The following is a 72,089-nucleotide window of genomic DNA, read 5'->3' as shown; positions in this document are numbered from 1 at the left end:
TAACCCATCGTGTTTTACTGGGTTCATTACCATGAAGACACTGTACTTTATTTCCAGTCAATCCCAACAACTGCAGGTTAATTCACTGCTAAAAAGAGAAACACCAGATAAAAGAGACATCAGTATTCATTTTCAGTCGTGTTTCTAGCAACCTGATGAATGTAAGTTTAATATATACTCTCTCCTTTCAGCTCTGTTTTTGCTCTCCACAAAGTCTTTTACATTTGGCTCTTTCACTGCTAATGCTCCTCTGTATTCACCAGGTACGCCGCATACAGTCTATCTGAGATTTTTGACTGGAAACAGCTGTCTGCAGCTACTGGAAACATGGGTGATGAGAACGGTGGCCACAATGAGGTGACAGATGTAAAAAGCTTTGCAGAGCTGAGGGGGACCGCAGGTTTAGATGATAATCATTTGTGAGTTTGTCATTCCGAGCAATACTTTTCACTTTACGCAGTCATTTGATCCATTGCTGATATAAAATCATTGATTAGTGCAGCTTTGATAACTATGCTCTTGCTCATGTGAAAACCAACAATTGAGATGTATCAATTGAGAATCTCTTAAAAAATCAAAACTCCTAAATTAAAGTTACAGTGAACTGCTGACTAAAGATCAATGGCCCTAACTTTTCATACTGAGTGCAATCCTATTCTAACATTCTTTTCACAGTGTATTTCTGCTAAACCTGGTCATATCAAGCTGGAATCACAGGTTGCTGTATGTTGAATACCCATTTTCTCTGTACCTATTTATACTCTCCTTTTCTCTGCTGTATCCTATTATTTGCTCTTTCAACGGCTCAGTCTCCTCATGGGAATCATTAAAGTTTCATCTTCTAAACAACCTGGCACGCTACTATGGAAACTCTGGTGCTGCAAGAGTACAAATGAGGCTGTACAGAGCATGGTAATACAAGGCAACACTAGAACCTACAGCTAACAGTGGCTGCAGGTGCTGTAGCATAGCCCAGCCTGGCAGAACAGAGGAGGCTGGCACTGCTCAGCAAGGCTTGGCCAGCTTCAGCAGCACAGAGAAGGTAAACCACCTGAAAGCAGGAGGGAGAATAAAGCAACGAGACTGTAAAGCTGGCACTTCTCATTCTGTGTGATTTGTATGGATGAAATTACACATTTGTGGGGATCTACAGGCACCACCGTTTGTGGTTTCTGCAGGATGGACAAGTTTGAACAAGAACAAGTGGAGCTGAGCTCCCACCATCTGAATTTGGTCTTAAATAAGACAAATGGTTGTTATGCCTTGTTTTATTCAGGAGTTATTGTTCTTGTGGCCATGCTGTTGTGCAGTGTAAACTAACTCTGTGAGCTCTCCTTCAGACAAAGCAGAGACAAATGTTTTTGTCTTACTTCTATTTGCGGGGTATAAACATGCTCTAAATTTTGCAGCTACAGTTCCCATAATTTGGGGGTTTTGGGGGATGTAAAGAGGAAGGATAATGTTGCCATGGAGCCAGTTTGTTAGTTGCAACTTGAGCCCCATATTGTAGCCTCTATTTATTTACATTTTGACAAATTGGCACCATGAAAAGTATGCCAAATCAGCTATTAGCAGGTCCTATTTGCAATGTATCCATGAATGTGCAGGAGTGGATTACTGGATTACTTTGATACTGAAGAAACTGAAAAACATTTAAGTCACACAGAATCTATGTGTGTATCATGTCTGAGTCCAGAGTTATGATGCTGACAAGGAATACAATGATGATGCAAACTGCAGCAGTCAGGGCTAAGAGTTTTTAAGTAACCTTAAGTGCCTCCATGAAGTGTGTGTCACAGCCACTGCTGCATCTGCTCCTGCTGACAGTTGGCAAACAGGCCAAATCAGCTGGACCAACTACAATAAATCAGTTCCCATTGTTTTTAGATCACCTGCATGTACTGGAATCACAGTTGGGGTTAAATTTAGTTTAAGGTTACATGAAATGTTCACGATCAAAGGTACATCATGTAGCATTTCATGAAAATGTCTGATTTTTAGAAGTCAGAGCCAGTCTCACATAGTCAGCTACACTTATATATGTCTGTGGAAAGCTGGGTGGGTTTTGACAGAAATCAGGCTTTTAGTGTACGTTAAAGCATGAAGGCCATTACCTTCATAATGTCTCCAATCAGTACTTATGATCAGTTACTGAAATGTTTTTGTTGTTGTGGTGGTGGTGGTGTTTTCTCCGATGAAAATGTGGCTGGAAGCAATAAAACTGAAAAACCAAATTAGAAATTTTGAACTAAATCCAACACCATGCTCAAATGTATGGATGGTGACTGAAAAGGAAATGTAATGTACCCTTGTCGACAAAGTCCTCTCACACTGACCGGAAAGTCTTTAGTAAAATATGCAGAGCTATAGAGTGTGTTGCATTTATGGGTTTTTTTTTTAACACACTTCAAACCTGTTCTTCAAGAGAACATTTTGTAACCCCACTTACATTCTCAAAGGCGTCACTGGTGGTGAAAATGAATGTGAATCCGCAGCATTCATGTGGTCTCGACCAATCCCAGCATGCCACTGCTATAAATCTGAAGTGGATAACAGAACAGAACAGAAAATCTGCAAGTATCTTATCAACTTTGTTGGCAAGGACTAACAATTACGGGCACAGTGGTGGAAGAAGTGTTCAGATTCTTTAGTGAAGTAGAAGTACCAATACCACACTGTAAAAAGTCCTGCATTGAAAATGTCACTTTATTATTATCTAAGAATAATCAGGAAAACGTATTTAGAATATTAAAAGTAAAATTTGTCAGTGCAGTAAAATGTACCTTCTGACTGTTACATATTTTCTCATTACATTATTATTACTCATGCATTAATATAAAAGCAGGATTTATGTCTTGTAGTTGGTTGAGGTGGAGCTCATGTTGAACTACTTTGTATAGGACTGCAACAAATAATTATTTTCATTATAAAATCGATTGTTTGGTTTTTCTAAAAATTCTGAAAATAAGTAGAAATGCCATCATAATTACCCAGACACCTTCACAATGCTTGCTTTGTTCAACCAACAGTAGAAACCTCAAAATTATTAAGAATACGCTGAAATTATTAAAATAAGTAAAAGGAAGGGAGGAAAAGGAAAATCTTCGCATTTATGAAGCTGGAACCATGAAATGTTCAAAGTATGAATCAATGTATCAAAATAGCTGTCAGAGAAATGTTTGTGGACTGAAAGTCAGTGGAAATTAATTTGTGAGCTTTAACTTTTGCTGCAACTCACTACCACAATTTCATTTTGACTCCAGCCAGTGACAGAAAGACACCTGGCTCCACAACACCAGGCGAGAGGGAGATGTGTTGGCGCTGTCTTTAGTCAGCAGCGTAGATGTTGATGTGGCAAGCCTGGCTTCACTTGTGACTAATGAAATTCCTTCTTTCCCACCATGCTGTGTGCCATAGAAATCTGATAGTTTGACTGTGGAGGAGAACAGTCCAAAGTCCCCACGTTCACCAGATAACTGACCAAGAGGAAACTGATCCGTAGGAGAACAATCGCTATGTGCAAGTACATTCAGCAACCACCATTCAGCAATACCCTGGACCATGTTTACATCAGCCTTCATGGCAGATACAAAGCACCCCCCATCCCCTTTTTGGTCAATCAGACCAGAGTTCCCCATTTCTCCGACCTCCTTACTCCCAGCTGAAAAAAGTCTCAAACCATCAGAAAAGTGTGGTCAGATGAAGCTACAGCAGCTCTACAAGTCTGTTTTGAGTGCACACATTGGCATGTGTTCAGAGATGCTGCCAGCCAGAAGAACTCTATCAATCATACACATCATCACTGACATCATACATTAGAATGAATGGAGAGGTGAGGGCCCTATACAGCCAAAAAAGCCTTTCACTCAGATGACAAGGAAACATACAACACCACCAGAGCATGACTGAAAGCTGGCAGCAAGAACGCAAAGCAGAAATATCAGAGGAGACTGAAGAGAGCCCTCAACACCAGCAACACCAAAGACATGTGGCAGGCGATCCAGACCATCACAGGTTACAAAACCATCATGTGTGAGGGCATGTTGCCAGATGAGCTTAACATATTGTATGCTTGCTTTGATCTTCTCAACAAAGAGTCAATTGTAAAGTCTGTTCCACCTCCAGAGGACAGTCCACTGTCAGTATCCACAGCAGAGGTAAGAAAAACCCTGATGACAGTGAACATGAGCAAAGATGCTGGGCCTGATAACATCCCTGACCGCGCGCTGAGAATTTCTGCCAGTCAGATGGTTGATGTTATTACTGACATTTTTAACACATCACTGTCTCAGGAGAGTGTTTCCACCTGCTTCAAGACAGCCACCTTCGTCCCTGCACCTAAAAAGTCTGCAGAGTCTAGTCTAAGTGACTACCACTGTCAGACCAGTCCCTTCCGGTTTGACTTACTTTGCACCTTGTGGTTCCAAAGAAGGGTTTTGCATTTGATAAACCTCAGCAACAGATGAGTCACGAGTTTTCCATCCATTACAGTTGTTTATCAGGGGCCTTCTTCTTCTCTTTCTATCAGGAAATTTCCCTTCCCATACAAATAGGTCCAGGCCTATGCCAAACTTCCCAAAACTGGCATTGTGCGCTGATAGTTCTATTGGTGCCCCTACAGCAACCCTCTAAAATTCATATTATACCACAGTCCAGTCCATTAATACTCCCATAAACAAGTTGTTTCAGAATGTCAGATTTTGTTGTGAATTGTGATTGTAATTGTTTACTTTGTGGGCTAAGTGTGGATGAGTAGTGGAAAGAGATGGACAGGACAGAGGATGAAGATTAGAAAGAAAGGAGACATAGTAAAATTGCTACAAGAGAAAATGAAGAGCTGGACCTGCTATGCTGAGAGAGTTCTGGCTATTGATTTCAAAGCAATCACCAAAATGGAGATAGACCAGACTCTCTGTCAGATTTATGGCACTGTGAAAAGTGGGAAAGGTGATCCCTGTGGTTTACTAACTGGTGCCAAAACTACAACAAGAGGAGACGCTTGAGCAATATCCTCACTTCTGGCACCATGCAATCACAACGCACCAGCCCAGAATCAAACACACCCCTTTATTTTATGAAACCTTGCTTGATATATGGAGAAACTGTTTTCTAAAAGCAATAAGCCATGCAAGGCCATGCTTTACACTGATTTTAGAACAGTCAAGGTGGTAAAACCACAGCCTCTTGGAGCTTATTGCTATAACAATTCAGTCATATATGCTATGACTTTGCAACTTTCACCAAAACGCAGGCCCAATGAGCAGAAATGTTCAGATTCCTTGAGGTTGCATGAATTATGAAGTCCATCACTCTCTTTTCCAAAAACTGTCAAACTAATCTCCTCCTACAATATTTGCTCAGTTGACACTGAACTTGCTACACTGCATCTTCAGACTGTCCTCCACAAACAATCCAGCCAGAGTTTTGAATTATCAAACATTTTGCCCACAGTGCATCAAAATTTCTTACTCAGTATGTTTAATTCTTTAGTCATGTTAATTATTGCAGTCAGTGGAAATAGAGCCTCTTTAACCATCCATTTGTCGCTTATGGAGCAATCAGTCTTTATAAAAATAAATTACAGACATCTCTTTATTATTGTTTACAGATTTTGTCAAGCGAATTTTTGACACAAGTTTGAAATCTGCCTTAACATGCAACCCTGGTGATTACCGAGGTCATACTGTGAAGCCATCTATGGTTTCTCACTTGGATCTCACGTCAGGATCATGACTTGCCTTTCACGTCATGTTGACATGCTAATGCCTACTCAGTCACTGTGCTGTGTGAATTAGAGACACATGACTTCAAGGTTTAATGATACTTTTGGTCCAGCCAGTTCTGCTGGTGGATCCGACTGTACGTCTCATTTGTTTTCCTCCTCTTCCCTTTTTCATTTTCCTCCTCTTCCTCCTTCTTCTTTCTCTTCTTCCTCAAAATGCCGATCCCCGACTCACTGCTGCACAACAGATATAATTCTCCAAAGATTTTCCACACCTACAAAACAGAAATGGTGTGATGTGAAGTGGTGTGAAACACTGGTTCTCCAGCACATCAAAGAAAACGTCCCAGCCAGTCTGGACCTTCACCAGTTTGCATTCAGAACCAACAGATCTACAGAGGATGCTATCTGCACTGCCCCCTCAGCATTCAACACAATCATCCCCATGTAACTGACTGGCAATCACAGTACTCTTGGCTTGACTAACAGACTCTGGTAGTCAACTAGATATTGCACAGGCAAGACAGTTTGGACTGGTGGTCACCCCTCCTCCAATCTAGAACACCCACCCAGAACATCATGGGTACCCACGCATTAAGCATCAGTGACATCAGTGAGGTGAGGTGCCTGTACAAAGCCCAGAGGACACTAAAAGACAGTCTCCACCCCAGCCATAGCCTGTTCACCTTGCTGCTGTCTGGCAAGCCATACAGAAGTACCCACTACTGTACCACCAGACTACAGGGAAGCTTCTTTCCTCAAGCTGTGAGACGCCTAAATTCATCCTCCAAACCGTATTTTTTTTTTCATTAAATTATTTTTATGACTTACCTCCGTCCATTTATATATGTTTTTTTCTTTTTACGAGTAACATAAATGGACTACAAGTAGCATTTAATTACACAACCCCCTGCTGTGAGATGATAAACAAATGAACCTTGTACCTTGTACCTTTATTAAGTACACCTGTACAGTCTAATCCAGTCCAATACAACTGTTTTTATGATGCCTGATAATTATCAGGATTTTTTTTTTTTTTTTTTTTAACTCTGGCCTAGAGACGTTCATTAAGTTATATGTTTTAGCATAGGTGATAGTGGCGGTGCTGTAGTGGACTGCGTTGCACTGAGGTGTTTCTAATACTCTGCCCGCCTCATGTATATAAATAAGGAGGACAAAAAAATCACGAACACTTCTCAATATAATGAGGTCCAGGACAACCACCTTTAACTGTGACCTAAATAATAAATATATAACTGAATTTCTACATTTCTGACAATTTGACCAAAAACCAAACATAATAAACTTCATATAGATAAAATTTATTGCAGAACTGTTATAATGAATTGCAATAGATTGCAGAGTTGTGGCCACTGGGCGTATGGCAACTTAGAGTTGAATTTGCTTGTCAGGAAAAAACACTGGTTATTGTGTTGCTCCAGTCTTCTAAGATCCCTAAGTGTGGGAAAACAGAAATCTTTAATGGATGTGGCCACCTCCACAGTTCCCACAGCATCATGGTGCAAAAACTGACAGCTCTGTGTTGGATTACAATCATTCACACCACAGCTATGTGTGTGTGTAGTTAAAATGAAAAATGCTGCTGATTTTATTTTCTTGCTTGAGAGATCAGTAGGCCAACTTATCCACCAAAACTTCAGCTTTGAAGAGGAACTTCTCATGCACATATGACTGTGCTCTGCCGTAGTGTGAGCAAATGCAAATCCTGGTAATAATTGACATGGAAATTGCACTTCACAGCTTGGTTGTTACTGGAACTGCACCTCTGCCCCCACACTGGCACGGGTAACTTCACTGTCTGTCACCAAAACACCAAACAGGCACCAATGAATGATAAACCTGGTTATGAAAATACCACTTTCCTGCATCAAAGTCAGAGCCCACAAGACCCAGCCCGTAGTTTTTGTTCTATTCAACATGTGGATGTATCACCATCATAATGTGTTTTTTTCTTGAGTATGATATGATTTGATATTTGATCTAAATCTTCTTCCCTCATCTTTGACAAAAGGTCATATCCTGATCATAACAACTGCACGAAGCACAACTAGAAATGCTCCTGTCATATCTACCAGCATGTGCAAACCAGTGGGATGGACACATTTTTATGAATGCTGGTTGTTTGGTGAATATTAATATGGTGTTGTGTGGCATGTACATCTTTGTTATTGCCTTTGTTTTTTTCCAGTGTTAAAGTGCCTTTCTAATAAAAGCAACTGAGCTATTTCATACATTTTTAATATGAACACAGCAAACATCACAGCAATATTAACACACAAACAGAATATAAATTGCTGTTAAAATACAATGGATATGCAGTGATATACTGAAATTTCCAGAATCTGGTGGAGCCAGTCATGTGGCCTTATCACTGGAGTCCTCTGATAACAGACATATGACATATACGATGCATGACATACTGACGATGTAAACCTTTTTCCTTCAAAAATTCTGCCATGATGACAATGAATTTCAAAGTGCAACCAGTTCTACTCACAAAGTTCAAGATTTATTAAGTTAAATTTTCATTTATTTATCTATTTTTTACTGACCATCTGGCAAAAATAGAATAATAACCACATTTTATTTATGCAGCACATTTCAAAACAAAGGTATGACGTGCTTTAGAAAACACTCATAAACAACTAGCGAATCAGGTGGATGGAAAATATTAACATCTGGCCATGTAAGGGAAACCATGAAATCAAGCAACAGATAAAACTATATTATAATCAAATAACAACACTAAAATAAGACAATCAGCAAAGGAATTGTTTACCATAGAGTTTACATTAGTCCTAAATTCTGCCATAGATATCTGATTAATCAATAGAACTTTTGTTGCAAACTATTCCAAATGGCTAGACGGTTTTTTGGAAAAAGGTTCCTCACCTCCGTACTGGTCCTGAAGTAAACCCGTCCCGGTGCAATTGCACAATAAGAGATTGGAGGTCAAAATCCACAGTCCACGTCATGTAAAAATGTATTCTAAAGTTCAACTAAAGCTAATACGATGCGTCTGCAGCCTCAGTTGGACAAATCAGCCACGAAACTGGTTTGAGGAAAGAAGGAATTTCACACTAAAACCACCATAACTGTAAAGATACAAACTTGATTTGACTTATTTAGAGTATTAAGCCTCATAAAGCCTGCAAAATTTACAATGCATGTTTGCACAGAATAAACACTGTAGACTCTTCTCTAACTTCAGCTACACAGTCTTGCTATGAAAAAGTCATCACATAAAAGCTTTGAACAAGAGGAAAGCCTCTCAAGCCACTACACAGCAGAGCACAACACAAGGCCCATAGAAATGGCAGATGGAACTTAAGCCTATGTGATTCAAACACATAATAAAAGATGATAATCAAACATTGTGTTGTCACTGGCGGGCTGACGGTAGTCATTCAGTATTCAGCAAATACAGTTTCTCTCCATTGTTAAGATGCATTGTCAGAAACAATAGTGCATGCTTTTTAGAATAGGTGACACAAACAACACAACTATGTTTCAGTTTGTAAAATAGTAAATGCCTGCTCGAAATGTTATTGTGCTCTAAAACTCAAAATCACATAATGGTGTGTGAGCAGCAACGAATACGAGGGAAAAAACCTTCACTGAAAACCAGAAAAGAAAAACAAACCTCTTTTATAAAAACAGAATAAAACCAAATAAAAGGACATATTAGACATATTTTGGGCAGTTCAGAGAGGGAATAGCACATGGTTCCCTGGCAGAAGGAGCCTGCTGACCAGCTTGACCTTGAACATCATGTACTGAGAAAGTTGTTGTCCTGATTTCATTTCATCTCTTCTTAAACGTCCCCTCTGGTGCAGCACTGTGTGTCACAGCTGGATTTGCTTCTCCTTCCTCTTCCATATTTCGAAATACTACAGTTTGTCTCTATTGTTTGGATGCATTGTTTCAAACAAAAGGCACAGTTTTGAGGAAAGGTGACAAACAACAAGACCATGTTTCAGTTTGCAAAAAAGCAAATTCATGTGACAAATTGTGTTGTTGGGTTTTTCGAAACTCCTCATACAATCAGTCCAGACCTGCAGTCATTTAGTGAGAAACAAAACTGAAAGTAAGCTTAAGAAAAGATTTTAGATCTTGTGTATCATTTATATCACGCCATAGACTTCCATCCACAGTCTAATGCAAGGCGACGTTGTCTAGCGCTGATCCAGGACCATAAACTACATATGATCCAGGCTGACTGTCTCCTGGAACTCAAACATTTCACTCACCAAACACAGAATTTGTTATGTGAAGAATATTGAAAATATGGTACCGAATGGAAGGATTTCTTATAATAAGCATAATATGGACATGCTGTCAGGCTGCAAACTATATGGCACACCAAAGGTTCCCATCCAGACTGCAGAATATTAATGAATTCAGAAAATGTGCAATGTTACTTACCAGTGGAAGAGGCACAGGAGTGATGATCCATGAGTTTGCCAATCCCTGGTAACAAAGCAATTCATAGTTCACCATTGTACAGAATTGTATTTTTTTCTACTTCCATCCTCTTCACTTCGTGGATGAACCATCAAACTGCTTGGTCCGCAGGCTGGCCACTCACTGGAGCCCGGCCACACTACAGGAGGTCACTCCAGAGTTGTCTGAGAATCACTAAGCTTGTCGATTAGACGAAGTGTCATTTTGGGTTTATATTTAAACCAAATGACAGTCAGTTGCTTTGAGTCTTAAGCTCAATGCAACTGACCATTTTTGTTTTTAGGAGTCTGTATTTTAAATTCTATCATCATGTAAATGATTGCAGTCAATGGAAATAGAGCATCTTTAAACATCAGTTGGTCGCTTATGGAGCAATTAATCTTTGTGAAAATAAATCACAGACATCTCTGTTGTTTACAGAGGATCAAGTCTTCTCAGACCTATTTTTTTCTTAGAACGTTGTAAGAAGGAATCTCCAGGTGAAATCTCCACTCATGTTTGTTGAATATTATGTTTTCAAAGATTATCCTTAAAAATTACGTCCATACTGGGTGATTCCACACCTCATGATTTTGACATCCAGTACAACGTTCAGTACCAGTGGAAGTAGTGTGTCCTTCACATAGTGACGCAGAAAGTAACAGTGTAGAGGTCAAGGTCATCAACATTACTGACCACATCATTACTAGCAGCTTTCAACTGCTCAGTCTGGGAAGTGATCAATTACGGTGTTGGCATTGCAGTAATATATTACTTTTTCTTGACAAGAAAGTAAAATAATATGTTGCTTACAAGATTTAAGAAGTAAAAAAAAACTTGGCTGATGGTGCAAAAGAGGTGTGTGTGTGTGTGTGTGTGTGTCTGTGTGTGTGTGTGTGTGCATGAGTGTGTGTGTGTGTGGCTGGGCAAAATTTACGTTACTGTGAATAGTTAAGTGAGTAGAGGATGGGCTGATTTCCAAAAGGCATAAAGTTAATGATGAAACGTTCCCTTCAACACTTTAAGCAAGATAACTGCATTATTTTTGATTTCTACAAGTTTAGAGTGAAACAAAAAGAAAGGAGCACCACAACAGATTTGAGCCCTCAGATCTTTTGTACTACTGTGGTCTCAGACCTTAATTAGGTCTATGGTTTGTTCAGAATCATCATTAGGAAATGCCAAGTGATGCAAATTTCAAAGGTACTAATACTAACACTCGTCAAACCTTGTCCCAGCAATCAGTAGCCTTGGATTCCTCTCAACAGCTGCCTAGCACTCTGAAAATCAAAATAATTGATGCCCACAAAGCAGGACAAGGCGATAAGACGATTTTTCAAGTAGCTGTTTTCTCACTTTGTAACATAATTAAGAAATGGCGGGAACAGAGGAGGGCAAGTTGAGATCTGGAGGACCAAGAAAACTTTCAGAGAGAACTGCTCAGAGCATTGGTAGAAAAAAGGCAAATCAGATCCCCTGTTTGACTGCAAAAGACCTTCATGAAGATTTTGTAGAGTAGTGGTGGACTGTTGTCTCCAACTGTTAGGACAGGGGCGGATCGATCATGTTTTGGCCTTTTTTTGCAGACAGTGGGCACAGGGAGCATTTCAGTGGTGGAGAGAGGAATGGATTCAATTAAATACCAGCAAAATTTTACAACAAGCATCACATCGTCTGTAAAAACAAAGCTGAAGATGAAAAGAGGATGGCTTCTACAATAATCAATAATCTTAGACACGCCTCAAAATCCACAATGGACTACCTCTACAGGCACAAACTGAAGGTTTTGCTATGGTCCTCACAGTCCCCCAACCTAAACATCATTGAAAATCTATACATAGAGCTAAAAAGAGCAGTGCATGTAAGATGACCCAAGAATCTCACAGAGCTAGAAGCCTTTTTGCTGGAAGAATGGGTGAAAATCCCACAAACAAGAACTGAAAGAGTCTTAGCTGGCTACAAAAAGCCTGTGCAAGCTGTGATACTTGCCAAAGGGGATGTTACTTAGCACTGACCATGCAGGGAGCCTGAACTTTTGCTTTGGGTTGTTTTCCTTCTTTGTTATTCTAAAAATGAAAAAGATTGAAATAAAAAAGTAATCTTGAAATATTAAAGAAATGTGTCATCATTGACTTCATGCCATATGGAAATCAGGTCATCTTTCACTTGCTTAGCTATTCACAGTACAAGAAATTATGACCACTGTAAATATATTTATTCAGCACCTTTTTACAGGACAACCTTGCAACAATGCTCGTATTGCCAAAAAAAAAAAAAAAAAAACTCTTGGCCTTCAGTGCACGATTCGGCTGCTAATGTCTGTACGTAGGGTCACAGTCGTCCTTTTCTTCACCAGCTTCCATGAAGTCGTCAGTTTGTCTGACTGTGTTGTGATGTGTATCTGACTGAAACTAAAGCAGTCTGATACAACAGCCCTGCAGTGTTCATTTCCTCAATGAAAACTATGAAAACAAATCTTTGAGGCCCTTTTTTTCACGGTGTAACCAAGACTAAAACAAAATGAAACGCAAGCAAGTGAAAGCGAAAGCTCTGATAAACTGTCTTTTGTCAATTACAAAATCTAGACAATAACTTGAAAGATTGATGAATGGACAAATGATTAATGTAAATTCAATAACCTGCATTCCTCTGTGGAATCCCACACTGATTAGTAAAAGAGTATCCATTTAAAATATTTCTTTGATGAAGCTGCTTGACCAGTTGCATTACCATTAATGAGAAGCATCTTTCATTCAGCAGCATTCTGTCTCTGTCAGTATTGTTACCTGAGATTCCACAGCGCTCTGAGAATTAGGCAGAAAGCATAAACAAAACATCTGAGAAAAACTACCAAACATGCAGACAGCACGCCTATACTTCTACAAAAGCAAGCTAACAGCATATCTCTGAAGCTGCCACACTGACCACAGAAGCGTGCAAGCATCGCTGTGCTCATCCTTTTTTACATGGCTGGTGGTTTTTTTTTTTTGGTTTTTTTTTTAACATGTGGCTACACAGCCCTCCGACAGGTAAAAACTATGTGGAACTGTGTAAAAAGAAATAGTACAATCTGTTTAAAAATGATTAAACTACTACCTCACTGCACCACAGGCAATGCCATGCAGCAGAGTAACGTTGTCACAGTTGGTTTTTGTTGACTAACAAAAATGAAATAGCTAAAAATTTACTAAAAGTACATTTTTGTCAAAAAACTATGAACAAATCAAAATCAGATGCTGCACAAAGATTAGGCTACATACTACCTCATTCACGTATGTCAGGTTGGGTACACCTCTCAACATGACACATAAAATTCAACAAACTAGCCAATACCCACACACACACACTTTTAGCTGTATTACTTTTAGGTAGTGGAACCTAATAAAATGCTAACTGATTGTACTGATTTTAGAATGTGAGTCTGGTCTTATTCCCAGAGCGTCAGATATTGACTGCACAACGTACCCTTGAGCATCTGTATGAGACTCACCACAAATGGAGGAAGGTGGGGTAGATCAAAAACATGGCTTTCACCCAGGAGAGCAGGGTTCATGTCCAGTGAGAAACCAAGAGTGAACGACCTTTTCTAAAAGCTAGCCAGTAGTTTTGGTACCTAAACCTCACCAAACTGTGACCGTTTTACAATATTAGCCATGTGTTAAAAAGGCTTGGAAAGACACAGAGAAAAGCACATCCAACAGTCTTTATGGACTGATGAGGAGGAGGCACTTACCTCACAGCCACAGGTCAGGTCAAACTGCAGCTTTCAGGTTAAGGTTGCAGTCACGTAGAAATACAGCTGTTAAATGTAACATTACTGTGTAGGACCGCCTGAATGAAATTAAACAGAGCTCCTCGCTAATGCTGAAGGGTCAGCTTATCTTATTGGAGGGTGTAGAGAGGTTTATTTAGTGCTTGAATCTCCAGGCAGTGAGTCAAAACAAATTTAAGAAGCCAGCGCATCACAACACAAAGACAGCATGTTGCTTCACAGAGTGCATGAACCCAGTGTTTGCATGTGTGGCAGTACATATAAGTGTGCCTATGTGTGTGTATCACAGAGAAAAAAGATGAACCGAAGAGAAAAACGGAACATAAGTTTGAAAGCAGAAGAAAAAAGAAAAGTGGAAAAAAGGTAAACGAAAAAAGAGAAAAGGGGAGATGGAGAGAAAAAAAGGAGAAGTGTAGAAAAGGGTTTTGTAATCTTGGTATAGTGGTGTTGTGCCGTCTCCATGGTGACAGGCACAAAGGCCTGTGGTTGGCCATTGATGGCTAATTGTATTCTTCACAGCTCTTTTGTTAATTGTTGTCTGCCCAGCTCCCACTTCCTGCTGGGCCACGGCACAAAGCCACGAACAGGAGGGATTAGAAATGGCACATCAGCTCCCCCAATACACAGCCAAGCTCTCTCTACCTCGTCCTCTCCCTCTCTTTCATTCTCTCTCCTCCTCTCTTTGTCCCTCTTTCTTTCTCTATCTCTCTGTCCCTATAGAGCCGCGCCTCCTTTTATCTCCTCCTCACCGTGTGCACTCCCATGACCTCACTGATTCTTTCTTTCTTTCTTTCTAGATACAAGGTCTTCACTTCTTCAGTCACATTTTTCTGACATTCTGGCTGCTTGTTTTTCTTCTTGGGTTCCATCACTGCCAGCGTTATTCACATAGATGCAAATAAGACAAGCTTACTGTACAAGATGTATACACTAATGCACGTACATGTCAAATGTATCTTTTAGTCACAGTTTTGGCTTTTGACAGCATTTTGCACTGCTGAAAACTGAGAGTTTTTGGAAATGACTGATAAGTTTTCACAATGATGGACAGTGCAACGCTTCCACTTTGCAGTAATGTCAGGAAACAGTTCAGAAAGATGATGGTGTGGTGGTGATGGTATTGTCATACTACATTTGTCTGTTTCTGCTGTGACGATTCCTCATTTATGAAAAGAAATCTGATCAACAGTCAATTAAACCTCCATCAAATAACTATTCTATACTTGTAAAGTCCTCTGACAACAGAAACAGAAAGACCAATCATCAATGACGACAACTACTCTTTCATCAATATTGAATCACAAAGTAAATGATCAGAGGAGACGGAACCAAGTAGAGTGACTGGACCGCTGATGGTTGCAGTAATACTGTAGGTATCACTGTATTGTTTCCTATAACCGCCATTAGGGGAGGAGGGGAGCATATGGACGAGCTTCAAAGATCCCATGAAATGGGTACTTGAGCTCTCTGGCAGTGCATCTTCAGCATGACTCATATTCTGAAGCATCCCCTAACCCTAACCCCCTCCCCCACCAAAATCCATCCATCTGACATTCACGTTACACAGTGATTGGCCAGGTGTGGAGGTAGAAAAGTAAGCAGGGTTTGAACTTAGCCTCTGAAGCTCTCTTTTTGCATTCCTTACACTATTTCTGTCACTTTCCGTATGAATGACTGAGCTGCAACACTATGACAGCCTTTCAGGAGGCCTTTCAGCTGTCTGAAAATGTGTTATCCCCACATTTAATTGCACCCCTCACTGATGTCGGCTTTGCACTCCACCTTCGAATGCAGCCGTTTGGAACACCCATAAGCACAACTGCCTTCCAACGTAGTTTGACCTGTTTCAACAGAAAACCCAACACATTGGTATCACTTCTTTGGACCTTTGAGTGTTTTAGTATTATTTTATCCTGACTGGCAAACTTATATAGTTGTAAAACCCTCTTAAAAAAACTAGTGTGGATTGAAAACATACCTCAAACCACAATTCCTACTTTGTCCACCCTGTTGTGGACACAGCTTGAGGTTTAGAAATTTAAAACTGTAGAGTTTTATTTCAAAATCCAGTGTTTCAAAGATCCTATTGTTTTCAAAGATACAACCAATGAAATAAGAAATATAACACAACTAATGTGGCTTTGGCTTTGAATATGAATCCTCTGTTGAGTACATACATACATACTGGTCAAAAACAGAGGTGATAGAACTTGTGGTGTTCAAGACATTAAATGATATTTGAAAACCTCAAAAGCATCTTGCCTTTTGGAGAAAATGATTACTCTGGATCAACTTTCAAATGTTTGTGTTAGAAAAAGAGAATTAAGAATATTTTTGTGAACAAGGTCACAAACAAGTTTGAAGTTTGTGAATTATGGAATATTTTTGCTGCAGATACACGGTGCTGTGGAGTTTGTCAAATGTAATTTATTTTGTTGCTTTAAGCAGCACAAATGAAATTCTGCTCATCTCTGTAATATTTGGGTGGCAGCAGGTGGACGTCTCAACAGAAAAACCATGAGTATCTGCAGAGCATACAGAGCACTATGGGTAAATTGGAAAATTTTTTTGTAATATACTTATAACAGGTTAATTAGTTACGAGAGATGAAGCCATTAGCTGATTAATCAAATCAGTTGATCAATAGAAAACTAATTGCTTTGATAATCGATTCATCGTTAAATTCATTTGCTAATTCCAGCTTCTCCATTGTGACGATTTTCTGCCTTTCTCTGTTTTACATCATTGCTGACTGAATATTTTTCAGTTTTTGGCTCTTTGTCAGACAAGACTAATAAAGGACTGTATAAAAATGAGTGGGGTGGGGGTGGGGGATGGGGGGGCTTAATCTTATTTTTCACCTTTTTAAAAATCAAGAGGACTCCAGCTTTAAAAAATATTCTAAAAGTGTTGAGTTGGTAAAACTCCTTTAACAATAGATAACTAAAGGAGGAAAAGCATGAATAATTTAAGATGATGATAACATATGATGTGTCATGTTAGCACAGCTACTTCCTAAGGCGAGCTAAATGCTAAGCTCTTGTGTTACGAAAAAATGTTTACGTTCAAATCAAAGTGGTTAACTGTGAAAGAGCTGACAGTAAAATGTGTCTGTGTCGTTAGGCCATGGCCTCTAGTGGCCGAAGTAATTATGACAGGAGCAAACGAGGAAGTCGGGTGTCATATATTTGCATATGGAGGAAGGTGGCGTGGATGGATGTGTCAGACACAGGACTTTAACCCAGGGGACTACTTTTTGTGTCCAGCATGAAAGCGAAAGTCAACGTTGAACTTACGCACTATACTTAAGTTACGTAATGTACGTAACAGTTTGTAACATTTGTAACCCAAACCACGATCTTTTCCTCAACCTAACCAAGTAGTTTTGGTGCTTAAACCTAAGCAAACTGCAACCGTTTCACAACGTTAACCACATGATGAAGGACATCCTGTGGGCCTATCGCTGCTGCTAAATACAGTATATATCATTCTGGGAGTCACTGACAATCCACCTATTCATTCATTTAGAATGCAAAAAATAAAAAATAAAAAAATCTAAATATTTACAATGAATCGTGATCATCCCCTCGTATAATTTTCGTACAGTCCCTAAAACATTTGAAGACGTCACCTTAGGAAACCTGGAAACTTGTGTGATTGTGACTTGTTCTCATTGTTTTCAGACGTTTTTTGAATAAAGCAACTTATGGATTAGTTGAAAAAAATTATCATCAGATGAGTCGATATTGGAAACAATCATTCGTTGCTGTCTTATTGGGCACAAAGGAAGTTGTAAAACACGGTCCGCGCTGGCAGCAGCCTGAAGTGAAGTAAACATACTGTGAGCATATTGGATTGAATATGGATCTAAAGGAGGACAAGAGGCTGTCAGCTGATGGGAACAAAGCAATAAACAGTGATCAATAGTCTGATCGATCTGAGTGCTCATATGACAAGGAGCCAGTGACAGATAGTCGTTTCGGTTTTCATTCCCTGTCTGTCACCGCCGCCACCACCTGGAAATCAGTCCCTCTCCCTTTAAGTGGGAGGTGAGCGGCAGGGCGCTGCGGACGGTGAGCGCTGGAGCCAGAGCAGCCGACAGAAAGTCCCCGGGAGTGAGTGAGTGAGAGAGAGAGTGAGTGAGTGAGTGAGTGAGAGCAGGACTGCGCTCCCCGGCTCCAAAACATTTCACGTTACGCACCGCAGCAGTATTCCGCCTCTCCCTTTACTCCCGGCCGTCACCTCACCAACATCCACCCCCACCACCACCGACCGGCTCTCTGCACTGTGGCGGACCGGAGCGAGCAGCGTCTGTCCCCAAACACCGTGCTTTGAATGCGTGAGGAATTAACGCGGGAGAGGAAGAGGAGGAGGACGGAAGTTTTCTTTTTTTTTTCTCTCGCGGAGAGCTCAGGGCGCACCGGGACTGGTGAGTGAAGGCTCGATCGGTGTCAACGCGCTTGAAACGCGTTTCGTGTCACACCGAAGCTTTGTCATGAACTCATCCTGTAGCTGCTGTGAATCTCTGTGCGTATTTCGACCCGCTGGAAGTCTTGGCGTCACGTAACATTTGCTTGAAAACTTCCAAACGCCTCTCAAGTGTCAGGTGTGGATCTGTGTTTGTTGTTGGATGTGATCGAACTTATCAGCCTCAAAGAGACATTATTGTCAAATTCCACCCCAGCCATGAGTTCACAACTTCCAAAAAGTTTTTTTTTTTCTTCGTATCATCCAGTTCATTATGACCTGAACCATCACAGTCCTCTCTGCTATCCTCCATCCGCTCTTTGACTCTCTCTTGTGACATCTTTATTTTTTCCTCTGAATGTGCCAGAAATGAGAGGCTGACAATGCTGCACTGCACTGCACGGCTGCCAGCTTACACAATTATCTAGTGGGGGGAGATGATGGTGATGGCGATGAGGATGATGATGAATTCAGTTCTGTTGGCAGATGCAAATGAGCAGATATCAGCAGGTTCACTGAGAGTAGGCACAGGAGTCAACATTTTCCCAAAGACTTCAACACCTTCTTTTTCCTGTTCACTTCAGCTGATGTGCTGATGTTTAGAAGAGCGTTGCAATAATTAGAACTTCAAGCTCCAGGATGGTGTGAAGTTGTTCTGCTGGTCACATTTTTAAAGAATAATAGCATCTTGTCGGTTGTCAGATTAGAAATGCACTTTCTATGAGGCTCAGGATGAAATGGTGACAGTCAGTGGTACCTGGGCTCCCACCCAAGGGACCTTTAAGAACACGCAGGGGTCCTGGGGGCATGTGAAAATTGCCAGAAACAATGCTCTGTGGTGTTCATGGATCAGTAGTGAGGTTGTCTTGGTTTAGAAGACCCTTAGTGTGAACTCTGCTTGCAGACGGATGGACAGCAGGTCTGGGAGCAGTTCAGAGGTTACGTCTCGCTCTCAGCGCGGAGAACAAAGTATGTAAAAGCTTGTGGGCATTCTGCCACAGCGGGAGTCCTTCTGAACAGTGAAGTTGTAGATCTGTGCGGGTGTGCACGCGTGTGTGTGCGCATGCTCGTCTTTACAGTGGTTGGCTGCATACAAAGCTGTCCGTCAGTGGGGAGTCCCTGACCTTTCTTTCCGTCAATCTCCTTTATTTCCTCATTCGCTCTTTGCTCCCATCTTCACACCCCCTGCTGCTGGACCCACTCCTTTTCTTTCTTTCTTTCTTTCTTTCTTTCTTTCTTTCTTTCTTTCTTTCTTTCTTTCCTAAGCTAATTAGAAGGACAGTAATGCTGCATCTCTCTACCATGCAACTTGCATGCACACGCTCCCATCATGCTCTTTGACTGAGCAGTGCAGATGCAAAGCACAGGGCCTGCTGTCACTGTCACATTATAGTACGTACTATACACCTCTCCTTTCTGTCTGACACACACACACAACATAATCTCTAGGAGTGGTTTGGCATTTCACCCTTAACCCCCCCCCCACACACACACACCTTTGGAGCTTTGTGTTTGCAGGTGAATGGGTTCATTTAGGACGAAAGGTGACTCTGTCTCTGCCAGCTGGGTTGAACGCTATCATGTCTCACATCATAGCCACAGAATATGATAATAATATATCTACTTCAAGGTAGACAATGGTGTAACCACTGTTTTCTATCAGAATAAAGTTATATTAAACTCCATGTGACCATTGACAAAAACAAAGCGCTGTTATTTTGCTTGAGCACAGACATATGTTAGAAGAGTCAATCTGGAAATACCCTCTGGAAAATTGGATGCTTAGCTTTGTGACTTGAATTAGAGCTAGACTGATAAATCAATCAGGCTGACCTCCGTTCACTGCAGATATATCAGTATTAGTGTATATGTTGGCTGAAAGGTGTCAAGAAATTGCAGTGCAGATGTGTCAAACCATGTCATATGGGAACAGTGTCACCACAACATAGCTTATTTTCCAGAGAGCATTGACATGTTCTGATTTGTGTGTCTTGGTCACAATAAAAACAAATACACATGTAAAGGATCCGTATTGAAATTGTTCCTGTTATTTGATTAAAATCAGCCCATATATCTGTATCGGATGTCTTAAACTCCCAAATATTGATAGCAGTATTGGCCTCAAAAATCCAATGGGCTGTAATGGCAGTACATGAGGGGCACTAACCCAGCCACGGGTTTACAAGAAGTGGATGACATTATTTTGCAGCAGCCATGTTATGATGGCTATAATGCACTCTACCGTGTTCTGATGTAGAAAATAATGGACTCCACCTTGCCATGTGTTATTGTTTACATATTTTTCATACCTGCGTTGGACTTTGAATTTGGCGCATTGCTTTCTAAATAGTTTGTTTGTGCCAGTGTTTGAAGTCAGTGTGTGTGTGTGTGTGTGTGTGTGTGTGTGTGTGTGTGCGCACGCGTGTGCACCATGTCTTATACATCAGACATCTCCATAAGGGCAGCAGAGCATACAAAGGTTTCGTCCCCTCTCTCCTCCTGACCTCCTATATCCTCTGGACATTGTTCTCCAAATCCTATTGAACCAGGAGTCCACAGAGAAACACCACAATGGAGAATGGTGTGTCTGTGTGTGTGTGCGCGTACTCCTCAGCCTCTGCTTTAGCGCAGTGTGAGGCCAAGCCAATGACAAAGAACAATGCTGGGTTCGGGGAAGCCTTATGATCTCTTTAAATAAAACCCTCTGGGTGCATTGTCTCCTTTGGAGGAATCACAAGAACTGTGAACATTAAAACACTCAGCTGGTTGACTGACTGATAAACAGGCCGACAGTTTCATCCACACGCCTCGTCTCTGACTGAAACTTCAGCATTAACACTTTTCATCATTTATCTCATGCATTTTATTCTTTTCACTGCTTGTTTAATGAGCTACCAAAAAAAAGAGAGAGACTGAGTGTAGCTGGGAGAGGATTCATGGTTTGCTTTACAAATTAATGACTGATGAAGTGGTAAATACAAAATTGACAAAATGAGTTATTGAAACAATGAATTGACTGGTTGATAATCAGTAACAGTTCTGATTATTGATTCATCACTTCACTCGTTTTATTTAAGAAAGATTCTGAAGATCTGTCTTCTCCATGGTGGGATTTGCTGCCTTTCTCAATTTTAGACAACATACATAACATATGAATACGTCAACTTCTCAACATTTTTCACAGATTTCTGGCATTTTTACCCTAATATAAATGACAAATTAGTCAATAATGAAAATAAATATTAGTTGCAGCCCTGATCTTACATACATTTTGCCTTATTGTGATTTACATTATATTACCATTGGGGCCAAAAAGCAACATTCAATTATTGTTTTGATGACTTCAACCAAATTTCCCAGCCCTGATTGTGTGCTCAATGAATTTCTCATTTAATTTAACCAGCTTTCACTTGGATTGAAACCTTTTTTCAAGAGAGAGGTCTTCATGGGACCAAAAATTTGTGTCAGAACCCAAAAAGACACAGAAACTACCCAGAACTGAACTGGAGTCGTCTCTGATTTGAAAGCTGGAACCCCCATATGCAAAACTGAGTAGTGGTAGCCCCAAATCTGACCAAGAGACACAGACCCGATCAGCACTGATTTCACTGCTGATTGCTATTAACAAGTTAACATTTATAAGGTGTCAAAACCAAACTTTGAGTCTGACCTAATGTAATGTCAGTAGCTTTCTCCCCTGTCTGGAGAATTGGGTCTGGTTATTGTCTGGAGTTTCCATTTCACACATGTAGCACACAACTGGGGCCGAAACAACTAATCAGTAGGTTGTTTGCAGTCATGTGACGTTAAATTCACATGGAGGGCAGGAAGTGAAAACTGCAATCGACGAGATGAAAAAGTGTTCTCACTGGGCTAGTTTAGATTAAATTGTGAGAGAGAGGTGTAAACAGAAAATCAGAACGTTATGAAGAGGAGCAGTTTTTCAACTCAACTGAAAGATTTGCTGCTACTGAGACAGGTGGATATAACCAATGACCTGTTGACATTGTTACACTCTGAAAGCAAACAGAAGTATGGAGGCATACCACCTTCTTGTTAGCGGTTGGTTCCATGACCTCGGTACCAAGGTGCTCCAGAATGACTGTTACATTTTTCAAGGGTGCATAGCTTTTATTCTCCTGTGGATTAACCTAGCAAGACATTTTTACTGCCATTTTTTGATTAATTTCTTGGATTTGTCACTGTTATGAACACCAACTTTTGGTACTCGATAAAAGCTCCTTGTGGTTTCTCTGTTTGCTCGATTTGAGCAACCTTAAGTGACGCAAAACGTCGGCATTTTGAGTGTGTCATAATGTTTCCTGTGCGTAAAGTCACTTCCTGCCTCCATCTGCAGTTCGTGCCACAACAAAAGAGTGACGTGACGCCATATATTAACAACCTATTAAATCCATTAAACTCGAGGCACAGTGCAGGGGCTAGGAAGCCAGCCAACGCCGTGCCTTGTGTAGCTCACATGATGAATGATATGATCTGCTTTGTCTCTGGAGTAAGAATTTCAAAAATTACAGGTTCTAATTTAAAAACAAACGTGTTGAAATGCCCTCCATCTGGATTTCTTTCCAACAGAAAGTTGATCAAATACACATTAGTTATATTTCCCTTCCCTCACTGCATGGCTGCATCCCCAATATCCATTTATTGAACTTTCTTTATTGTAGTGGCCTTGTCTCTACTTGCCTGTTGTTTGAAAAAGCATTGTGCATTGAAATGCAGAAAAAAATACTAAAGTGTAGCATTTAGTTTTTATTCAATTAATGTCAATTAATTGAAGTACTAATCAACAGATTAATCAAGCATCAAAATAGTCGTAGTTGCAGCCCCACACGAAACAGGGGAATCAGCTTGGGCAGAGAACAGGTCGAGAGGGTATTTGGGGAAAAACAACACATTTCTTAATGAACTTCACAAATAGACTTGTGTGTCTGCAGTTGTGTTATTTATATCTAATCTACCGTTTCTAACTATGTTCAACAGTATGCTTTATCTGTGTGGTAGAAGAAATGCAGACCTCCCAGTTTGCATTAGGATTTCAGAAATCTCAAACTGAAACAACAAACAGGTTTATCTATGTGCCGGCAAGATGTAGATCTGCAAGTTTTGTGAGAGTGTGTGTGTTGTGTTAACCCTCCTGCTGTCTTCGTTTTCTGTTAACTACCTTTGTCTTCCCCGTCAAAATTGACCGTTCCCTTCCAGCTGATTATAAATCCATGAACATATATATATAATTATCGCCTAATGTTGTGTTTCATCTTTTCATCAACTCAAATTCTTATGAACAATACCAGTTTTGCACTTCCATTTGATATTTATGGCCTGACATTGACCCGCCACGCCCACCCACCCACATGCTCATTTGTGGTCAATGAGCATTATACTGTATATATATTAGATTAGATTAGACATATTGTGCTATTTTTCACAGATTACCCAGTTTCAGTGTCCAACAAGGACTTCTGTTTTGAAACCATTGAAATTTTTAGATAGCGCCACAAAATACCGTGTTCCCAATCAAAAAGGACTCGTATGATTTATATAGTAGAGAACAAAAACATATAAACAAAATCAAGCCCAAGCACAAAACAAATCTTATTCTCTGTTTCTCTGGGTCCTTTTGAAAAGCAAAAACAGATAATTACAAAAAATGTGCACTATCATCTATCATGCCACATGTTTTCATGTTTTCATGTGTTTACATGTTGGGCAGTGTGTTGTGATTTTGACATGTGCCTTGCAAATAGATGCACTGCATTCTCTTGGTGCACACAGTTTGCACCTCTTCCTCTTCCTGGTGGCTCTTGCTTCTGATGCATGAACATCCCTCACTCTCTTGTGTCCCGGTAGTCGAAATGCAACAACCGGGACAGTGAAAAGTCTTCAGGGGCATTGTGGCTGGAAAGATTGCAGACTCCTACTTACTTACAGACTCTTTATGCCATAGGCTGACGGTGGATTCATTCTTGGATCTGTAGACACTGGACAGAATTGAGATACCCACGTCGGCTTAAATGTCCATTCGGTCTACCTCCTCCCAGGTGTCTTTGTACACACATCTCTCCTCCAAGTTGGTCATGTTCATGACTATTGTTTGGATTTCCTCTGTCAGGAACAGTTCGAAGCAGGACTTTATGTCATCCACCCAGGACATGGCATACCTTGACCCTGGAGTCTTCTTGATGACATTTTCTGCTGACAGCCGACCTCTTCTCTCAGGTGGGGATGAACACCAGGACAAAGTCCCATTCTTTGACTGGAATGTAACCACAGCAGGAGCATCTTCTTCATCACTGGACTGTTCCCCATCAGTGGTCTCTTCATCTGGATCATATTCTGTGTCATCCTCATCTTCTGACACCTTGTCTTCAAAAGCATCTTCAGTGTCATTTTCCTCCCCTCTCCCCCCCTCATCAGTGTCATGGTCAAAGTAATAATCTGAAGCCTCAGCCATTGTGCTGCCACAGAAATGAATTTAGACACACACACTCACACACACACACACACACACACACACACACACACACACACCTACCTCTATTTCATACACTATACACTAATTGTAATCTTACCCATTCACTTTTTAATGACCAGTCATTTCTGACCGGAAAGACCAAGGGTGTACATCAAAAATTGAAAGAAAAAAAAATCTCATAATTCATTTTGTGTGTTCAGATCCCATTTGTGAACAAAGTCAAGGAATCTTATGACAAACAGATGAAATTAACTACATAACTTAGAGGGAGAATTTGTCATTTGGTCAGATTTGACAGTGAAGACAACAGGAGGGTTAAGCGTGTCCTCCATGAGGGCACAGAGCAGCCCTGTGACACTAACTTTTTGACCCTTAACCAGCACCTGGGCGAAGTGCCGCTGATAACGGGAATACACTCACTCCTTAAGTGAACGCCTGCCTCGAGCATCCAGGCAACATCAGCTGTGCATGTTTACAGGCCGGTGATACGCAGACTCTGCACGCACTCCATCAGTTTATCAAACAGCCCAAACAGGCAGCCCTCATTTTCAGGTTGTAGATGGTGACTAGTGGGGACTGCTTTGGTTGGTTGATAAATTAAATACGTGCACACTTTCATCAGAGCACAATGGGAACTGATCAAACACTGTGTGTCCAAGAATCCTTAAATCACACTAAATTATGGTTTATAATATCAGATGGACGTTTCTTGTAGATTAGCCATAATAAATGAGACGCTTGCAAGTTTTCCTTTGCTATGCAGCAGCAACAAAGTTGTAGCATGACATGTTTGAGCGAATTTGCCCATGTGCACATCGTGATGCTAATGCTGAAATAATATATCTTGCAGCCCTACTCCAGACAATGACCTGCTCTATTCACACATGGGCTCAATTGGACATTACACAGACTTTGTACCAGGGAGCCTGCGGTGTAAAGTCACTTTAATGTCCACCTGATTCGGACATTTGCGTTCTCGCGTGCAGCTCTGGGTAATGTCTAGATAAGTTCTGCGACTGCGCAGTGCGACCTGATGCAGCCCCTGAAATGAGACACAGGAAACAGAAATACTGCAAAATAGCAATAACAATGCGACTAAACTAAATAACGTTGGAACATTTCGTCTCGTTTTAGTCAACGAATATGAAGGGACATTTTAGACTTTTTATTTTGAAGACCACATTTAGTATCGTTTTTATTCATCAACAATATTGCATTATATATTCAATTCTAGTTATCGTCACATGACCAGCATTTATGTTGCATCTCGTCTCGTTTTCGTCACGTGATAAAGGTTCATTGACGACGATATTTAGTCATAATTTTCATTGACGAAAGCAACACTACTGGTAACACAAAATATCTTTTTCTGCAGACCAGCAGCATTACAATGAACGCACTGGGATTAGGTGATTTATTGATCAACAGAAAATGAATCTGCAACTTTTGACTTTTGATCAGTCAACCTTGTTATTCAAGAAAATCGGTAGAAATTCTCTAGTTTCAGCTTCACAAATGTGAATCTTCTCTGCTTTTCTTTGTCTTATATGATTGCAAACAGAATATCTTTGTGCTTTGGACTGTTGGCCAGGCAAAACAAGTAATTTCAGTATGTCACCTTCATGTCTGGGAAATGGTGATGGATGTTTTTACTACCCTCTGATAGTTTATTGACAAAAAGATGATGATGGTGTGATGATCTGTTACTTAGAGATGCTGCAGAGGCGGTGACAGTAGTTTGATGCAACTCATTGCGGTGTCAAATATGATTTTAAACTCTATGAATTCATGTTTCTATTCAGGCTTCATAGGTGGTAAAGGTGCCTCTCTCCTATTCTGTGACCTATAAAATAGAAAGTGGAGATTATTCAAGTTAATTCTTCACTACATCCCTGATAAAAGCGTGATATCACAATAAGTTTCTGTACCTCACCATGTCCTCTTTTGCATGCATGTAACAGCCTGTTCTCTTCACGAGAGGCATATAACCCCTGAACATGTAGTCTTTAGTGATTCCGTACGTCACCATCACAAAGACAGAATCCAGTACTTTGAGTGTAAGAGCTGAGAAAATGCTTCTTTTTGTAAGAACCGGCTGATGTGAGAATGTCTTGGTCATCCTTTAAGTGCCAAGATGCACCTCGTCTTCATTTTTTAAATCTTTGAAGCAAACGGGGTGAGAGATCAGTAATTATAAGCGGAGATGTTAAGCGTGTCAGGAGAAGCTCTTAGAAATCATCTCTTTGTGAAGGAAACACAAAGGTGGAGAGGTTCTTTGATTCCCGTTGCCTCATCTCTACACCTCCTCTCTTCATTCTTCGCAGGACTTTTTAAAGACACTTTGCACCTGTTGCCTTGGTAGGGGGAGAAAAAAAGATGTGAACTTCATAGGAAACACACACATCTACACACACACACACACACACACACACACACAACTGTACACACAGTAGCTCAGGCTGGGCGGTGATAAAGTCTTAAACCAGTGATGGGCTACTCTCAGAGACACCTAGAGACAACAGCAGCTGCACACACACTGTAAGCATCTACACACACCTTCAAGGTAAGATTCCTGCTTTACGTGCAGCAAAGTCTTTAACAAGCCTCAATAATGTGAGCGAGATTTGTTTGCCTCTCCGCTCGCAAGGTTAAACATCTTGTGGGCTTTTCACGTCTTTGTTTTCACGGCTTTGTTTTTTTGTCTTAGTGTGTGTGTGTGAAAGCAGTAACGTAGTATTCACATGTTTAGGTTTCTATTATGCGGAGCTGAAGATTAAAAAGGGATTTGAAATAACTATTGGTAAGATCTCATTCTGTCATGCACATGCCGTTGCAAAGTGCATTTGCATTCTGCCAGCTGTGCTCTGAATGTGCACTCACTCGTCCATGAATGCTGTCATAAGCTCATAATAACGCACTAATAATGCAGGACTAAAGCCCGCGCTTTCAGCCGTGGCAGGCTATTTATCAACAGCTGTAAATCAGTTTTGAAGAAGAAAGAACGGAAGCATCCTTGAACTGCAGCCTTGCATTTCTCATACCACTTTCGAACACTTTCTAATCCCTGAAAGAAGAAAAAAAACACTTGAGTTTTCTGAACTTTTCTCTGCGTGCGTGCGTGCGTGCGTGTGTGTGTGTGCGTGCACGCCTGTTTTAAAGGCACGAGCCTTCATTCAGCACGCAATGTGAAAATACAAGCTCCTACAGGTGTAAGGTGTGTTTCATTAAATGTAGAGTTGAGAGGGAAGCCTTTGTTTGGAAGTATGTGGGTTTTTTTTAAGTTCTGATGTTTGTCACAGTACCATAACTACAGCTTTCTTTTGTGTCACTGTTCCCATTATGCTCGTCACATAACGGCCCCGTATTGTTTAGCACAGAAGGCATTAAAGAGCAGATTTAGATGCTTTATATGTGACCATGAAGTTCTGCCTCTTAATTTAAAGAGCCTTTAGAGGGAGAAAAGACTATTTTGTGTTGCTATGATCAGGATCAATGTGGAGCTTAAATGGAAAAAATGGGATTGAGTTAGATGGAGGCATAATAATGATATACTAAGTAAGATTAACACATAAATTGATGAAATATAGAGACAGCTTGACATTTACGCCACGCTTGCCTTTCAATACGTTGCAGCTCCTTTTTACTCCTTTTTCTCTGTTAACCAACAAATTTGCATTGTCATCAGAGAGGAGCGCGCAAACAGATGTTATTTTGTTCTCCGTGGCTGAAGTTAAAGGTATGATCAGCTCGTTGGCTATCCTTTTTCCAGAGGATTTGTTTATTTCTGCGCCGATCAAGAGAATCTCACAAACACTGTATTGATACCTGAGCTCTGCGCACACAAATACAAACATTGCAGTTTCCTGGTTCATTTACATGACTTTTCCGCCTCAAACACCGTGCCTCTGTCGTCATTTGAAACCTTAAATAGCTTTAAAAAAAAAAAAAAAAAATTGGAAAACACAAGACTCCCAGTCTATGGCTGTTTGTTAGGTGTGTTTGTGTGTGCATGTGTATGTACAGACTGTTTGTTCCAGAAAGATCAGTGCCATCTAAAACTGCTTTGTAAAATTTGGTTGCTTGTTTGACTCTAATATTTGCGGTGTGGGTGCAACATTTAAAACGTGCCTGCTCTCACGTCTCTATGACTATGGTGCGTTTTGGTGTTTGGCATCTCTTTCAGTCCCCAAGAAATCCCAGTGGCTCTTTCGCGTCTTTTATTTTTCCACGTGTCGTTCTTTCAGGAAGTTAAAACATGTTTCTGACAGAGCTTTGCTTTTCTGCGTTTTATCTTCCACTTCTGAACACGATGATGCACAGAAAGTCATGCCATCGCTTTTACGTCCTGTGCAGTGAGACAGTGAGATTTCTCCGTCCCCCTCATGTATCCAACGTTCTCAACACCGTTTAAATAATGTGGGATCAGGCCTGTGAAGCCACTAGGAATATAAAGAGAAATTAGAGTCCAAAAGCAGAAAAAAACAAAGCGGAGGTGGATGGTATGGATTGTGGCAGGGGTGCAGCCGTAGATGAGCAAATATCACCTCCCTGCTACATATGTTAGTTATCAACCCTCCAGTTTTCTTGTTACACTTCCTCTGCTTGCTGCTCCTAAGCCGCTCACTGTTGTTCCTTCTGATAAGGATTTTTTTTTTCCATGTTTTAATTCTTTTTCATGTGTCTTGGCTTTATCATTTGCTGAAGTGTAACACAATTGAAGGAGAAACCACCCAGATAAATTTCAGTATGTGGCTTACTTTATCAGCCTTTCACCTCTTAAAAACAAAGACCCCTGTACGCTGTGCAAAGAATGGTGAACTTTCTCCCCCAAATTCTAAAGCACTATGTCGTATTTAATAGTGTTTAACAAGAAAAGGCACCAAAATTGAAAAGGAGACGTGTAGCCAGTGCATTTTCATCATTAGGGATATGTAATTGAACTCATCTTGCAGCCTCTGCCAGCCTCACAGAATGCACTTTATGTTGTTTACATCTTATGTTTAATCAGTCACAAAGAGGACATCATTCACTCCAGTGACTCTTGTTGTTGAAGTACAATCTCCAGACTCATAGTTCTGAATGACGACCCACAATAAACATGACTGCCACCTTCTTTCTCTTTGTTACTGAATGCACAGCTGAGCTGAGCGAATAATACGCTAATAATCTCTATTAGCGTCTGTAGCAGTCAACCTCAAGCCCACCGGTCCCCACTGAAGATCCAGATCTTTAGAGAGGGCTCACAAATATGTAGCTTCTATCGAACTGCTGGGCACTGTTGTTTGTAGCAAACATTACTGATACAGCGGTGAAATAGTGCATTTGGTTGGTACTGTTTTCAGATGCAGATTAATCCATGTTAGGTGCTCCTGTGAGTATTCATGACAGCCGGACGCTGTTTGTGGGACTCAAAACAAACACAGTGTGGTAATGAAAGAGCATGTCACCCAGTGCCGGAGAGGCACACTGATGTGTTTTTAATAGTTTTTGGACAACAATGGAGGTCTGTGGAGTTGTCTTAGTAGATTGTTGCTTTTTCTTGGTCTTTTCCCAAGAAGAAAAACAGAAATCACCAGCCTTTCGCTTAGCTAGTGGTCAAACGGACACAAGAAAATCAGCCCCGTCTTCACCAGTCTTTGAACCTTCAGCCAGTCCTCCTCATCTAAGGCATGAAGACAACACGAAATACAGTTTTCTGCACGAGCTTTTATTCCATCTGTTGTCTTCAAAAAGGCGATGAGTTTGTAGAATGGAGGAAAGTGTTCCAATATCAATTCCAAATGACGTACATTTTTTCTCGCCTATTTAGCCAGAAATCAGTCTCCAGTGGTGTGCTTTCCAGTGAACCACAACAGCATACATACAGCACGCTATTACAACATATCCATCGCATGTTTTAAATATATATTTTCTCTGATTCCCTCAGTAGTTTATGGTGCATTCTTTCTAGTTCGGGCCCTGCGTCGCTCTTTCTTCTCGTCTCTTGCGCCGCTATTTCTGTTTGAATCGGCCAACTTTTGACACTGTCTCTTTCGTCAGAGCTAACAAATTCAAAACAATTTCCATCAGTGTTCCACCTACATTTTCCTATTTTCAGACACCATCCATATCTATCAGCCGTGTAGTCAGGTCTGTGGGCTGGACGTGTGTGCGAAGCCGGGCACACATGTCATTACAGCGGTCAGCCAGCAATTTCAGACATGATCTCCAGCTTATTGGAGCTGGTTAAGACCTATGGCACTAAGTAGTTTGTAGCATAAGCGGCTATACTTGTGAGACAACATGCACACACACACACACACACACACACACACACAGAAACACAGAAACACACAGACCTCCTGCAGTCTCAATGCTGAGACGAACAGGCCCTCAGCAGAATCACCTGTTGTGCTCCTTACTGCTCAAAGGCGTTTCCATAGTAACACCTCAGAGCCCTGGCCCCTTGGTCCATAAGACCCTCAGCAAACATAGACCCCCACTACCACCATTACAAACTCCATAAAACACACACGCACGCACACACAGATATGTTGTGCACACGTGGGTGTTCTCAAGAAGCAGCAGTGAATGGAGTGAGGATATAAAGTGTGCCGGGCTAAAGCAGAGAGCACATTGTGAGAGTCGGGCCTCCTTTGTTTGAGCTAGCCTGAAGGAGCAGGGGGTGGAAAGGGGGTGGAGGTGGGGGGCTTTGTGAAGGAACAGAAAAAAAAGTGGCCTTCATACACATCCTTTCTTCCCTTTCTCTTGTTCTATCTCTTTATTGGGAGTGTGTTTTGTCTTCTCCCCCCTCTTCCTCCTCCTCCTCTCTGATAAATGCCACAGTAGCCTTTCGGTAGCCGCCACAATAGACGACCTGTTTCAGAGAACGAGAGGGGGAGAGAGGGAGAGAGAAAGAGGGATGAGAGGGAGGGAGGCATGAAAAGAAAAATGGCTGCCTTTTAACCTGCGCTTCTGAAAAGAAGAAGAATAAAGCGGCCGTGACTAAAGCCAGAGTCCTGTTCTCCTCTCTTTTCTCTCTCCTTGGTGTCTTTGTGAAGGGTGCACTTGTGTCATCAGCCTATTTATACATCTTATTTAGAAAGGCTCAGAGAGAGGGAGAGTGGTCAGAGACAGAGAGTGAGAGGCTTGTGAAGTCTAGTGGAGCAGGACGGAAACACAGCCGATTACTGTTAATGTATCTAAGACAGATAAAGTGTGCTTTGACATTATTTATGAACTGAGAGGAAGGCAAACTTAGCAGCTATCAGTTTTTTATTTATTTATTTATTTTTTTTTAACCATAGAACATTTTCATAAAGGACAGCATTAGTTGAAGATGTATTCAGATCCTTGACTTCAGTAAATGTGGTAATACCATACCATAAAGTAACCTGTCATGAGTCAAAGTTCTGTTCAAATCAAAGTAAATGCACAGATGAATTATCAGAACAGTATCAATGACCAATGAACAAAATGTTATTCTACCACTGATTCATAATGACGAATGCATTAACCTGCATTTTAATGGTGTATTCAGTCAGTGTGCAGCCAACTTGATTTTACATTTGTGGACAAATGACAACATGACCATGACTGTACGTTTATATGGCACTATGTCTGAATCTCTCAGGGTCTGCATCACAGCTGTTCTCATAGTTCTCTGCAGTATTTTCTTGTGTCCCGTGTTATGTTGGCTGTCTGTGTTGATGAGTGCCTCCCTGTAACTTGTATAAGTGGTATGCTGCGTTCAAATTGTCATTTTTTGGGGCTGACAGGCTGCCATCGCTGTGCTATATATTTTGTTATTTGTCTGATATAGTTGTGTGTTTGGTGTGCTCTCTTTTGGTTTTTTGTGGCACCCCTTACTCAGAAATTGGTCTTGCGGCTATAGAGACAGACACATACAGTAATAACAAACAACTGAGCCATGTACCTGTAACCAGGACAACTTGTCCTGTATTGTATCTTGTTGACACTAATTCCACCGAAAACCACAAACAATCTGAGCTTGAAAGCACTGCATTAAGCAGCTGCAGTCATTGCTGTCTGGAGAGGTTGTGACCTCTGAACTGTGCACTTACCTCCAGTTTTACACCTGTAGACAGGGAAAGTTACTCAACAGAGTCCTCTGAAGCGTTCACACATCGCTTAAAAGTCCTCGTCTGTGCGGTGATGTTCCTGTGCTGATTAAGCCCGCTCAAGTAGTCGTGCCACTTGTACTGGATGAGCAGAAATGTAAAGACCACGGCCCTCACTTCCAGTTCATCCCTCTGCTTTGCACATGCTGCTCCATCTGACAGGGCTGCTCTCCAGATCATCCTGTCCTTTAAGACAAAGAGGAGAAAATATAACCATTGTGTATTTTTAGGTGCGAAGCAAGATCACACGCTACTTTATAAATATGTGTCCCACAGTTAAATACGTAGACTCATATGCTGTGGATGCACAGTTTTAACCACGGGCTGTGAAAAGCCCTAAAAATACCTTTTGCTTTGGAGCATTTGAACCTCAGTGTCTGTGTGTGTGTGGACTGCAGTTGCGTCTATTAGATGCTAGGTTAATGTCAAAAGGGAACCCAGAGCTGACACAACATAAGGTTGCTCTTTGCATTTATCAGTTCTGTAGAAACTAAACCACAGAAGAGATGAACAAAACAGAAACCACAAGCCTGACGTCTCTGTCAGTCACAGAGCAAAGAGCTGTCATGCAGAGCACAAGTCAAGGTGCTTTGACTGAAGCCAAGTGATGCTCATAATCAGGAATCATTTCAGCATTCAAATCTGTTATTTCCTGCTTTTCCTACATAAACAATAGTGAGTTTGTTCTTGAACAAAAGTCCAAACTGATGTCAGTTATGTGAAAAAAACAGAGAGAGAGAGAGAGCTTCAAACAAATAATGACTCATTCCTGTATCAGTGAGCGGGGCTGCAGCCTAGAACGAACCTTATCAAGATGAAATTGTCGGCCCTGATCTTCTGACAACAGAGTTAAGTCTCAGTGGTTTTGTTTAAGAAAATGAGCCCATCTCTGTGGTCAGGAGTGAGTCATACGCAGTTTGTTCACTGTAAGGTCTTTTTAAACTACATCAGATCAGTTTGGCCAGACATAATATTGCAGGAGGGAATGGTTTAATAAAAAGCATCCGTGAAGGACTGATCCCTCATTAATGACTAGCATTCGTAGCCCTAAATGTACATCATTATCATCAGCGCACTTTTCAGTGAAATTAAGAAAATACAAAATTTGCTCAATATAGACAGAGTCCTCAGTCCCCTGTGACCCTGAATGATTAGCAGAGGACAGCTAGCTGTTAACCAGGACAGCATATGACACTATTGCCTGTATTTAGTATGTTTAAGAAATATCTAGGCAGCAACTTAACAATGAATAACTATGGCAGCAGGACCACATACTTCAGTATAGTCAGCTGAAATCACCTCCAAGCTATTGCTCGGTCCAACGTGTCATGACGCAATATGTTTTATACAAAGAGAGGAATAACTTCATGCAATACGTTTACAGGGTGTACAAGAGGGGGCACACAATTGAGAGTTTGTCATAGACAGCCTTTCTCAAAGTTTATAAAGTTTTCCCGCTCTCAACAACTCAGAAAACTCTGAGATTCGTCTCGGGCTGATTTGCCGCCACCTCAAAATCCTCACGCGCAGGCTTCACACTGGAGGGCAGATCTGATCTCAATGAGGACAACAAGAACGCATGACAAATACGAAGCGTAAATGCAAAAGCAAGATGGGATCATTTATTATCTAGATGATGTATCTGATCCCAAGTTATACGGGTGGGTGTAAATGGGGTCTTTGTTAAAAGGCTTAGCTCCCATAAATTTTACTACCACAGCTAGGACCAGTACATCATCAGGTTAATGTTGATTTCTTCCATATTCGTAATACCCAGCGATGCTCTGTCATGTTTCCAAATTTTTACCTGAAAAAGAAAAAGAGGAAGACATCTCTGCTGTGGCGTTAATTCCACAGCTTGCCTCTTCTCTCATGTAAAAGCAGGCCTGGTGTCTAAATTTGTTAAATTTAAATAGATTGTGTTTCCATCTTCCTTATCAATCTGACATAAAACGCATTTTTTTTTTTTTGCTTGTTTTACCACTGGTCATGCTTTAACTCGAGGCGGTGTGTATGAGTGGATGTGCCCTCATTCATCCTCACACATAACTGGGATTAGAAATGACCTGACATATGACTTTTTTTCAGAATAATTAGCTCCAATTTACTGCAGCTGCCAACACAAACGGTCTTTTGATCAGAAACAGAGACTGTGATCATACGGCAAAAATGTCCCTCATCCGTATCAATTCATTCGCCACTGACCGTGAAAGCATGTGAATGAATCAGCGTCACACTTTCTAATTCTTCAGTCCTCGCTGGGTCATTCCAACGTGTGACTTCCACTTTGTTTGCTTTTAAGTTAATATTCGTGGCATCGTTGTGTGTGGTGGAACCTGGAAGTGTGTGACAGAAATGTGTTGGACATGCTTATGTTCTTGTGTACGTGTTTGTGTGTATTCAGTGGGTGGGCCTCTATTGGGCAGCCCCTGAACTCAAAGAGGAAAAGGGGAGTAAAATGTAGCCTTTGTGATGTCTCTATCACTTAATCGCAGCGCTGGAGTTCCCAACACTGCTCTTTGTGTGATGAACTGACCAGCGACCACAGAACAACAGCACCTTATCAGGGCTCGGAGCTCTCTGTGTTCCCTTCTCAGCACACACACTCACTCAGTGGAAGATAAAAAAAAAAAAAAAAAAAAAATGAGGAAACTGAGTGTGTATTCTTGATGAGCTTATTCTTTGGACTACGCACTATATGGTTCAGTACCCTTGACATCAAAAGGCCAAGAGAACAGAGGAAGAGAGGGGAAGGAAAGGAGAAGAGGGCAAGGCTTTTGTGTCTCCAGTCCTGAGAGCTCATTCTCTAATGAGGCCTAGTCAGCAGCGCAAGGCAGCTTTGTTTGAGATCTGTGTGTGTCTGCTGCTGTGTGTGCGTGTGGACGTCTTGCAGACCTCTCCAAAAAAACAAATTTGAGACCCCAAACACACACAGTTCTTTGAGGCTTCATCTGTCAGCGTGATCTTATTCATCATTTTCAATGTAAGTGCGGAACGCAACGTAAGGCCTTGAAATTTCATTGAAAAGCTGTTGTTGAACTTGCGTAAGTCAGGGCAAGGAAAATAAATAAATAAATAAATAAAACAGTATAAAAGGTGTCTGAACAAGTCCAAATCTGTGTATGCTCGAAGTTCAAGAGTTGTAATTTTACGTTTTTTTTTGTTTGCTTTGAATGTCACCAGCAAGGAGGAGCTCTTTGTCAGCTGGAGTAAGACTGACTGCAGATCAGTTATGTGGTTGTTAACAACTCTTCTTGATTTGCACTTGTTAAGCTCTGGGCTAAATATCCAGCTCGCAATCGTTCAGTCAACATGCCATCTTCATCCACTCCACCACTCCAGTGTGTGTTGTTCGTGACTGGATGGACCAGTAAGCGACCACAGCACTGACTCTTGTCCTGTATCTGATGAAAACAGAGGAGACGTCTCTTTTCTCTTCTTGTCTTACTGTGAAGACTACAAGCACATCAAAGGTCTCACCTGGCTCTTGAAAATGTTTGCTCATTTACGTACACTGTGTAGAGCGAAACCCCCTGAGCATCCAGAGTGCGGTCAGTAAATGATCACTCAATCAGCCAGCACACGTCTGACTGGTGGCATGTGTCTCCATATCTTACATCAGACTTGAAATTTACCTGATCTTCCTGATTGAGCGCCACCGATCAGCTTGGATTGATAATCGGCACTGCTGAGCTCATCACACCACCTAATTCTGTGGCTGTTGTTCTCAAACGCACACAAGTCAATAATAGTGTCGATGCCAACTGAGGCCCAAAATGGACTCTAGACACACACAGCATGTGTTCACACATGTGCCGTCAGCGTGTGTGGTTCTTCCCTCAGTCTCCTCATGGACACGGGCTGATGGTGACATTTAAATTGAGTTTGACACGCAGTAGTTTGTGAGAGGCACGGCTGTGGTTTCCAACTCAAGTAAGCTGCTGCACGTCCTTCTACATCACTTTGCTGACAGATGACAGCAGTAATAAAGCAGAATGTAATCACTGGACCAAAGTCATTTCATACAAGAGATATGTTAGATGCAGTGAAGCGCTTTGTCGCACAGTTTGTGCTTTGACAAAGCAAAAGCAGGGTATGCAGAGGGCAGTTTAACAGCAGAAAGCCAAACAGACAGGCCGAAGAGGAGCAAGACCAGTAAAATTAAGACAAGGAGAAGACAAAAGATGCAACAATGCAAAAATGTCAGCATCAATAAATACAAATAAAAAATAAAGGCAATAAAAAGACTATATCACTTAAAAGCACGTCTATTAACGTGGCTTTTAAGAGGTGATAAGAAGTCACTGACCCTGCGAGCCTTCTGTCCACAGACAGGGTGATCCAAAGCCAAGGGGCCCCGATGGCAAAAGCAACATTAGAACAGCTGAATGAGCCCGCTCAGAGTCAGCTCTCACAACTGTGTCCAACTCAAGTATTTTTGTATTTTTTACCATTTTCAAAAAGACCTTGATAAGAAAGTGGAAAAAAACAACATTCAACACGTCGTGGCAAGAAAGTTGCTATTTTCTGATTTCAGCCAAGAGGAATCACGACATGCACAATCGTTGATGACAAACTACAGCTCATGACAGCCCGAAACCATATTTGGTGTCTGTTCTGACTCAAACAGGAACATAAATCAGGATTTAATGAGAACCAGGAAAAAAGTGAGGCTATCCCACTTGGTTGTGTACATGTTGCCTTATTTCCTGGCCTGCGCACCTCGGCCCTGCCATTCCACTCACCTCGCTTTCCACAGGCACATGTCCAGGAAATCATAACCAAGGATCAAGCTGATTTGATTAATGTCCGATTGATATCGTGCGTGTCGGGGCTGCAGCGACGGTTACCTGCAGCAGCATTCTAATTATGCAAATGAAGCCCCTGTACGGTGGGATTTGAAGAGGCTCTTTGTACTTTCCCTCTTGAGAGGAGAGAGGGGGTAGGGGAGGAGGGGAGGTGGGGCGGGGGGGGGGTGTTCAGGGGTAACTGAAGTGTACGAAAGACAGGTGTTACTGGTGAGACAGAGCCGGTCACCATGACTTGTGTCAGCAGCTCTGTTCAAGTCAGGGAGTGCTGTTGGATCTCCTCTCCTCCACTCTTCTCACCAGGTCAGTACAGAAACCTGCCGGCTGCAGGGAGGGGTGACAGCGTTAGGGCTCTTCTTTTTAATGTAGTTTTTAGACATTAAGGGTTTAATGTACATCTGCTTTGTTTAAATCTTTTTTTTTTCTCTTAACTGACATGTTGTGGCAGCAAGTTGAACTCGCCTTAATGAAAAATGACAGTGCTTACTTTTCTCTGATGAACTGAATCCAAGCAGAGCGACACCCCTCACGGATTTGCAATCAAAGGAGAAGATGCAGGTTCAGAGAACCCAGATGAGTCACGAGTGGATTTATATTAAAAAAAAAAAAAAAAAAGATGAGGTGCGGCGTCTCAGTGATGTTTCAGTGTGCTGGAGGCTCTTGCCGTGAACAGCCCGAGCCAGGCCCTGTGGGCAGACAGGCACTAGCTGGCACGGAGCACTGGATTATTTGATCATCCCTAAGCAAATACTGCTAACTGTGAAACATTTCCCCAAACATTTGTTTATGCATTTGTTCACACTTGTCTTAACACGACTGCACAGCAGGTTGGAAACTTACCGTGTGAGCGCTGTCGCAAAAATGCCGTTGACAAGTGATCGACCTGTGAGAAGCGTTCTTTGTAAAGGTTCCTTAAGTGTGATGGAGCTGGCTGTGGAAATATGCAAAGATCCACGTTTGAGATTATGTGAATTTGCTTTTTGTTTGTTTGTTTGATAGACTGCTGCGCTTGAGCCAGCTGACTGAGGCGTGTTGTGATTTTATGTCTTTGATACGTTCCTGCAGGGAACCTTCTGCCATTACAGCTGTCAGTCTCAGGGTTGACAATGAGAATGTCTTTATTTGTTTGTCACCAAGTAAACCTCTTTAGATGTCTAACACTTTATCCTGCTGCTCTCCTGGCACTCTCTCTCTGTCCATTGTGCACTCTCTGCTATTCTGCCTCAGGCACTAGTTGGAAAGCGACAAGGACGATATAAACCCAACAAGCTGCTCCTGTCGGGAGGGGGAAGAAAAACACTGAGAGAAAGAATAAGGAAACAAAGGAAGAAAAGGGAAGGAAAGAAAGGGAGAACAACAGAAGGGATTTGCATTGCCAATTCCCCAGGGGGGAAATGGTGGGTTTTACGTGTTACAACTTGTTGGGTAACTGAAGGTTTTGTGTGAAGTGATTCTTGTGTCGTGGGAAGTGTAGTGTTTCAGTGTTGTCAGCGCTCAAAGGAGAGGAGCTGATTTTTATCTGAAGGCAGAGGCATGTTCCCTCCATCCACTGTCATCCTCCATCGCCTCCCTCTCTGCTGCAACAGGAGCATTCAGTTCATAGCGGGGGACAGGACAAGTGTAGCTCTGTAACAGCACAGCCATTACCGTGGTCAAACTGACAGTGAGCCACAATGGGCTTCTTGTAAAGGCTCAGTTCACCCAAAAATATACACACAAAAACCCTCTTCCTCCAGCTTTATCTGACCGTGCTTTTAGTTTTATTTTGAAGATTTCAAACTCTTTGGCTGGATGTTGTCCCCACAGGGAACAACTAATTGTTGTTAAAGTTCTTGGAAACCAGACCGTCTTATTGACAGATATCAAAAAGTCTTGACAATCAAAAACAAATCAAACAATCTTGTGCTGTCACTCACTTGTACTGAATTTCTGAACAGTATTTCAGTTCTCTGACTTTCATTGTGGTTGCCAACACCATGTTTCTGGCACATGACGCTTTTCGCCTTGAGTGTCAAACTGGCGCGCTGCCCGAACAACTCTCACGCCAAAACACTGCGACATGAGCTGAACAGGTGAACACATTACGGTGAAAGTTGTTCTGGTGTAGTAATGGTTAAACCAAGTGAACGTTGGTTTCTGTACCATAACCTCAGATTTGGACTGAAATTAACCCTTACTGTCACTCCACCCAGCACGTCTCACTCCAAGCTGAAATGAAACTTTGGCAACTCTGCCAATGCTCATGAGATTTCCCATATAATAAGTTGTTTCCATTGTTTTTTTAATTGTAGTTCAGATTTGACAGGTGCATTCGGGTTTCAGGACTTTCCCAGGAACAAGTCAGTATGTTAAAATCAAACATGTTGAAACATGATAGAAATCATTTCACCATATCGTGCCATCAAGTAATGCTTAATTCCTGGAACCAATCCGTCGGCTCAGGTTTTACCTTTTAAAGCTGCCGTAATTTATATTTTTGACCCTTTGAGGGCAACTGAACAAGCCTAAAACACTACTGTCAACTTGGAAAACCATAGTTGTCTTATGCATCAAACAGACAGTTTTGGTCGACAACAACTCCAACAGCTACAGGATGGAAATGAGTTCTTTTTTTTTTTTTTTTTATCTGCAAGATGTTTCCTCGCTAGCTTTGACTGACTGATGTAAGTAGTGCACGGTGGGGTTGTTCAAGCTTTCTAGCTGAAAACAGAGAATGCAGTTTGTGGCTCCTGACAACCAAAACTACAAGCTAAAAGAGACTAAAGGCTAACGAGACCTTAAGGCACATATGTCAAACCTATTCCACAAAGGGCCGAGTGGCTGAAGGTTTTCTTTCCAACCAAGCAGCGGCACACCAGACTTGACTCATTTCATCAGCTGATCTCACTCTTGAGACAGCTGATTGGTCAGACTGTGTGCTCTTGATTGGTTGGAGGAAAAACCTGCAGCCACACGGCCCTTTGTGGAATAGGTTTGACATGCCTGCCTTAAGGGAAGTGGAGAGTTGTCTGATAATTATCTGTGGATTTGTTACTACAAGCAGTGCCTCTCACACCATTTGAGCTACTGCTGATACAGAAAATACTGATTAACGCAGCTTTAAGTGCAGTTCAGTGACTGCCTTGACTGAACCAGAATCAGCCAGTGAGCCTGTGACAAAACAGCTGTCATAACTGCATTTAGACATTTCCTAGAAACAGGTTGTCAGTATGTTCATGGCCCGATGACGCAGATCACATCACTGAATTGCACTGAAAAAATGGTCTCACCTGCTTGGGCGGTTTATTCCCTGTTTGAGCTGAACTCACTACTATAGTCAGTAATTTGCTCAGTACTGAATATATTCGATGTGAGAAAAGTGGTGCAGAAGTCTCTAATAATAGTTTTTGGTCAGTTTATTCTACTTTGTTTACCTCAACAGCTGCTCTAGGGTCTGTTTTATTGTGATTTCCTAGCAACATGTGGTGAGTGCCTATAAAAGCTGAAAAACACTGTAGGTGGTTGGAAAACAGGCCTCAATCAGATAGCCTCATAGGAAGGCAATGCTATTCAAATCATGCAATGCACACACTACTTACATACATACACAAGGTCAGGTTCCACATGGGCGCCGTCAGCTGCAGATAGGCTGAATATGTGTTAAAGTAGATGAGACTGATGTGGCGGGAAGTGGTAACCTTGACTGGTTTGTATTGTTCTAGGTAAGACGCTAAATGAATTGTTTAAGAAAACAAAACCTTTGTGCTTGTAAAACACACACACACACACCTTGACGCATTCCTCGCTGTCAACGGCTCAATGGGTCCCTGAGATTCTGTGCATACCTCTGCAGTGGGTGACATGCAAACACAGACACACACACACACATGTCTGTGCAGAGGCGTGTGAAAGCCACCTGTGGCAGCTCCACAGTTCAGTCTCTGTGGAACGTGGAGGGGAGGCCCAGGAATAACTTCCAGCGTGGGACACAACTCGGTGTGTTGCCACTGCCAACCCTCCCCTCGCCGCACAATCAACCCCTCGCTGATACTGACGACGACTGCTGCAGTGTTGGCTAAACAATTTCCCACCTCTCCATCTTCATCCCTTCATCCTCATTCCTTCTCAACCACACACCACACCTGAAAATAGCAATCAGGCAGGATTAGGCTGATACGGGTCCTTGTGGGTTTAAAGTTGCTGTGAGATACCAGTTACCTGAGATGACAAGTATCACTGTGTGAGAAACAGCATGTAGATCACAGAAGCACTAAAGGAGCAAAAATCCATTTTTTGTTTGGGAAATTTGAATTTTTGACCTGAAAACAAAATTTTGGCCCAAACACAGACACATACACATATTGTGTACGTGTGATATTGTGTTCAAAGTCAGTCGTCAAGCAGATGGAGTCAATTGAGTTTGAGTACTGTTGTTCCCTGTGCTTGCAGCTGTATTTAATGTGCTACAGGGCTGTGTGAAATGGTTTTATTATGATTCAGAGTCTGAATTCACACACACACACACACACACACAGAGGTATACAAACACAATTTAAAGCTGGGCAGGCAGGTGGCTTTGTAACAATAGTATTATGCATTTGGCAGAATACTGGCAGTCCATAGGTTTTTTTTTCCCGTGTCGAGGTGAGCACTATGCCAAACTCCATGAAGCAGGAAGCTCTTTCTTATTGGTGAAGGTGTGATGCACACGTGGTTTCTTCTACCAAAAGGCACTGGGCAGAAGGTGAGAAGTGGTGAGGAATGAGCAAAAGTTGCTATCTGTTGTCCAGTAGAATGTAATAAAAATATATGTAGCTTTGCAGAGACTTGCCATTTTGGTGGTTGAAATAATTTAAGCCACAGCAGGATCAGTAGAAAAAGAAGAGGCCCTAATGTTAGATATTCATCAGCACCAGCAATGTAAATTAGAAAATGCCCACATACAGTTTAAGAGTCTCAGTCGTTTCATACATTGTTTCTACACTAGTGTGTAGAAAATGATGTAGTAGTTGTTGTAGCTGCAGTTGCAGTTGAAGTAGTTGAGGGAGTTTGCTTAGGGGGCAACTTTTAAGCGGAAATTAAAGTCACCCTGTGGAGTTTTTGACCAATAGTGGCACTACAGAGCAATGCTTTGACAAGTGTGTCCATGTTTTGTTTGTATCGTGTACTCTATAAGCAAGCGTACGTCTGACATGTATGTGCATGGGCATGCTGCTGACGTGCTTCCTGACAGCTAAAAGGAAAAGAAGCTCGTCAACATGGATGTAAACAATGCAAATAGTCTAAGCAATCAATAAAGTAAACAAAGTTTTTTATTGACAAGAAAACTCTGCACCTTTAAGAAGGGTGTCAGTGCAGAGGAATGATTGTGTTGAGCTGTTACCCCAAAATACGGCCAATCAGAGAGCACTTGCTTTGAAGACGCTTTTGTCTTGCACCATAGATTCCTCTCTTCCTGTGCGGGGAAGATTTCCAGCAGTGACCACACGACCACATGACCACATGAGGTTGCACTGCATCACAGTTTGTAGAAGATGAGGTGGCCTTCACTGTTTTCGCCTCACTTTGCCATTTGTAACTCTGTTTCATTGTTGCAGCTTTAACACAAACACACTCACACTCACTTACACATGCATATACATCAGTGAGGTTTGGAGCCTTGGACCCTGGCAGACAGGTGGCTTTGTTCAGAATCACAGTATGCAGGCTGGGAGAGCTGGGTGAAGTGGAGGGGGGGGGGGGGGGGCTCTAATCATTATTATGCTTTCCGCAGAACGGTGGCGCTCCGCATTTTTTTGCTGCGTTCCCGAGTTGGTCGGCACATTCCGCTGGCATTGTTATCCGGCCTGTTTCCTGCGGCCGGTGGCTTTTGTCAGCCTCTCCCCCATTGTCCTGGCTTCCTTTGTTCCCCGGCTCCAACAATGGCTTTTTTTTCTGCCTCTTAATATATATGTGCACTTTTTGCCCTTGTGTGTTCTGTTTGTTTTGTTCTGCTGTCTGCTGTGTTTTTCTTTCCTCCTACTGCAGAGCTGGGAAATAACACACACACACACACACACACACACACACACACACACGTTCGCACACAAGCCTGAGTTGATATGTTCAAGTTCACCGTGGTTCAAACCTCTCTCACTCAACCTGTCCTTCGTTTCTGTCCGTTTTTCCCTCTCCTATAGCCTCCAATTTTTGGGCCATATTTTTATAAACTGATGTGCATCACCTCAACATGCGGGTCCACTGTGAGGGAACACAGCTGTGACAGTGAAATCCATAACTGGAAACACTAGTCTTATAAAAACTGTAAATTCACAGTATTAAATTACAGAAATGTGAAGTGTAACTGCAGTGAATTCTTAGTGGGCCAAATATTACTAAGAGCACTTGGTCTGAAATAAGCTTATTCTATTAAAGGAATGTCTTTATTTCTAATGTCTTCTGATTTATACATATGCTGTATTTTATCATATGCTCTCTGTCACCTATACTTTGTCGTGTCTTTGCCGTCAATGAGACTCAACATGTCCTGCAGGTGTTTCACAGCCTTCTGGTTCTACCCACTTCAGTGTGATTAGCCTTGCCTTTACTCGGGGCCAGCATTTTTTATTCATGCTGCCCATGCCCATAGCTAGTATTTTAATACCAGGTTTTGTTTGAAAATGTACAGTATTTTTCATTTTGCTCAGGACCTCATGGAAGCCTCCCTATGGACCCTTTGATAGCAGACATGGCTTACATAATTTTTAGTGCGGTTTTTAGCAGGCTGCCAGTGTCGGTCGGGGTTGCTATTAAATTTTGTAAAGACATTCATGCTCCCTGATTGATGAACCCTAGTACCTTTGGTGATCCTTTGACCTTTCCTCTAGCTATACCACAAGGTTTGACATTTGTAGTTTAGTGTCAAATATCTTGACAATTATTGAAAGGATTGCCAGGATTTTTCTACAGTTATTCAAGGTCCCAAGTGGATAGGTTCCAGTGACTTTTGTGATCCTCTGAATGTTCTTATAGCACTAATGACAGATCAAAGATTTCAAAGAACATATACGTGATTTTTTTTGGCTTGAACTTTGATAAAACATTCAGGATGGATAACTTAAATTGGACTTTTCTAGTGCCGTTATCGGACCATTGCAGTTTGTCCAATACTTTGGTGTTATGACCAAAAACCTGTGAAACTAATGATATCCACATCAGCCTCAGCTATAAAATGTATCTAGTGCTAATGAGGAAATGTTAGCACACCAATGCTGAACTAACATAGTGACCTTAGTGAAGAATTATACCTGCAAAACATCAGCACATTAGCATCCTGAGCATAGTAGTATATGATAACATTTAGCTCAAAGAACTACTGTTCCTAAATGCAACCTCACAGAGCATTTCTTCAGGCCCACTGAGTCAACCAGCTCTTTTCCAAAAGCTGTCTTAACTTGTTCATCTTGCAGAGTTCCTCGTGTCACATGAAGTAGGTAGAGCTGAAACAGACGGATATGGAGATGAACACATGCACTTATCACCCTGCATTAGCATTTGTCAGAGTTACCTGATAAAACATTCGTGTATGATTCTCAGTTAGTTTTGCTGTCTGATCTTGATCTCTGCTCCAGAGTTCTGGAATAATATCAGCTACCAATTAAAATTGCCACGACAAGTGCCCAAACTTCACCAAACCCAAATGACACCCAATTTCATGGGTTGTGTTGGTCTTTCAGCATGGTTGAGCCCAGTCCGCCAGTCCTGCAACTCCTCTCCGGCGTGGATGTAAGCATGGCTTGTGTTGGTGTCAAAGTAGAGCAGGACGAGTCCAGTGGAGGAGGTGGAGTCATTACCAATGCTGAACCTCCTAAGACATCGCCCTCCCGTGATTGGTCAGGAAATCATCCCCTGGAGGCCCGCCAACTGACCCCACCGCTCTCTTGCTCCCCTTCGGTAAGGATATTAGAGTAGACATGACAGAGCGATAAAGGTTGTCAACAGGCCATTTAGGAAGTGTAGTAAGTGTCACAGAATGATGTGTGAAAGTAAAGCATGTACATTTCCTTATCCTGCTTGGAGGCTTTGCCAGTTGATGGTCTCTTTCTGTATCCTGACAGGAGGGCTCTCCAGGTAAGGAGCTGCCTCACAGACAAAGCCCCGTGGGGCTGAAGGAAGCCAGGACACACAATAGACCAGAGGGACAATCCAACTTCAAGGAAGGTCTGTCTAGACTCGTACCATGGTCGTTCAGTCACTTTCTGCTCTGCAGACTAGTGTTAATAGTGTTGCCAAGTAATCGTGCTCAGATAGAAGCTGTGTTAATTGTGTTTCACTTGGTCTAACCTACCACACTGTTCTAATGCTTTAACCTGTTTTGAATATGATGACTCATGTATCGTAAAACATTTATCTTAGTGGCTTTTTCCAGAACTGTTTTTAACATCTATCAGTGAACTCAGTCAGGATGAAAAGCTATTTTCATCTAACTTATTAATTTCTGATTCATAATTATGAGTAATGTTTTTTTGTACTAAAGGATAATTATGATTTACTACGACTTTCGTCTTGGTTTTGCACACTCTAACAGTGTGGCTGTAAGGATGGCAATATTATCTGGGTGGTCAATCCGCCATTATTGAATGAACTGTTACAAAATTTGGAACAGACATTCATGGTCCCCACAGGGTGAATCCCATTGAACTTTGGGGATCCCCCGACTTTTCCTTGACAGCCCCCAGCAGGTGGACATTCTTGGTTTTGAGTGAAATATCATAACAACTATTCAATGAATTACTGTGCAGTTTGCTACAGATACTCCTGCTTCCCGACAGGAAAAAATGTAATGACTTTGGGTGGTCCCCTGACTTTTCTTGTAGCACCAACATCAATCAAATCAAATTTCACTTTGCCCAATACTTTGGTTTATGACCAAACCTGCTGGACTTTGTGTTTAGTGCTAATCAGCAAATCTTAGCATTCTAACAAACAGCAAATCAGTGAGGGGACTACCAACCCCTCACTGATTTGGGGATGTCATAGGTAGACATTTCCCACTCTGCACATAGCTGCTCAATATTCAAACAAACTTCTGATCAAATGAATGAAAAGTGCGGTTGATGCACTTTTTAATACTTTAGAACAGGTCCTTTCTATTTAGTAGTACTTAGTAGCATGAGAGACTGTACACTGACTTGTATTTGGACCTGCACTACATTCACCTCAACATGTACTCATGAATCACCTCCATGTTGGATTTGAAACATTTGTGCAAGTGCACCTCCACAAGCTGTCTCCTTTCTGCACCTGTTTTAATTCCCTCTATGGGAGTCTTTCTGTCTTACTCACATACATGCACATCCATACAATTTTCTCACTGACCAGACTTGGACGACTCCATATCTGATGTGTTTAAGTGCGCTGCATTCTGCTGCTATTCAGCATTAAACAATGGAGTCTGCTGAAAATCGATGCATAGAAGTGACGGTTTGTCTAGTGAAGCGAGGGTGTTGTTTTGGTTCCTGAATGGGTTCGGGGGGATTGGGGCGCTTTTTTTGTCTGATTTTGTTCAAGCCCTCACATGCGGAGTAAAAGGCTGCTCTCTGAGCCGCTCCCGAGACTCTCCCTGCCCTCAAGTCTTTCACCAGCCTGCACTCTTCGCCTTAAATTTTTCTCAAGTTCTCTCTACTAGCTGACCTTGGATTGTTCTCTGTCCAAATATCGATCCACTCAAACACTCAAAACTTCTCCCAGACGCACAAACAACCTCTGCCCTTCGGCACCTCAAATGTCTTCTTCAATCAATGCCATTAGGAAGGCAGAGGAGAGGCTGAGAAAGTAGTTTGGTGTCAGATGGATTTTATTTGACAGAAAATATTTTTCATGCCATCTAGTGCAGCCCAGCGAGGTTCTGTTGATTACTTGTTGTGTCCTGTTAACAGTAATGCCTACCATTGAGAAGCTGCTGAATGCTGACTGGAAGGAGAAACTTCTGGATAAAAGCACAGTGGGGGCAGGACAACTGAAAGGTCAGCTCTCAGACACTACCGACATCTTTATACCACTTATACACCACTTATATAACATTATTTCAACACATTACTGAGGACGTTGTGCAAATATCTGATGTATATTTTTCATTTGCCATGATCATTAGTTTCTTTATGATTTGAAGCACGTTATATAACACCTGCTACACATCTCAAAAGCAGTACCTGGCTGCGTGCAGTAATTTGGTACACCACTGGTTGGATCATTTTGCTGTCAGAATTGTTGGTTTTATCGTCCTTCTGAAATCAGAGCAAGTTGGAACAAAGACATAGAAGCAAACAAAAGGACACATCTGGAGAGACAAAAGAAGGAGGAAAGACTTGCCGAGCCAAATTATATATATTATCACCAGGCGGCAGAAATTCACAAACTAATGTTCTGAAGGACCCAGCCTCCATTGTCGCTGTCCCTGTCCCACTGTCCTAACAGCACTTTGGTCTCATATGTGGTTCTGCTTTTATCTGAGTTTCTCAGTATTTACTTACCTCTGTTATGTCACCGTTTAGCCGAAGTCTTTGCTTCTAGTTTTGGCAAATGACGACAACTACACAATTTGATGGTTTCACCTTGTGAGAATGAGGAAACCAAATTGTTGTTCTTTTGCAGAATAAAATCAAGGAGGAATGTTTCAACCCTATGAACCATGTCTATAATAAGATGATACATTAAAAGAAACAGATGTAGTCCAGTATGTAGACATAGACATGACAAAAGCAAAAACTTCAAAATGGCAATAACAGGGTTTTTCTGGCCACTTGTGAAAACCACAACAGAAATTGCAATTTGTTACATTGCTTACAAATTGTAAAATTATAGGGAGACTCTTTACCATCAACAGTGATCATGAGACAGTGCTCAAGTGCTCAAGCCCTTTTTAGACCCCCTCTGACCTCCTCCAGGTACCCCAGAGTCTCTGGCAGAGAAGGAGCTCCAGTTATTGATGATGATCAACCAGCTGAGCGGTCTGAGGGAGCAGCTACTGGGAGCCCACTCTGAACAGAGGAACATGGCCGCCTTGCTGCTGGAGAAACAGCAGCAGCAGATGGAGCTGGCTCGACAGCAGCAGGAACAGGTACCGCTCAGAGGTGTCCGCTCACTGAACACCAGAATCCTTGCATCCACCATCATTCATGTCTCAACATACTCACATGTCACTTCAAAACAGCTTTCTGTGTCTGCACTGTCTACGATATGAAAACTAAGGGAATATATGGGCCTTTCTGACCAAATAGGAAATAAGCAATCCCAGAAAATAAATCAGATACTTAAACGTCCCCTTGAGGCATTATTTTGTAAATGTATATCATACGGTAGAAATAAATCAATTTCATTATTTCACCTTATCGCCTTTTTTCAGACTTGACATAATTTGAAAACCTCTATGACTTATGGCTCCCATCCATTTTCCTAATATTGATACTTGTGACCACTGGTGCTTGCTTGCAGTATGAATGCTGCGGGACATGTGTTGTAGCAACAGCTTCTTTACCCTCTCACGATGAGAGTCCTGAATCAAAATCGATACAGCTAAATGAGAAATATTGTCTTTTTTATTCCGCGCATTGTTCTGCAAAACATGGCGCCCACATTACCCACAATGCAAATCAGTCGCTGAGAGCCCAGCCAGGTACTCAGGTGTGTTATGTTAGTGCTGGCTAATGCAGTTTCAGGCTACATAGGTCATTTCTTTCTAACTTCACATCCCCAGAGCCTTCACCCCCCACCTGACGTGACATCACTGGAAGCAATTTATCAGACTTTGTGCACCTCCCTCTGGAGCTACAAAAGGCCTTATACAACCTTTTCATATGCTGAAAAAAAAAAAGACTTTGATGTGTAAAATTGGAGGACTTCCCCTGTAGAATTTTTTCCAAACTGTTCTTGGGCCATCAAAACTAGAGCCCGGTTCCTGCAGTTGAAAAGCAGGTAAAGTTCCTGACTTCCTAAAATTGTTCCTGTATTCCTCCACGTAGAATGCTAATAGTATATGGTCAGTCCCACATATTAGATGTTTGGCACAACAGTTTAACACGTTTCACATAACATGTACCCACACTTGACTTCAAGCTTACTCGAAAACATGTGATTTCTGATACAGTTCAGGTTCATTGCAGTGTTTTTTAACACAGTTTAACAGTTTCATGTTATAATTATTCTTTAACTAAGCTAACTTAATAATGTTAATATACAGTACAGATCAAATGTACAATATGCCAATAATACAATATGTAATACATGCAGGCGTTTCTCAGTATATTTCCGTTGTTTTTCAGTATGAATATATGATGAGTCAATTCTCTGTTCACTGTATGAAATTGAGAATAAAAATTGTATGTTCTGCAGTGATTGAATGAAGCACAGATCATGGTTACCGACACTGTGTCCACTTGTCTTTTTCTGCAACATACAACCATGATGCATGTGAGAATGAACATGTCTTGTGTCTCAGATCGCCAAGCAGCAGCAGCAGCTGATACAGCAGCAGCACAAGATCAACCTGCTTCAGCAGCAGATCCAGGTCAGCTCCTCTCAAGACCTTTCCAATGTCTTCACATACCACAGCCAGCTGCGTCAGCATGGATGATAGTAACAGATGAGAAGTTCTCATTGCAGATCAGAAATCTGTGATTCAGACAAATGAGACGAAAGAGCTTTTATGTAAGGTGTGTTTGTCCTGCCTCGTCCCAGCAGGTGAACATGCCCTATGTGATGATTCCGGCTTTCCACCCCAACACCCAGCCCCTCCCAGTCACCTCTGACCCCCAGATGACTTTGCCACTTCAGCCAATCCCCTGCAAGCCAGGTCAGTCATCATGCTAGAAGAGAGGTTTCAGCCTTGGGAAGAGCCGGACTGAGACGCACTGGCTCCCATTAAACCATAAATCCATTGTTAATCGAGTTGGGTGCATCAAGATAAACAGTTGGTGGGGATCATTCCGCAGTCAGGTGCCATTAAACTACTGCAGAAGACAAGGCTGCAATGAGATGAAGTGATTAAATGAGGAAGACCTCAAATGATGAAAAACTATGGAAAAGAAGCAAGGTTTATTGTTTGTTTCATGTATTAATTTAAGGAAGGATACAGTCACTCAACACAGATCTCATGTTTTCATCACCACAGATGAAGTGCTGGAATGGGTTGCTGTATTCACTTTGCATTAGTTATTGGGTGGTGGTGTATGAAGTCAGAAGGCTTCACCCTCATCTGGCAAAGTAAATCAAATGCTTTCCTTCTTTAAATATAACCTACATGATAACACTGGGTGCTGCGCTGTGCCCATGCTACTAGCTCTGCCTCTTTTCTTCCTTTCAAAAACACGCAATAAAAAAATCAATTTACAATCACAGAAGATAAAATAATAATAACAGTATTAATTATATGATATTATATAGTATTATCAGACAAGATTTTTAACTCTGGAAACTTATTACGGATAAAATTATTTTATTTGTCCTTGTACCGTACACAAGATAAAGAGTAGGATTACTCCAAATCACATTGCAAAATAATCTACGAGGATCACTTGAACACTAAAAAACTTCAGATTGTTGTTGACTTGCTTTTTTTGCTGGAGCCCTCTGTGTCAGACTCTCTGCTGTGTCCTCATTGAAATGAATGAGGGGGCTGCGTTTTTCAGGCAGTGCTGTTGTCTATCTGAACATGGCCTTATTTTAGTTGGACCAAAAGTATCAACACAGCCAGAGACGCTTCTGGTACTATACGTCATAATCCATCTCCACTGTGCATCTGTAGGCACCTAAAATCAGCTGAAGAAGCTGAGATGGTCTCAGTAATATTCTGTTTTCTGTAAAGTCTGTCTTTGGTTATCTTTGTAATCTCTTGATAGTGCACTAAGGTTTCTCTCTGGGGTTTTGTCAGTCCTTTCATAGTCTATTCTTACATTCCAAAGGAAGAATGAACACTCTACTTACCTGAACATGCCTGTATGCTTTGAAGGCCAGAAATTTTGTGCTGAAAAGTCGTGTCCATCAATACAATTCCAGGAGTTGGCATGCGGAAACACCTTCTTATGCACTTTTGCACAATTCAATAACATGGAAAGATATATGAGATACACAAATGCAGACTTCAGCTGAACAATATGGTTGATAGTGCCTTTCATACACTTCTGCTTGTACAGTTAGCAGGCTATAGAGGGCACAGCTTAGTAAGCCACAGCTTTGTTCAGGCTTGCTTTCACAAGTCTTAAAAGCTGTGCTCATGGCTGACCTTGTCTTCTCTATCTTTTCAAACCTAAAAGACACAAGGCCAGTCTTTAAAACATTGTAGGTGGACTTAAAGAATAACCATTCATTTGCTTTTTTTATTTCAAGAAATGTGTTTGCGTGTGTGTGTGTGAGAGAGAGAGTACTTCAGAATGTTTTGACAGATCAATGTGAAACATGTAGCGAGACAGTAGGGTTGTGTAGAAGAGGTCATCCATAGCTAGACATTTGAAGTCGCTTTTTCTTTGAAGATATGGACGGAGCTATCAGCGCTGCCAACTCTCACGCATTGACCGTGAGACTCGCGCAGTTGATGCTTTTCACACGCTCCTACGCCACATGTTTTCTCACGCGGTGAAAAAACGACTATAAAACTGATCACGTTGCTGCGTGAACAGAGGACACACGGACAGACGAGACCGAGCAGCACGGCGTCTGTCCCTGACGGGTGAGTGGCAGTGAGTTACTATGGTTACGGGGATGCTCTGTGACTCAGCCGCTCTGAAAGTTTCTCATGATTCCCAAGAAGACGTTTGTTTCCAGAGAGCGCGTGTGACCGTCCCTGAAATAAGATGAATAATGATAAAAATAATATTCATATTATTGCTTATTTATATTGCAGTATTGATTGTTTGACACGTGACCTGAGACTCATTCAAAGATCCACTTAGGGTCACTCTCCATCTCCACTGACCCTAGAACCTCCCTTGCTAACATCTAAACAGCCATGCTAATGAGAGCTTTCCATTTAGGCTACTTAAAGCCCAACAGGAAGGCTGGACAGGCTGCCATCTAATGAATGCATTATGCTGCAATAGTTCATCATCCATATGTATCCAAACTCTTATTTGTTGGACAGTAACATTGGTTAATAGCTTAATGTAGCTGCCAAGATGAAGATGCCTTTGTAGTCTCGTCAGTAAATATTGTTGACAGCACTTCTAAAGTAATCAATGAGAAAAATGTGACAAATCCAAACAAAACAGTTCACTGAAAAACTCTTTGCCTCCCCGGTATTTCTAGGTTTAGTGAAATCAGATTTGTTTGTGTTGTTGTTGTTGTTGTTATTTTTTGGACAAAATCCTTCAGGATCCACTCTCTGTAAAAAAAAAAAAAAAATGTGTTGTCCTGCTTCAGTTATTTGTCAGAAAATGTCATGTTTGTAGAGAATTCTGTTTTTTCAATGCTCCCTCCTCCTGTTTTCTCCCGACTCCACATTTCTGCAACAAATTTACTCCACAAATTCACTAGAATGCAGGAAAACAGTGAAATTAACCATTTTCTGGTGGAAAATCCCCAGACAGACACCCTGATTAGGACTGCTTTCCCAATTTGGATAATAATGTCTGGAGGTCTGCAAGTATGCTCATCAACCGTACTTATTCATCACTGACCATGGTTATTTACTCGGCTGTAAAATTGTGAATTTTGGCTGCTGAACTTTTTAAAGAAAACTCCTGGTGGGTTCAGGAGTGATGACCCCGACCCCTGCACTGGGTAACGTCAAAGAACGGCTGCTCATAAAATACAACAACTTCACCGACACATGAATCTCACTCCAAACTAAATTGAAAAGCTGTTTAATTTCAGTTTGGTCGTGTTTTCTTTTTGTTTCTTCTTACATATGACTTCACTTCACAATATCTCCTAAACTAAATGCACCTCATTTTTCACCATGCTGTGAACAGTTAATACAAACGCCATGATAACACGTCCTTTTGCTCTATTGGTGAAAAATCTTGATTCCTCAGCTATTTAATTCTCTGATTCAGTCAAAAGTTAAATTAACAATTAACTTATAATTAACTAATTGAATTAGCAATTGATTGAATTTATTATTTCAGTCTGCTGTGTGCTGCCATCACTGTTATTAGTTATTAGCTGATGCTGATAGACTCCATAGCCTCAGAAACTTGCTCTCTCTGATACTGCTGGTGTGCAGAGTAACCACACTGGTATTTGAGTGATTATTCAGTACAGTTGTGCTGTGGATCAACCAATAATAATGTTTTTCATATAGAATATTTTGTGCCTTCCACAGCTGTGGACTTTCCCATGCAGCTGCTGCAGAACCCCCACCCCACCCCTGTCAAGAGAAGCAGCGGTTCCTTCCGACAGGTACGATACCACCACAGTGTCCTGCATGTGTTGTGTGTCAGCCATTTAAATGTTGATCTCAGTGTCACAAACCCATTTCCCAAGTCTTTTAAAATAGAAACATTTCCAATGCATACAGCTACATTATACAGATCAGATCTCCAAAATGCAAACATTACTGCAAGAGCACCGATTATGGCAGTGTGTTTGTTGACTGTGCAGTGTGTATATGCACTGCATAGTGTATGTTTGTGTGGATTAAGGGACACTGATGAAAGTGACGCCCTCCAGATTAAAGAGATAATGTACTTTTCTCGTGCTTGGGAGGCTGTAAAAGCTTTGTGAATACACCACACCCTCTGTTCAAAGGTTTAATGTGTGTGGTATATCTGTGTGTGAAAGTTTTCTTGCATGTGTGTGTATGTAGTGTGAACTGTGTTTGCACTGCTGGTTCTCAAGCACAGACCAACAGAGCTTAGATAAACAAAAGGGAAGAGAAAATGAGGTGAACAAGAAGACAAAAGACCAGAGACGCTACAAAGGTGTGACAGATGCGCTCGGACATGCCAAATCTGCCGTGCATAACCGGAATACATGCACACCCTCGCCCTTTGCGGTTAAGCCTGAATATGTGTAAGTGGCCCCACCCCTGCTCATCTGCTCTCCCTGTGTGTTTAGGAAGCCAGTCAGCCCTTGAACCTGACCTCCAAGCCAAAGGGGCTGGAGCTGGGGAAAACACCCAGTCCGCACAGCATGGAGCTGGGATCGCTAGCGCTGCAGGGGCCCTACAGGCCCAGAGATCTGCATAAAGAAGTGTCCCACAGTCCACCTCGGTCTGCCCTCAGTGAGTTACACTGACAGCTACACTACTGTGATAGAAAATGTGAATTTGTGATCCCAAAAGGGGAAAAAAAGAAACATCCTCACAACTTTGTAAGATGCTTCAATCAAAGTTGTGGTATTAGTCACCCGCTGCATTTCTGATGTGTTACAGTGAAAGAGTTTAACCATTTCCTTTTGGCCCCAGAGGCCTTCTTCATGCCTAGAAAACTTTTTGTTTTAAGGGTTTGTTTGTGTCTTGGTACACATAGGCAGGTGTCATGACACACGATCCTGCTCATGCTGGACATTTCACTGATGGACGGTGGCAGTAACGCACCAAAAGCAATGGAAGCAGAGAGTGCTAGCCTTCAAATTCTTCCAAAATCATCTCTGAAAAGGTTTTCTGACGAAGGAAATGCATTCAGCATGTTGAATAGGCCTCTAGGATACACACAAGGCATTTTAGTGAGAAACACTGACATAAAACATAACTTAGATTCCAAAAATACCCACTGGGTACCTTTAACGTTGCTATGTGTAGAATTCCTTTCAAATTATTGGAACATTTTGAAAGTGTGATTGCATATCTTTCTGTTTGTCGCGCTGCTGTTGGCTATTATGTCTTTGATTCCACCACTGGGATGCTGCAAAGCGAAAGTGAAAAAATTCTACCCACAGTGGCTGTTAATTCTAAAGGAGTGACACTGTCACATAGATAGATGTGTCTATCTATTGTTCTATGGTTTTTCATTACTGACTCAGCCTTAAGCTTGTACATTGGGTGTCTTGTGAAAACGTCACACTCTCTAACTCTGTAACAGACTATTTGGACCTGTGCGTATATGAAAACCTGAGCATTTCTGATACCTTGCAGAATACTGCTTTCATTATTTTCAACAAGTTACTGTTCATAACATAATGAAAAGAGAAAAGAAGGGGGGAATGAAGCTCAGATCGATTTAACTTGCCTGAAATGTGAAAAAAAAACACTGACATTGGCTTTCATGAGGACAGAATGTCATGAAATACTGCGCTAACTACCCATAGTTAGTTCACAGTTCTTCTATATGACTCATTTACATTCTTTCATTTCCACCAGCAGGATATGAAACTAATTATCATCTGCAGGTGAGGGAAGAGGTGTTAATAATATCTGTCACATGTTTCTAGACAAGGACTTCACGTGGTCGCTGCCTCCAATACTTTACCTTCCTCTGTCTTCATCATCTTGTTCCTCATTTTTGTTCTTCTCCTCATTGTCCCGTGTTTTTGTCTTCAGGTTTCCTCGGAGACGGCGATGTGGTCACCCAGGCCATCCATGACGCCCAGCTGCTCCTGAGGAGCCACAGCTCCGGAGGGCGAGAGAGGGAGAGAGACAGAGAGAGAGAGAGAGATGGTGGAGGAAAGATGGTGAGCTAACATCCAAAGCGCTCAGTCCACACAGTCACGTGGTTCCTGTCAGACATGCACCTCGTTACATAAATCATACAGAAATGGTGCACATAGTTTATTCATGTATATCTTGGAAGATATGAACACATCACTAACACATTATGCTTCAGTCATGATTTTGAGAGACAGGAGAGACAAGTGTTCAAAGAAGGTGATTATGTAAAATGGATGGACAGAGAGTAGAAACACAGTCATTGATGGAGCATGTTTCTGTTTCTGTGCGTCTTGGAAGCGCTCATGCGGTGCAGATTTGTGGTGCACGCTCACGCCCCTTTTCCCCGATACGCTAAAATCTTTGTGTTATATTTTACAAAAAGCCCGAGCCTTTTTGGCAGGGAGGCTACTCCATCCCTTCCACCTTCATCCATCGTCTTCCTCTTGTTTTATTGGCAGGTGCCGTTTGAGTCAACGACTCTTTGTCATTAGATGTTACAGCTAATGCTCTACTTACTGCCACCTGCTGTACTGGAGGAGAATGTAGCGTCAAATAGGCAGTTACGCCTCCCGTCAACCTTTTTTTCTTTTTCTTTAGAAAGGCTCAAAATTCAGGAGACCTACGGGAAACGAGTCTCTCTCATGTCGGAATCACTTGAGGCACTTTTACATAAAAGTCACAAAAGCAATCTCACTAGATCTGACCGCAACATTCCCGTAACACATCGAACACAGAGTCTGAGTTGAATGGCATACAATTATGTTAAAGGCCACAGCAGCTCAAGATAAAACATGCACAAAGGGAGAGTAAATACTCCTTGTGCTTGCTAATTGCTGTCTCTCTCTCTCCCTCTCCCGCTCTCACCTGAGACTTCTTCACTTTTTTTTCTGTGTGGTCTTGCTCAGAATTCCTGTGTCCATTTCTGTGCAGCTGCCTCTCAGCACCCCGCCTGCTCTCTCACCGCTGCTCGTGTAGCTGATTTTTAAATGTCCTCTCATTTTTCCTCTTAGCATTAGCTGATACACACGTCCAGATCCACACACCTGCAAGAGCTCCTGCTCCTTCCACGTCCCTAGATTTTTTTTACATTGTCATGATACATTGCTATTGGTAAAATATCGATGATAGCTGTTTTAAAGTTAATCCACGCCTGTCCTGTATAAACTCAGTCACCTGTGTCTGAAGCGGTGAAACACATAATATTCTGTATTTAGTTCCACGTTTAACCAGTCACAGAAATTAAAGCCGGGAAAAAAGCATTTTGTCATGTCACCTCTGAATGTAAGAAAAATCAAATTATTTTATGATTGTTCATAAAAAAGCCAAAACAAATCTGTCAATGTAAACAGGTGGAGTTTGTACTTCCAGTACTGGATATGAGGAAACAGTCTGTCTCTCTTTCTCTGACTGACATCAAGGGGTCTAATCGGAGGTCAGAGTCAAGTTTAGGGTTACAGGGACTCATGCTTCTCCTGAGGATTTAACCGACTGAAGAGTATCTCAGCTGTAGTAGCCGTAACCACACATAGAAGCACATTGTTCCAGCTCAGTATTTTAGGTTTTGCCTCCTAAAAAATGCTGTAAACACAGTCTGGAAAAAACAAAGAAGATGTGTCTGTTGTTTCCAGTATTAGTGAGTAAAAGGAGTTTTAATGACTCACATGACTTGTGTAGTAATGTGAAGCAAAGCAGACATTCAGAAATCTCATCCTGAATCTGTGTAAACTGGATTGTTTTGAAGTGCTCTGAAAGCATCTCAGGATTGCGTATTTCATCTGGAACCCAATAGTAAGCAACAGCTTTTCTCCTTTTGGTTCTTGTAAAAATTGTCTTCTATTCTGGTCTTGGTTTTGATTCTTTGAGGTGACTGAAGCTTTGGTCTCAGCCTCGTCCTGGAGCAACAGCTGTTGCAGCCTCACAATACCACAAAGGCCTCAGTGTGGCATTGACTGAGCCACCTGCCCTCTCTCTTTGTCCACAGTAATACTGTACTCTGTGGCTCTCCTCCTCCTCTGCTCCATTATCCTGCTCCATCTCGCCTCTGCTGCTTTAACCAATACTAATGACTGACCTATTTTGGTATTACACTCCACTGCATGGGAATAAATAATGTTTTACAGCACGGGAATGGATGATACATACACTGATGGTGTGATAGTTTTGCAAATTCGGAGCTGTTGCATTCCCAGCGCTGCCTTTTCCCCTTCACCTCTCCTCCCTCAAACAATAAACACCATTCTTCCCCCTCCATAGCGTTGTCATTTCCTTTCTTTGCATTTACAGCGCTGCATTTAAACAGCAGCTGATATGGCGAGCGTGCAGTTTCTTTACCTTAAATAGCACTCTGTAACACATGCATGCCTCCAGCACACGCCTTGAACATTAGGTCATCTTTTTACTGCAGTCCAAATTCAAATTGTCCCTTTGTGCTCGAGTGTGAAAATTTCTGTGACTTAACTGCATGTCTGACTTCATCTGTCTTTGTCTTTTTTATGTCTGCAGGAGTATAAAGAGTCTCCCCACAGCGAGAGAATTCCTCACTCCGAGCGGGGCGAAGACAGACACGGCCTGCCGTCCACTGAGGACCACCTCAGCAGTGACTCTGAGGGTAGGTGGTCCTGGAGGAGCCTGTTTAAGAATGATGGTCTTATCTTCATTGATGGTAACATGTTTACCAAATGTGTTGAATATAACATTTTTTTCCCATTTATGGAAACTTCTGTTTCAAATGCAATATACCATATTGATATCATTAAAAAATATTGTATTTTTGCCTCCTCAGAATATCAGATTGACATTTAGATATCCAAAAATAACTTCCACCACCACCTCCAGATTCAGCTGTATCATACTACCTCATCATTTCCTTGAAGTGTGGTAGCTTTAATGAGAAATGGAACAAAAGTTTCTCGTGCAGGCCGCAGGATGGAGGATGTGGGTGGGGAGAGTGAATTTAACTGCAGCTGAAATATGTTTGTGGGTGAAGAGAAACTTTTCCTTTCATGAGTAAAGGTTAATAACCAGGTGGAGTAACAGTGTAACGGTATTTACAGGGTTGTAACAGAAAAGATTCATGGCAAGAACAAAAAGAGATGTATTTAAGGAGGAATGAGGAACGTGTTCCAAACCCAGCAGTTTGCTGTGGTCCTCTGACTGCAGTCCTCTTTCCGGTAGGTGCCCTGGCCGTCTCGGTCCCAGGCAGCTACACTGAGGCCCGGCCCCCTCCCTCTTCGGGCCACATCAAGAGACCCATGAACGCCTTCATGGTGTGGGCCAAAGATGAGCGCAGGAGGATCCTGCAGGCCTTCCCCGACATGCACAACTCCTCCATCAGCAAGATCCTGGGTGAGCCTAACACGGGGCAGGGGTGGGTTTCACTCTGGTCTCTATTCTGAGACGCTGCCTGGCAAATGTGAGGGCAGGAAGAGCCACCTGCTTCTCCCAACAGACAGACAGAGACACACACGCACACAAACACATGCACACACACAAACACGCACACACATACTGGCCTGAATCCCTCTCCTTGGACCAAACATTTACATTTCATTCTCTTGTGGAGAACCTGTTGTTGTGAGCAACCACCCTTTGTGCGGGCGCACACAGACATGCACATGTGAATACACACATGCATGCAAATTATGCATAAACCATTACTCTACTTCAGTGCACAATATCATTGATGAGTAGGCCTTGATGAAGTGAAATGAATCAAAATGTAGTGATCTTTAAAGATAAAATAAAGAAAGCTATTTCAAATATGTCAAAATCTTACTTGAAGCAAGACTATGCAACTTTTGAAAGAAGAAATTACATGAACTTCCTTTTTGAAACTGAAAGTTGAATTCAAATGTAATGAGATATGTTTTGCTCAGTTCAATGCACTCAGGGCTTTTTCTGCTTCAGCCTCACTTGGTCTGGTATGAGCGGCAGCTTATGGGGCCTAATGTTGGCAAATATTAGCAAACTTTTGCCAGATGTTGCTGAGTAACAGTCATTAATGGGTGAGTTTGCTAACTTAATGACTCCTCACTACTACATTACTACTACATTTTACAGCCTGTAAAAGTTTACTTTTCAATGGCCCTGTTACAAACATTTAACAAAAGGCTGACATGTTAAATCTCACCAGGAGCTACGCTGAGGCTGTCTCTGTGTCGGCTCCTGTCTGTACTTGTGAAGCATCATCACACATGGCCCAAGAACCGACAAAGTTCAAAGTCTGTATTTAGCTTAGACTGCAAAGAATATTGGACGGAGCTTCAGGTCTGAGAAGTGAAGCCAATGTGGAAGTGCTTTAAACCTGCATTCTTTCTAATGGCCAGCAGGGGGAGACACCACTGGATGCAAAAACAAAAAAATCTGTTTGTGTGTAAGCTTATGAGAAACTGACTACCTTTCACTTGATTTATTAACAATTAAAAATTAAAAATTAACATTTTTCCTGTTGAGTTTATGGTGTCAATTGCTACTTAAAAGTCTCAATTCAGCATCACGTTCATTTAGTAAATTATTGTAAATTATGGTCTAAAGTAGATGGTAAAGGAGGGCATGCTTTAGGACGTGGCTACCTTGTGAGTGATTAGTCACCACCACAGCGTGTTCAATCAAATCCAATCAATGAAGTGGCTGTTGTTTAGCAACAGGTAATCTCATTTTAAAGGGCATCGACTGATATTGCCAGTTTTTCTCAAGATTATTTTTTTGGCAGTTAAGTCAGAGAGAAAATAGGGGTGGAAAGAGGGACATTACATGCAACAAAGATTCACAGATGGGCTCAAATTGAGCCACCAGGACACTTTGAATCAAAAAAGAAAAGTCAGTGAAAGGCAAACTTCAGTTTTTTAGAGGTGCATTTCAGTTAAAACTAATTATAATATTATGACTAACTAATTATAACATAACTAATTATATAAGACTTAAATAAAATTAACAGAATCTATAAATGACTTAGACTAAAGCTAACACAAAAATCCCAGCCAAAAGTAAAACTGACACTCTGAGCTGAAGGAACATCTCAAGTATGCTCTTCCCAACCTGACGTGCTGCAAGAAAACTTCTGTGCACAAACTCGTCTCCACTGAGCATTTACTCTTTCCTCCATCCTTCTTGTGCCAATGTGCCTTTGTCTTTAGGCTCCAGGTGGAAGGGCATGTCCAACCAGGAGAAACAGCCTTACTATGAAGAGCAGGCGAGGCTGAGCAGGCAGCATCTGGAGCGCTACCCTGACTACAAGTACAAGCCCCGGCCCAAACGGACCTGCATTGTGGAGGGACGGAGGCTGAGGGTAGGCGAGTACAAGGCCATGATGAAGAGCCGCCGGCAGGAGCAGAGAGCGACCTACACGCACAGGTAGAAACCAGACGCCCGCACAGACCAACATGCTACACACAACTCTGACATAATGTTGGAGGTTTGTCCCTGAAAGACAGCGCTGACAATTCACTCCATTGAGGAGAGTTCGCCCCGCACATCCACACACTGCAGACAATGCCCGCAGCTCCCAAAGCTGGTTTTTATTCCTAAGGACACAAACAAAAGTGGAGTATTGAGCTGGGCTGTTTTTCGGTTTGTCCTCGGCGATGAATAGCATCCATCACCATTGTTCCCTCAAACTCCTCCAACTAGTTAAGCTGGAGGAGTTTGAGTGAACTGTTGACAGTGGTTGGGTTTGAGTGTTTTTCTGTTTCACTGCTGTTTTTCTTTGTCTCACAGATATACTCAGCGCATCTTTTCTCTTTTTGACTATTCTGAGAAATAACATTTCAGGATGTTACATTTCATTTCTGATAGAGTATTTTAGAAACGGTTACATTTCCACTGCTTATTTCTCCTGGCTTGTAGTTGCTTTTGAACTGAAACCATTGTCAAAGTGGAAGAAACAGTTAAATGTCAAACTAAAATTAAGATTCATTTCTGCTATCTGACTTCTTAGAGGAAATGAGTCTTAATTTTCATTTTGGTGCAGTCTCAGTGAGGACAAGCACTTAAATAGTTCAGAATCTCACAGGCAGTTAACCAGGAGGGTGGAGATTGTCATGTTGAAAAAGGAGAAAAAACATCTTGTGTCAACGTTCATGGACTGAACATGGACCGCTCTCAGAGTGAAATACAGCATCTCCTGAATGTTACTTCACACAAAATCACAGGACTCCGCCACATTTTGTCATGATCATATAGGTTTATGTTATTACCATCAGTTTAAACAATGTCAATCGTTTCTTTCCTGAGAACTAACAACACAACTCTCAGCGCAGTGACTGGACGTTTCGTATTTAACTATATTCATGCTATAGGCTGATTGTTCGTGCTTCACCTCCTGTCATTCCAGTCAAACGGACCCACAGCAGATCCACTACTCCCACAGCGATGGTCAGTACCCGAGCGGCGCCGGCTCGGTCCCGGTGGCAACCATGCCCTTTCACCCTGTATTACTGGAGCATTACCTGCCGCAGGCCCCGCCCGCGCCACGCCGAGTGGAGGGCCAGGCCACGCCCACCTCCCTGCCCAGAGAGAGAGAGAGGGAAAGAGAGAGGGAGCGGCCTCCATACAGCGAAGGAGAGGAGAGCGACGGGGGAGAGAGGAGTGAGGGGGAACTGGTGCTCCTGACAGACTGAACGGGGGCTGGGAGACAGGAAAAAGGAAAATGGTGGTGGAGGGGAGGGCAGCTGAGGAGGAAGTGTAGTCTTTGTTGACTGACAGTCAGAGAAGAAGGATGGAGGATGAGCAGGAGAAACGGGGAGGGATTGAGTTGTCGCTGATTGAGAAAACTGCCCCTCTCTTAGGCAACGCTGAAGAGATGCAGTGATACATCATACTCACTCCCTTGTAAATTAGTTTTCAGTGAAACCCTATACGCTCCACACACAAAGGCAAGCTCTTATCTTACTCATTTCCCTTCATAGACATGTCATCAGCTGCTTTGTTTTAGAATACAGACGTTACACTGAAGTTATAATGTAGACGGTTTATCGTTTAATACCTTATGCTTCTTGTTTTCCGCCCTTGTTGACTTTTCGGAGAACAAAATGCCCCACAGGGATTAGATCCATTCAGAGTGAAAGAGAACATACAAGTTCAACAGAATCCCTGTTTTCACCTGAGTTAACTTCTCTCAGCTGAGAGCAGCAGGCCTGAGACAGAGCTGTGTGTTATCAGTATGTCAGTACTGACCCCTGCTGGTGGAGGCTGGTTATTACTAAATGAAGACACCATCCATCGAGCCAATGGATCAGAATATCTCTAAAAATGCAGAGAATAAAGGTGTATTCCAGCAGTTTAGTATTGCACTCGCATTAAGAATGGCCAAAGTCAAAGTAGCAGAGGCTGACATCTGCTGAAATTTCATCCTTAGTATGGCTCAAGATCCAAAAACACTGGATCTTACACTTCCCATAATGCGACAGACCCTCTTTGTCTGGTAAAAGTCCACTATCTTTCAAACTCTGATGACATCATCAGGGTTATTTTTTCAGACTTTGGGAGCCACGGGGGACATGATACAGCTGTTTTCTCTGGCTGATGTCTCATATTGCTGGAGCGCCCCAGGTTTGTCAGCCACTGCTTCACATTCATTTAGTGGATCTAAGGGAAGATTAGCCTTCGTAGAGACTAGGTCTTATCTTTAAATGACTTGTTTGTAACAGAACTGTATTCGTCACAACCAGTGAGCTAAATGTTTCAGTTAAGGGATGTCTCAGCCACACCAACAGTTCAATTATTGGTGAGTAGCTCCAACTCAGATGATAATACAGTCAATTAACAATCAAACCCTCCTCTTCCTCGTCCTCCCACATCACACTGTTCAGTTGAGCTGTGCTGTATATGCTGTATTTGTGTGTCTATCAGTTGCCTCTCCATAGCATGGTGGGTTGACCTCAGCCTTGCCTATTTTTTTATACCTCTGTGTTTGCTTCTTTGAGTGTTAACTGATTGTTGTGTTGAGCACCTCCTGTCTGTGTTTTCCACTGTCTGCTGTTTTTTGCTGCGTCCTGCAGCGCTGCAGAAAATATCCATATGCAACATCATTACATATATATAGTTTTTTTTTTTTAATCTTAAAAAAATGACTCTTTCAACAATCGTCATTTTCTTGCTGCACTGGAATTAGTTTCTGACATGAGGACTGAAAGTGAAACTAAAACACGTTTGCAGTGACAGATCAGTCGGCCTCATGTTAGCATGAAGGTAAAGTTCCATCTGAATAGGCTAAACTGTTGTCTTCTCATCTCATCTTTTATTCCCCTGTTCCACAGACATCTAACACAAGTTCAGCCCAGATCACATTTCACATGGGAGCGGGAGCTGCTGTTCATTGGTAGGAAACCCACTCTCTAATGGTGGATACAGAGAGAGAGAGAAAGGGTCAAGTAAGACAGTGAAAGAAATATTCAAAAGTTTTGGGTGACTGAACCTCTGGTCAGCTTCATGGGAACACAGACATCAGAATAATCCCCGGGTCCTTACTGCATTATTGACTCTGGTGCTCCATGCTAACAGTTCATCTTGCTGAGTGAGATTAGGCTCCATTTTACAGAGGAGGCATTTTTTTTTACCTTGTAGCAAAGAGGAATCCTTAGACATACTGACACTCTTACTTCCATTGATAAAACATGGTAGGCTCCATGCTAATGATGCTAACGCTACAGTTAAGCATATTCCGCCTGACATGCCTGTTGGTCCCAAATTTGATTAGAAAAAATGAACCTTCTTAATCTTAATTAGCTAGTTTTAGTAGCTGAATTTGTAGTTTTGGTGATTTGTACATTTTTAATAGGGGGGAATGTCCCAATGGGCGCAACCGCCTGCCCCTACACCACCAACAAACACGCACACCCGTGTGCACCTCCTAATGGACATTGTTGCAGGTTGCCTTACAGGAAGAATCTATATCACTAACTATATGTGTAGTCATGTGTCCGCTAGAATATTTGTTACAGAGATGGTTTGGTCTGGCGGTGTGTTTTCAGCAGCACAGACGCCACCGAATGATCAGAGGAATATAATAGGAATATTATAGGCAGCAGTGTGTCTCCATGATCCTCTCGCTCTTCTGTGACTACATGTTGCTACTAGTTTGGTCCTGAAGCTGACACTATTCTATAGAGTATATAGGCTACAGTATAGTATAGAACTGAGTATTTATAGTATGTGGTTTAGATAATAGAATAGATCCAAAACAAAATTTACAGTAACAACAGGCGCAATTATGAATATGTCTGCAACTTCAGCACCACTGACAGCACCATGGATTTATTAATTCACAGCACAGGTAGGCTGCTGATATGTCAGAGCCATGACGGGGTCATTGACTCAACTTGCACAAACTTCAGTCAGATGAAAGATCAATGAGTCAGGCAGACTAGATGAACATATTCAACTAAACAACCCCTCTGTTCCTGCACACACCCTGCTGTGAGGCGATGGAGAGGGGGGATGGCAGGCTACCAAGGGGGATGCATTTTTGGTCATGTTGCTAATAAAGCAGTTGGCAGCCCCCCCTCATATCGCCTGCTGGTTTTGTGTAATAAATTGGTACAGTTTACACAAAACAGATGACAAAAAAGTGGTAATAACTAGCTTAACCAGATAAATTACCTTTGTCATTCCAAGTGAATGTTGTGCTGGAGTTCTGGAAAATGTGTGCATACCCAAATTACTGCTCCGCGGATGAATATGTGGTTGCATCAGATAAAATAGTCCCAGAAATAAACCTGCTACATACTTCTCAGTGTTTAGATAACGGCCCGTAGTTCTTAGCCTATAGGAATCTGTGAGCACACCTTTGAGCATGTGGATAGTTTTGGTGTCTTTGTTCTCATCACTCTGTGACCGTATTCACATATAGGACAATTTATCAAAACAGTGTAACTAAGTAACACTGGGGTCAATCCACCTGTAGCTAACTGTTAGGGTGACAAATCCAAACAGCAGGAAAAGACTCATTTCAGACCTCGGGGGTCTGGGCTCATCGTATACAATCATGGTCGAGTAAAGATGCTGGCTTTTGTGCACAGAGATGGATATCAGAGGAAAATGTTTATCTTATTTTAGTGGAGACATGCTGTTGTTACCCCTGCTGATGTAAATATAGAAAGAGACTTTATTTTGTTTATAAGAGCCTGTGTAATTTAAAGGTGTATGTTTCTCTATGTTTTCAGAGTTTTGTGTTGTTTTTTTCTTTAAAGACAATAAATTGGTTGTGTTAATTGCGTTTTTTTTTTGTTTGTTTTATAACTCTTTGTGTGTGTGTGTGTGTGTGTGAGACAGGGTTGAGCGAATCTCTCCCCACAGGCCCTGGTTAGTTCAGTAATTACTTTGCTCCCAGGGGTCATTCCCAGGGTAACACACCACCTCAGCTCTTTTCAGCTCATCCCTGCATGTACCCATTATCTCAGCATGGCAGCGTGTCCTTCAGTGGCGTATTTTTCCCTTCTATATCTCAAATTAGCATCTCATGTAAAAAAAATGATGAATCACACTGGAAAGCCTCTGTAAAACAAATTATATTTTCCCTTTACTCTTAACTGCAGACTTTGAAAAGTGGATACTGTAACTTGTCACGTACATTTGTAACTAATAACACTATGACAGCTGAACTCCAATCAGACTTTCCAGGTCCAGGTCCCTGGTATTGTCTGTGTTGTCTCATTAAAGCACAGCTAAGTGCATCACAGCTGCTGTTAGTGTTTTTAGTTACACCTGTGCTTCTCTGACTGAGACAAGTTCAGCTGTCTGCCATGAACAAGCTGGAAGAGTGGAAAAAATTGGTTTGAAGGACGCTGTCAGTGCTGTTGTTGGCACCTCTCCTGAGATAAGAGCTTTCATTGTAAAAAATGTTAAACAAAAAGAAAAGCAAAACAAACATTTAGATGTTGATAAGAACTGGAAATTCTGTTCTCTTCCCTTGCTGCTAATTTGAGGCTCTACTATGTCATGATATCAAACTGTGAGGAGATTTAGTTTAGATCAACTCAGTGCATTTCACTTTCTCAATGGAAAAAGTTGGTTTGCACACGAGGAAGATATGGATAATAGTGTTTTTGTACTACTGCACAACAGAAAATATATAAATCATGTGCAGTCCCGTCGTTCAGAGCGAGAAGCTTTGTATTAATTAAGGGTCGATAGCTTTGAACTTGTCACTGTTTGTCCTTATGGATCAATTCATCAATTCAGTATCATTAATTTTAGTTCACTAATCTATTTCATACATTAAAAACAATAAAACATATCAAACATATCTGCAAGTTTGAGCGAGGGGCCTCCTGTAGCTGGCTGTGCTTTGCATGGAGGGACATAGTCTGTTAAACACAATAAGGTGAAGATGTAAGAGTGAGTAAACAAAGACAGATGAAGTCAGACACATGAAACACTCCGTGCTTAGGACGTTAGGAGTCATCACCATTGTCTTTCTGCCTGTGTGTGTGTGTGTTGGCAGGATGTCCCACTGTACATGTTCTCGCCTTCCTTCTTCCTGTTAGGGCCAAGGCACCAGGTCAGCTGGCACACGGAAACAAACAGGAGGATACTGGAGTGTGAACAGAAGAACAGTCATGTTGGTAGTTTCATGGATTCCCACGTTCGAGAACGGACAAATCAAAAGCCCACAGACTTGATCATTTTATACATTTTAATGGAAATATTTACTGATGACTGTTAAATAATTATTCTTGCCACTCCTACAGAGGTGTGAGAGATCACTGTACAGTAAGCTTTTTCACAGTATTTCTTACAGTATTTACATGCTCCATCTACGCTGACAGCACACACTGACGCAGCATCTCCTTTAGCAGTGGATGAGTACATCTGCAAGCCAAATGCTGGGTCCCTTTACACAGTGCTCAAAGCATTTACAAAAAGTACATATCAGCAACAAAGGAAAAGAAATCAGTCATCTGTACAGTGTTTCTTAAAATTAAGTTAGTACATTCACACACAAATACAGTTAATCTCAAACGAACTGCAATGCAAACCCTCTGAAGCTAACCATTTTGGTATGATTAGAAAACAACAAAAGAAAAGGTGTGAAATGCAACGTTAGATTCACTCAATAAATAAACCCTGTTTGAGACTGACCGAACATAAAGAGAGTGAAATCTTTGACGGCCAGCGTGGAACAGGACATCACATCAGATGTATGTAGTGGTCTTTAAACAGGGACTGTCCAAAACAACCCCTCGTCTGGCTCATTTTCACCTTACCCAGTGTGTCACTTCATGAGGAACGTCCACAAAATCATCTTTGTGTCTGGTACAGTTAATAAGAAATTTGAAAATGATACTTCTACGCCTCATTGTTTTTATTCTGTGGTCTCCAGATTCACAAGTTCTGAAACCAAACATGTCAAACTTCATTGTCAGTGCCGCCAACAGTGCAAAACTTTTAGCTAAGTTTAACTTTTTGGTAAACAAAATATGACAAAACAGGTGTAGAAAGAGACATCTGCTGTCATTCTCTCACTCGAGATCTTTGCTGATGTATACTTAAAGGCCCAATCACTGCGTTTATCAACTGCAGAATTCTTTGGGTATTTACACACAAATCATTTCATCATCACACAAATTTAAGGAAAAACAAAGCTAACATCTGTAACTTACTTTTGATTGTTGTCCAGTACTAGTTTGTGTATTTGAAAAGCAGGTGAACACTGACTGAAAACACTGGTGGTTTACCTCACCTCACCTCACCTGCAGTGATGTGGACGAGTACTCCATGCTGTGAGTACACTCTGATTCACTCCTCAGTAACGTTACGGATGCAAAGTGGTGCAACAGACTTGAAACTTTTGACCAAATAAAGGAGTTCTTTTCAGCTGGGTATTAAGTTTAAGACCTGCCAACCTTCCCTGAGACAGAGCAAGGTAAAGGGTACTTCAGTGGTTTAGGACTAAGCTGCTTCAGAAACACCGAGATGAGTTTGATGGTGAACCAACACGATGGGTAAGGTGACCAATGGACCAAACGGCTGATAAAACATGAGCACACTCCCGAGTGAGTGGAAAGTTTTCAGGACAACCTCAATTCAGTGCAGAATGTTCAGTTTAAGCCTACATTTAGCTCCAGCCTTTAACAACAGTGACCGCTAGAGTGTTAGAGAATTACAGAACTAAAGCCTGACCCGAACTGTTCTCCTCCAAAATCCCAAACTGCATCACCAGATAAGGTCCACCCAGGCTCAGTGTCCTGTATTAAGGGAATGGAGGAATCCATTCAGTGCTCATCCAGTGCAAATGCCTTTTTTATCCAGGCTGAATTCCTACCAGGGTATTAGGATTGTGCGTTCAAGCAGCAAGCTCACTAATTTGGTCTTTGTCTGCAAATCTACTAAGCAGATTACTCCACTATTAGTTCCCTAAAATAAGAGCCTCTTGATTATTCTCAAATTAAAAATGCACTACTGACAAGAGAGATTTGAGCTTTTTCAAGACAATGTTAGCAGTTTTTTGCTCCCAAATATGTGCCATCATCTTTCAAGTGACTCTTAAACCAGTTTAGCCTCATACAGCCCCTGAGTTATAAGTCAAATCCAGAAGGCTGTGATCATCACTTGTAAGGATAAGAACCACTCACACATTTCAGATATACATGTGATCCCTCTGGAAGCATGTGTGTCATTCCTCAGGTTAACTGTGCTGACTGGAAACCATTAACAGCAGTTAGTCTCTGTCTGTCCTGCTGTTCTGAGCGGCTGCTGCTCACTTGGTAAATTATTAAGCCTGACAGTTACATGAGACAGTCAGTGGAGGACAAAGGTCAGAGCTCAGTGTCACCCCCTGCTGGGCATTAAGGGGGCTACATTTGTGAAGATGTCTTCTGAGGCTCAGATTCACTCAGGAATGTGGAGTGAATCCTTGGCGTCAGTTCATCATGACTGGAGGTGAGGTGGTACAGTACGTATCTGCAGCCAAATTTTGAGCTAAATGAATGAAAGGAAAGAAGCCATCAATGTCTGACTGAATCTACATTATGAAGACTCCCAATGAGTGGCCAGAATGATGAAATCATCAAGAAAAAGGGCCATTAAGTCCAGCTGTCTGTTATCAAAGGGGCACTCCACTGACTTGACACATGAACATCATGGCCATGGGTAGAACGACTCAGCAACTACTTTTCTAACTGCTTAATTGTCATTTTTTAAAGCAAAAATTGGGAGGAAAATGGCAACTTTTTTCTGGTCACAGCTTGTCCATTGTGGAGATTTGCTGCTTTTCATTGCTATAAATCACTGCAAACTGAATATTTGGGAAGTTTTAATGTGCATTTTTCACTTTTTTTCAGGTTGGGCTTGGAGACTAAAAATTCACAAGAACAACTTTGTGTAACAAACTGGGGACATTAAGTTTGAAAGACGTGGGCATATAGCAGTCAGGGAAGGTCTAATGAAAGAGGCTATTTAGACCTAACAGAAAGGCTCTGTCAGCCTCTCCTGATTCATTCTTTACGGTTCTTTTCACGGTTCTACCGTGTACTAACCTAGTGTGAAGAGTCCTGATCATGCTTTACTGAAAGATCACTTCACTGATTTAGCTTTGAAACGACGGGGAGTGGGCTGCAGAGGTCGGGTTAACTCACTTCTTTCTAAGTCCACACCCAGATTTTTTTCATTTTCGCTGACTCAAGTGACATCACTTGAGGACAATCATCATACTTTACTTATCTCCCTCTGGAGGGACAAAAGGCTTCATATAACTTTTTCCACATATACAGAAGTGCTCCCCAACACCTGAAAACAGACTTTGATGTGTAAGATTGATGGAGGCCCCCTTCATAAGTTCTAGCATTTTCACTTTCACAGTTTGTTTGTGTTTCCTTCTGGAAATGACTGCTTTTGGAGTGTCACATGCCATCTTTTTCCATCTACGTAATGGCAGACCTCATGACAGCAGCACTGGCCCAGGTAACCCACTCCTTCCTCTTTTGGAAGCTACACTTGTTTTGACCCCAGATATTAACTTACGCAACGTCTGATTACGTAACAAATTTTGGCTTCAAATCTATGCTGTGAGTGGGACTGGATTAAAGTGTGGGGCTGAGAGCCGTCTGATGTTAAGATGGCCTGGGGAACAGGTGCTTCTGCCTCACGATGAAATGAGACATATGAAACAAGACTGGATTGGGAGCCGATCAAAGATGGGAATGTGAGGAAGGAGCAGACACAGGAGGGCATAAAAGAAGGGAGGAGGGGTTGGCAGTGGAGGTGACCGAGGTTGTGATTTTCCAAGAGGTCTGGAAAGATTAAATGGAAAGTTTAACAGAGCGATTCGCTGTAACCATAAAAGTCAAGAAGGTGGAAAACGGTTTGAGGACAGAAATGCACACAGAGTTAAGAGTGACATTTACTCTTTTTAACCAGCATCACTCTGCCCTCCTCCTTCAGCATCACTTACTAAAGCAACCCAAACTGAAGAGTTGTTTCACCTGAGATGTTAAATAATCCACATTGTCTTCACACAAAAAAATAACACACGTTTAGCTACCCTCTATCACCGATTGCTAGAACACAATAGTGATTCAGCCTACAGCCAGTCCATGAAAAGCTTTTCCATTTGCTGTTCCACACACTCAGTGTCTGGAAGGTCCTTCCACTAAACCACGGAGTTTGATATTTCTAGCAGCAGCAACAGCAGCAGTTAGCTTGGAGTAACTAGAAGAGGAACTGACAGAAGCTCAGACTGCAACAGAAACAGAATCAGAGGAAAGAGACGAC

General features: G+C 41.7%; 2 protein-coding genes across 4 annotated transcripts in view; one reads left to right on the top strand and one right to left on the bottom strand.

The window, feature by feature from the left end:
• Window positions 1-18,086: 18,086 nt before the first annotated feature.
• Window positions 18,087-66,587, top strand: sox13 (SRY-box transcription factor 13). 3 transcript variants are annotated; one of them, XM_076751081.1, is made up of 14 exons: window positions 18,087-18,387; window positions 45,538-45,754; window positions 45,919-46,021; window positions 47,740-47,826; window positions 48,748-48,920; window positions 50,298-50,366; window positions 50,537-50,651; window positions 54,117-54,193; window positions 54,851-55,016; window positions 56,274-56,404; window positions 58,884-58,989; window positions 59,556-59,726; window positions 61,517-61,733; window positions 62,713-66,587. In XM_076751081.1, exons 2-14 carry the CDS (start codon window positions 45,539-45,541, stop codon window positions 62,996-62,998), a joined length of 1,917 nt encoding a protein of 638 aa, XP_076607196.1. In that variant the 5' UTR covers window positions 18,087-18,387; window position 45,538; the 3' UTR covers window positions 62,999-66,587. The 3 variants fall into 3 exon arrangements, with proteins under 3 accessions (XP_076607196.1, XP_076607214.1, XP_076607206.1); XM_076751099.1 differs by having other exon boundaries at window positions 18,304-18,387; window positions 50,540-50,651; window positions 62,713-63,108; XM_076751091.1 differs by lacking the exon at window positions 18,087-18,387 and adding an exon at window positions 27,449-27,478 and having other exon boundaries at window positions 62,713-63,108.
• A 1,412-nt stretch (window positions 66,588-67,999) lies between these two features.
• etnk2 (ethanolamine kinase 2) overlaps window positions 68,000-72,089 on the bottom strand; it is an 18,743-nt gene continuing 14,653 nt past the window's right edge. Inside the window, exon 9 of the mRNA XM_076751112.1 lies at window positions 68,000-72,089. This exon is cut by the window's right edge and continues 814 nt beyond it. The gene's annotated coding sequence lies outside the window, so the exon portion shown is untranslated.

The sequence above is a fragment of the Chaetodon auriga genome, chromosome 2, assembly GCF_051107435.1.
Source record: "Chaetodon auriga isolate fChaAug3 chromosome 2, fChaAug3.hap1, whole genome shotgun sequence".
Lineage (NCBI taxonomy): Eukaryota > Metazoa > Chordata > Actinopteri > Chaetodontiformes > Chaetodontidae > Chaetodon > Chaetodon auriga.
This window is presented reverse-complemented; position numbering and strand designations above follow the sequence as displayed.

Coding starts and splice junctions, on each gene's coding strand:
- sox13 (XM_076751081.1), top strand. CDS start 45,539: ATGGTTGAGCCCAGTCCGCCAGTCCTGCAACTCCTCTCCGGCGTGGAT. Junction 45,755..45,918: donor CGCTCTCTTGCTCCCCTTCG/GTAAGGATATTA, acceptor GTATCCTGACAG/GAGGGCTCTCCAGGTAAGGA. Junction 56,405..58,883: donor GAGATGGTGGAGGAAAGATG/GTGAGCTAACAT, acceptor TTATGTCTGCAG/GAGTATAAAGAGTCTCCCCA.